Here is a 72089-nt window from a genome sequence, read left to right as displayed (position 1 = left end):
TAAATTATGCTACTTGTGATTTTTGCTTTTCAAAACAGTATATCCTTGAGCATTGACCACATGAGATTTTTAAGATATATATGTCTACTCTTGATTTAGCCAATAAAAATGTCTTGGAACTTTTAATTGACTTAAGAATATTGTCAATAACTGTTTCATGTGGATCATTTCAGAGAAAAAATGAGTTCCCACAGGTAGAAATGGCTCATAAAAATATAAATTAGTGAATTCACTAATAAACTTGATGTGGAGTTTAACCAAAAAAAAAAAAAATACATATAAGAATAGCACGTGATCTAGCTACAAGATTTCTAGATAGACAGTTTAAAGAACAGAGTCATCATTTACATGAGTACTGTACACAAACTGGTAAGAATGAAATTATCTCCAAAAGTCCATTGGTATCTATCAATGATTATTCAATAAAAGTGTGTGGGATAATAGACATGTTTATATTATTCAACCATAAAAATGAATGAAATATTTTTTGTAAGAAATTTAATGTAAATACAGATTATTGTGTAATGCAAAACAAGACAGTCCTACAAACATAAGAATTCTGTTTCTGTCATTTGTGGGATGTGGGAAAATGAAAAGAAAAAAAAACTAAGGCGGAGACTTCGTGGTGGATATGTGACATTGCATATTTGTAATAATCTACCAACATGTGCATTGTGAAGAGTTATAATTATACTTTTACCTTTACTATTATCAACATTACCTATTCATTTATAACAAAGATACCACACTAAGCCTAGTTATAGCATTGAAGGAATTTCCTGGGAGGTGGAGGTTAAAGAATGTTTATAAAATGCATTATGTTTATCTGATCAATATTTCTGTGAATATAAAACCATACTGAAAAATATTAGAATATAAAGAGCAAAGCAAGTGAGCTTCATATCTGCAGAGTGTCTGTGTACATGATCAGACAACACCTGAAGCCTATTACTCTCACTCTGAGCACTACTAGTAAGTAGGGTCTTATTTAGATAAAGTGTCAGAATGGCTCAGAAGAATTTCTTACTGAGATCGCTCTGTTACTCATGCTCCGACTCCTCCGTGTATCACAGATATTTTGCAAGAGCATTATGTTCACATCAGTGTCCAAATTTCAAACATGACTTGGCAAAAGACTAAAGATTTTCTTTCAGTAAATTGTTCTTAACTATGGCCTCTCTTTTTGTGTGGTGTGGTACATTCTCTGAAGAAATTATACATGCTCTCATTAGAACAAATAATCCTCATCATAATTTATGATAATTGAACGGTCTCTATACAAAGGTACATCCAGTTATTTCTGTAGCTGTATCCAGTGACTATGTTTTACCTCTGTCTTGTTACTGTCTTGTTATCATCTGTCTATTAAACTGAAAAGTCTCAAAGTCATTGTTACTACTTTCTTTTGAAATCAAATGTCACTTAGTCACTCAAACTGCATAAAATAACCAGGTATGTAGATTTACGAGCATTATTACTACTCTCCTGATATAATTTATTATCATAAAGCCCCTTTTATTACTGTAATACTACAAACTCAAGCTAATAGTGCAGAGACATGCCAGTATATCAAGACACGGCTAATTGTGCTAAATAGAAAATGAGAAGAGTAAAAGAATATCTACAGAATATATATCCCCCTTTCACAGTCATCAGGGGATATTGGGAAACACTGCATACAAACAGTAGAATCCAATGTTCTTTGTACCTTTTGCCAGCCTCATTGCCCCAAATACTTCACCATCTGCTCACCACATGAAAGTAAACTACAAATAGCACTTTTCTGTTTGAGTCAGTTCCTCAAGACAATATTCACCTTGCTTCTTTCATGCACTTAGCTTTGATTTGATTTGTGCAGCTCTGGCTTCATGACTCCAATGACCTTGAACTGTTTTCAGGTCTTCTTTCCCAGTTGTAAGTTAAGAAGAATGGTTTCATAATATAGAAGTGATTTTTCTTTAAAGTTGTCCTATCTGCTCCCTATAATAAAACATTTTTTTTTCTGGCACTTTAGTATCTGCAACGCATCATACTGTTAGATAATGACAGCATTTCTGTGCCTACAAATTGGTAATAACACCACATTTCACAGAACATTTGGCATAGATTTTCATCAAAAGGCATGGCTATATTTTCTCCTAATCTAATAGGGATTACAAATGAGAACTAGATTTCATATTGTGCTTAATGTAAACCAAAAAAATGACAAAAATAATTGTTCTTTGTTATACTGTGCATCTGTTTCCCAATTAATAACCTAGTGTGTCTGGAGTGACTGATCTGCTCAGTACAACTAGTGGGTTGACAATTTGTCTCAGTGATATGACTTTAGTAGTGGATTTATCACATTGTGGTGCTTTTCCACACAGACCCATGGGAACAATGTATTAAATTTTAAATAAAAGTCAAAAAGCACTTCAATTACTAGGATGCCATTCATCATGAGTACCATTCTTGTAGATAGATCATGTATATTTATTCATCTAAAGAGAATGATCTTTTGTTTATTCGGGTAATTTTAACATTGCACAGTTCAAATAATGCTTCCCCTAAAATGATTAGATCATAAAAATATGAAATAGAAATATTTTAAGTTTTATTTTATTACTTACAAGTTCAGCATGCTTCTATAGTTGTTTAAATGAGACTTGAGAAGATGGTGATAACATCTCGCCCTTGCCAGAACTTGCTTTTTTATAGGAGCTTCAAAGGGCAACCAAATATCACATCAATCTTGCTTTGCTTCATTTCATGTTCTGTGATTTTTGTATGCAGTTACTACTAAACAAGGGATTAATAAAAGCCTGTAAGTTTGAAGTTCTTCCTTTATATATTCAAATAGTAAAAATATGTCCCTTTAATTTTTTTTCAATACAAAGTCATTTTTTTTCAGTTTCTGAAAGTTAATTCTGTAATGTTTGTGTATTTATTTCTTGTGGACTGTGGTTGGCAAAAGTATGCATGCACTTTGTATGTGTGTGTGTATGTGTGTGTGGGTGGGTGTGTGTGTATTTCTGTCTGTGTGTATGTATGTATCTTGTGTGTATGTTTGTGTATGTGTTTGTGTATGTTTCTCTCTCTCTCTCTCTCTCTCTCTCTGTGTGTGTGTGTGTGTGTGTGTGTGTGTGTGTGTGTGTGTGTGCCTGATATTTGGCATGCTTGGCTTTTTGTAAATGTGTGATTAGGATCCTTATTCTTCAATGCTTGTTGTGCAAGTTCTTTGCTGAATGAAAAATTCCTCTAGCCCTTTAGTTTCTTAAAACATGTAATTATTATTTCTTTGACATATGAGGTCAATATTACGCTTATAGTAATTTTTAGTTGTGGATTATCCTCATTCATTACTTTTCATTTTAATTAATTAAAAATGATTATCTTCAGTTTACCATTGACATATATTAGTAAAATACTAAAATTTTGTGTTTTATATTTATATTTATTTTTCACATTTAAGTATACATTTTAATAAGACTGACAAAGACCATCGCAATTTCACTACAAAGAGACTTATTTCTTTTTTCTAAAACATCTCTGTCTAAATTTAAAATTTTATTACATATTTTTAAATTAGTTATTTATTACTTCACCTTCACAAAACTGTTAATACACAAAATATATTGTATATTGAGGAATCAGTAGTGAAAGCACATAAGCATCATTTTGTAAGCCCATAAAATACATTTTGTCCATGTAAAAATACCATAAAATAAATTATCTGGGTGAATTAAGCAGTTCAAAGTTGAATTTTCATTAAGAGTTTCACAACAGAGAAGACTGTAGAGATAATACAAGGAGACCACTGAAATATTTTGACAGCTGCCCAAGATGCTATAAAGTGTCATTGCAAGAGAGGTAGGCAAAAGGAGAGGTACTCATAACCACTATATTCATCTTGTTCTGAAGAATGTCTATGTTTATTTCATCTTGCTTTTACACCTAAATGTGTCTACCATAATGATTTCCATATTATAAATGGTTCTGTCCAGCACACCCATCTATAAACCATGACCAATATTTTGAAATCCCGTAGTATCATAAAACAGAATATTAGAGAGTATGTAATAAAAGTAAAAGCCCAAGTAAGCTTTCCTTGTAGGTATTTCCAAATCTTTTATTTTCCTAGATAATTTTCTAATAATTTGTATTCTGATTTAATGTTTTTTTCTCTCTCATATTCCTTCTTTCTGTTTTATTTAGAGGCAGATATCAATACTATCTGTCCTATTAGAAAGGTTTATAGGATTTCACTCTGACAAAAAAAAATAAAGGCTTCCAAAATTTATATAATATAATTAAAATAAATATTTGGAAGAATAACCAACCCAATATTTCTGTTGAATATTCAAAGACATGAGAAATAAAATGGACTTTAATGCATTATGTAAATATTGGAATGTTTATGAATTATGCCTTGTAGCTCACTTTAATTCAAAAAATAGAAAAAATTCTAAGGAATCATAATAAATATATCTTTACTTAGTAACCTTGTAATATATTAATCTGAGTAAATTAGCCAAGCCTGATTACACATGGATAATGCCTAATATTTGGAAGATCTAATAATATACTTAATTTACACATTGATAGTACAAAACAAAACTTTATTTAAAGGATAACTTTACTATTATTTTATTAAGGTGAGTAACATGACTAGTGTATAGAAGTTTATTTTATAGTTTCAATAGAAATGTTCTTCCTAGAGGTTAAATCTAAAATTTAATTTTAGGTAGAAAAAATTACTCATATTACTCATGAATATAAAAGAAATAGAATGGATTATATTCCTAAAGAAGCAGTAAAGATTGAAATTTTGATCATAATGCAATAAAATATAATTTAGTAACAAAGATTGGGGATAAATTATAGTTTCCATTGCATTTCCTCATCTTAAACATGAAAATTAATGAACTAATTTATGACTTTTAGATTCCGTAATTCTGCAACTTCTTCAATGTGTTCATCCTACCCAAATAAATACTAATATCAATTGATCTCCTGGTTCACATTTTCATGATAATTAGTAAGTACTATTCTATGTTCTGATTTATCTATGGACCTTTCATATTAATAAAATCAAAGAACATATGAACCTTATTGCATGGCCTTTAAAATTGATTATCTTGTTCTCAAAATATTCTTATTCCAACATGTTACTATGACTGCCATTCATTTTCAGATGGCTAATATTCTGCCATATGTCTGTGCCGAGTTTCATGAATATTGTTATTTTCAATTTTGTCTATGTGAATTTTTTAAATCAAATATAATATGATAAAAAGATAACAAAAATAAACTGTCAAAATGAATTTGCAATAGGCAAGCCAGCAGACTGTGTGATCATTACTAGTTTGAATATTTACAGGCAAGAACTCCAATGGAAGAGCTAGAAAAAGGCCTTAAGTCTATGAAAACGTTTTGCACCACATGGGAAGAACAACAATATCAACCAACTGCTAGCCCCACCCCCTCCCCTGCCACAGAGCTCCCAGGGACTAAAACACCAACCTATGAGTACACGTGGAGGGACCCGTGGCTACAGATAAATGTACAGCAGAGGATGGCATTGCCTGAAAACAATAGGAAGAGAAAGCTTTGGTCCAGTGAAAGCTCGCTATTCTAGGGTAAGGGAATGCCAAGGCACTGAAGTGAGAGTGGGTGGTTGGGAGTGGGAGCTACTTCATGGAAACCAGTGGAGGGGGTGGGTTCAGTGAGGGGAATGGGGATAACATTTGAAATGTAAATGTATAAAATATCCAATAAAATATTTTTTAAAAAACGTGTTAAAAGGCTGGAGTATAGAACCAAGTTTAAGATCACTTACTACAGCTATACCACTCCTGTGCATATACCCAAAAGATGCTCCAAAATTTAATAAAGACATATGTTATTTTTGATTGAGTCGGGATATTTACTCTGGTATAAATTTATATTTTGCTTATGACTAAACAAAATTTTTAATATTATGGGTAATATAAAGCATATTATTCAAGAGATTGTAATGAGAATTTGCAAATATTTTAAAGCTCTAAACAGCAGTGTCATGATTGCAGGTGAGCTAGATATATTTATAGCTTCAAATGTCAAACAGAATAGCTCTGACTCGTTCAGCTAATGGGTGAAATAAATCTTTAAATTCTCTACATATTATCCATGTAATCATAAAAGGAATCATGTTATTAAAATTTATTTTAGAAATTTCAGATTCATTTAATTTTAGTTTGACCAATCCCTGCTGACCTTAAGGACTTCCATTAAGATCATAAAATTTTAAACATGCATGAATAATTGGTAGTAGTTACAGAAGATTTGCTAAACCATGAAAGATAACATGGCAGCTTTTAAAACTAGCAATCCCAAAGAAGTTAATGTTCCCTGTAATATCTATATTCTGTCTACAGATGATGAATTTGTTTGATCATATGACTAAATGCCATCATTATAACATTATCAGAAAAAAATACAAACAAAATTTGAAAACAAGTTAGGCATGTACAGTTTGTTAGACCTTATCTGGTAGTGTTAGGCTTTAAAGGGCAAATGTATAACTTACAGAGAATAGGCTCAGCAAATCACTAGCTTAACCTTGCAGGCAGCATCAAAGTGTCTTTTCCAGAATCTTATAGTCACATAAGTACTTCCAGGCAAAAGTGTCCACCGCATCCTAGAAATTAGCCTATTGGAGTTATTACCCACAGAATCATAACACAATTATTTGTTATCCAAGTAACTCAGGTTTGAGGTAATCTGTTGTTCAAACACTCATATATTAGAGAATAGAAACAATGTCTCCCATAGTCAATATCTTTTCAGCATGATACAATTTTCAAAATAAATAAACTACATGTACTTAAAATATTATCTTTAATAAAGTAATTTCATGGTAGAAACTTCATAGAGCTTTCAACTACTAACAAACCCATCTGAACCAGTACTTCCACACAAATTGTGAGGTAGCATTGTTTTGGAAACAGGATGATGGAGTAAGGGATGGCTTAGGGAGTAAGATGTGATGACAAGAGATGGAAAGAGGGGAGAGGGGACAGGGGAAGGGGAGTGGGAAAGAGTGAGAGGAAGGGGGAAAGGGAGAGGAAGTGGGAGAAGGACAGGGACAAGGACAGAAACAGGCAAAGGGACAGGAACAGGGAGAGAAAGAGGGTCTGGGAGAGAGGTCCACACCCCTAGAAATATTAATGTTTATCCATTCTATTTGCAAATCTTGTTTAATTTTTCTCTATTAACCCAAAACTGAGTGTGTTTTTCTAACACTATCCTTTAGTTCTCAATATAGGGGAGAGAGTAAAGAGATTTAAAACCCATTAAGCCCATTCATGCTCCTCCTCCAATGACAGAGTTAATTTTCTAGTTCTCCTGAGGTTAAAAAAAAAAAAAAAAAAAAAAGTTCCGGTTTTACCACTGCCAGGTGTTAGGGTTTTATTGAAAGTCTCATCTGAACTAATTGTTTTCTCATTGAAATTGTTTGATGTGGCAGAGTCACACTTATCCGAATGCAAAAAGCAGGTGTGGAGATTCCATTTGAGTCACAGGAACATTTTTATTCTGGTAACATTTTGTTCTGAGGGCTCCTCAGGAGAGGAGTTTGTTGCCTTTTGCTTCTGAAGGGCCAAATGAGTGCACACTAATTATGAATAGAAAAGTCTAGTGAGCATTGCCATTAGTTCTGGTAAGCTGAAGTGATTTCAGCTGCAAAATCCCTTCTGAGAAATCCTTTACTGGCTTTGGTGTGTGTCAGTCTATTGACAAACATAGAAAGAAATGTTTTTAAAATTTAAATACGCATCAGCATGTGTCATGTTCTGAAAATATAGTCCTAATCCAAGAAAGTGTTCCTTAATGGCAGTCACAATGAGTGGCATACTGATATTTTTCATTTAGTAAATAGACACTCATGATTTGATTACAACAATTTGAGAAGATAATTGAGTTTCTTTTTAGCAACCAATATATAAGACAATAATATAAACTGAATTTTAGTGTGTGTATTAATTTTCTAAGTTATTAAATGGCAGGCATATATATATATATATATATATATATATATATATATATGTATATATATATATATTCCATAAGCACAAATATTGGAAGAAATAGTTTTTGCAAACATTCATCAAATAATATTTTCTCTCTTAAATAAAATTCACAATGACTCATGCAGAAAGCATTCCAGCCATCTAAATTGCAATGGTGTTGAAACTCAGACTCTTCTACACTCAACTTTTTGTAAATAAATAGAATAAATAGAATCCATGACAATGATTAAATAAGATAATTATTCAAATATGTAAAATAATTGTTATGCCATGATAAATAATTTTATTAATTACAAAAATTATGTACTATACATTATATGATCTGTTATAAGGCCATGTGACAGGTAGTACATCTCTCTTTGTACAAGAAATGACTGGGTCATGAAAATTGCATCATCATGCAAAAGATAGCTGATGATTCTAAGAGCGAAAGAAGACACTTAACTACAATAATCGCAATTTTGAAACAGAAGGGAAGTTGCACATATGCATTCCTGGCACTTCTGACATCATGCACAAGACCTATTCAGGATGAAACAGACAAAATTCCAGCATGTAAGGGTGTGCAGTCACATTTTTCCACTTTTAGCTTAGGAGTTACTGACATTGCCTGCTTCACTGTTTACAGGAAAAGAAGACTCACCTTCCCCCACGATGCCCACCCTTGGAAAGATACACATACTATAGTAGATCATCTGAAACACAGTCACACACTAGAATCTCTAAGTGTACTAAATGGGTGTTTATCAATCAACCAAACACACACACACACACACACACACACACACAAACACACACTAACATAAAGTTGGGAGAAAATAGTGGTAGAAGAATGTAGTTTTATATAATTCTCAATCATTCAAAAAAAAAAAAAAAGACTCAAGCAAATATGAACAGAATGGCTATGAAGAAAGAAGCCAGAACAATTTCAGTATCATTATAATCTATAGAACTCCCATAGTGTGTGTGTGTGTGAGTGTTTGTGTGTGTGTATCTGTCTGTCTGCCTGTCTATCTGTCTGCTTAAAGCATGAGAAAAATTCTCTTAGAAGAAGGAAGAATGAACTGGGCATCATCTTTATACTTTACAGCCCTATGCATGTATATGAGCAGAGTGACCATTGCTTAGTTACATATAGACATATAACTGCTACTCAGATTTGAATGAAAGCAGAGTAGGGTTCACTTTTGATGTTAAGCACCATAAATGAAGTATCACAGGAGAAAAACCAAAATAACTCACATGAAATGAAAGGAAACACTTAGAACTGAATATTCACTTCATGATATGATAGTGTTCAAATCATTTTAATTGATTTATATCTAGATATTTATATTTAATATCAATAAAACCTGAAATATGAGACAGAATTTTTATTGTGATATTAAAAATAACAGGAATGTACTTTGTGAAGTAAGAAGAGTTGACTAATTACAACCTTTAAGGCTTAAGGTTTTTTTCTAATGCTGGTTTTTTTCTAATGCTGTTTTATTTTATTTTATTTTTTTTTTTTTTTGGCTTAGGTGGCTCACACAAATGAGAAAGTGTTTGTCATTTTTATTACCACACATGGAAGTGAGATTTGTGTTTTCAAATGAAATATCAATGCACAAAAAAAAAAAAAAAAAAAAAAAAAAAGACATACATTACCTGACCTCACTTTCTGTGGGATGAAAATGTGTTTTTGTTAACATTCAGAGCAGAGTAATAGAAGCCCAGCTGACAAAAGGCACATGCATTTGTGGCAAGAGTTAATCAAATTGATCAGTAGGAGGAATTTTTTATTTAAAATGGAGGATGGTTTGTGTACAATCACGGAGCAGGATGACTCCAAAAGACAGCAGTAAGTTTTGATTTTTTTGTTTTTTGCTATATTTTTCAGAAGAAAATTAGATCTATCTAATCTGGTCTACTAGAATATATATATGTATATATATATATATGTGTATATATATATATATATACATAAATTCAGAAAATGGAAAGCAAGGATTTGTAACTTTAATTACAAAATAAATGTTTAAAAGCATAAGCATCACAAATGCTATATATGCTGTATTTGTTAGCTTCCTCTATGCCATTAGCATAGCAAGTTAGGGAAGGAAGGAGTGATTTTTGGTTCCGTGATTAATGGGTATTAGTTATAGTGGGGAAATGCATGCAAGTAGAAGGCTTTCTGGGTTCAGGAACATGAGAGTTATAAATCTCATAGAAGAAGACCAGGAAGCAGAGAAAAGCAATAATAACATTTAGCAGTGTTTTATCATTCCCTGCTCTGTTCAGTCTTGTACCTAGGATGCCATTATTTCACAACATGTCTTTTTCTCTTTTACTTAACCTTATCTGTGAGAAATCCTCCCAGATCTCCACTAATGGAGGAATGGATACAGAAAATGTAGTACATTTACATAATGAAGTAGTACTCAGCTATTAAAAAGAATAAATTTATGAAATTTTTAGGCAAATGGATGGAACTAGAAAATATTATTCTGGGGGAACCTAGTCTGAAAAGAATGCATGTGGTATGTACTCACTGTTAACTGGATATTAACCCTAAAACTCAGAATACCCAGCATACAGTTTACAGATCATATGAAACTCAAGAAGAAGAAAAACCAAAATGGGGGTGTTTCAGTCATTCTTTGAAGAGGGAGCAAAATAATCACAGGAGGAAATGCAGGGACAAAGAGTAGAGCAGACACTGAAGGAAAGGTCATCCAGAGACTGCTACACCTGGGGATCCATCCTACATGCAACCATCAAACCCAGTCACTATTGCTGATGCCCAGAAGTGCTTGCTGACAGGAGCCTGATCCAGATGTTTCCTTAGAGGCTCTGCCAGAGCCTTTCTCATGCAAATGACAATGCTTGCAGGTAAACATTGGACTGAGCACATGGACTGGAAAAGAAGAGTTAGAGAAATGACTGAAGCAACTGAAGTGGTTTGCAGCTACATAAGAAGAACAAAAATATCAACAAACCAGATCCCCCCCACCCTGAGATCAGGGCTCCCAGGGAATAACCCACCAACCAAAGAGTACATAAAGAGTACATAGTAGCAATTCCTGGTGGTCAACTTGACTGTATCTGGAATGAACTACAATCCAGAAAGGCTTAGGTGTGATCCTGGTCTTGAGGCTGGAAGATGCAAGTTTCTGACTTGGATCTTGGCATGGAGATCTTCTGCTGAAGACCTACTTTGGGACCAGGGAAGAATGAGGAAGACTTTTCTCTTTGCCTGCTTGCCTTGAGAGAGTGAGCAACTGCTAGATCTTTGGACTTACATTAACAGCTGCTGCTGACCATTTTTGGTGAGTTTGACTACAGACTGTAAGTGATTGACAAATTTTCTTACTATGCAGAGACTACCTATAAGTTTTGGGACTCTACAGAACCCTGATTAATACAAAGACCCACGACACCAGATTCATATGTATCAGAGGATGGCATTGTCTTATATCAACAGGTGGAGTAGCCCTTGTTCCTAGGAAGGTTTGTTTTCCCAGTGTAGGTGAATGCCAGGGTGGTGATGTGGGAGTGGATGGGTAGGAAGGGGAACATCCTCATAGAAGCAGGGGGAGGCGGGATCGGAGAAGGGAGAACAGGGAAAGGGGGATAACATTTGAAATGTAAATAATAAAATATCCAATAAAATTCAAATACTTGAATTTAAATGAAAATGGATTGAAATCAATTATAAAGAAAAAGAAAAAGTATATAATATTATAACATGAACAAAAACTACTGGGAAAGAAAAGGCTTAAAACTTTTATTGGTATTTTGATGCTTAGGAAAATGTTAGGCATTTGCCACAATCTAAAGAGCTGTAAGTGTTTAGAAAGAGTGAGAACAGAAGAAACTGACAGATTCTCCAAGTGATTTCCACTTTTCAACTGAAGTTTCACACTCAGAAAAATGTAATCTGAGGATTTCAGCATTTACTTGAGCAAAGTAATATTTTAAAAGTTTTAGGAAACAAGACATTAGCTTCCTAAAATGTATATTTTTCTTTTATAAAAATGCCTTTTGAAGGCATTTAGTAAAATGGAATTTAAGCTTTCATTATTATAAATCCCAATATTTATAAATATTATGATTTTACTATTGAAACCCTATTGTAATACAAACCACTTAAGATGGACCAAAACATTCAAAGTCATTCATGTTAAAATAAAAATAGTTTGTGTTACAGTTAAAGGTCTCTGTCATCTATTGTCATATCGTTATTTTAATTAAAACAATGTTTATCCTTGTAGGAAAGCATTTATCAAAGTCATATTGCTATAATTTAGTTTTTAAAGTTTGTTAATGATGGCGTTTATAATATACTCTACTTCCTCTTTTTAGACACAAGTAGTTTAGTCAAACGCACCAGTACAAAGTGAGATATCAGCATCATTATTTGAATTCAAAAGAGAAATACTACAAACTATGAGTTAGCAGTGAAGACAAAATGCACCCTTTCCTAGCACATTCTGTTAACCAACTTTTATGTGCTTCATTGCTGTATCATGAACATTTATGTTGTAGACAATAATAACTCTGCTATGCAAGAAAACAGTAGAAATCAATCTTCCTAAGTAACTGATTTTAGTACCATAATCCTCATGAAACTTCTACCAGAATAACAGAAAGTCGTGCACAAAAAATTTGAAGAAATGGAACAAACTTATTAAAATATCAAGAAAGAAGAAAACAGTGAAAGCCTCAGTTATTCTTTAGAAAAAATAAGTGTACAGCATTCTCTCAGAGTGTGGTATACCTAGACCTTAAATCATTAATAATCTAAGAGCTAAGAATATAGCCTTGTGGAAAGTTTTGTCATTCAAAGATCATTATGATTAATCTATACACACTAAGAAAACTCTGACTGTTTTCATGTTATGTTCTGTTCTACATGTATTTTATGCTTATGGTAATTAATGGGATTTCAATGCATGCTATCAAACCTCTAAAAGAATTGCAAACATGCCTATAAAAATCTGTACATGTATCTCTCTTCTTTAAATAAAATTGTAAGAAAAAAATGAAATTTTTTTAAACTTTATTTTAAAAAACAAAGATAAAAGGGAAAAAATTTAAACATTTTTGCATGAATGTATACAAATACATTTTTGTCAATTCTTGGCTTTTTTTTTTAAAGTTTGATACTCTGCATTAAGGTCTTACTAGTTACAATGAGCAAAAAGTACTAAAAACACATAGTTAATGAAGGGAATAATTTATTTTCTTAAAAGGATTACAGAGACAAGTGTTAGCAATCTTCAGTTAAATAGACATTCAATATTCACGTATTAGAATAATCCATATATTTGCAAAGTCCATATTACCCAAACAAATAAAACAATTCAATGTAATCTTCATAAGAATAACAAGAATATTTTTATAAACATATAAAATAACATTCTAAAATTCACAAAGGATACAAATAATCTTAAGAATGACAACAAAAAAAAACTGAACATAGCATATGCTTGACCTCAAAGTACTTCACAGACTATATTAGCCAAACTAGCAAGACATAAATTCTGAAATATTAATCATATTTTATTTATACAGAAAAAGTGGAATTATATCACCTAGACTTCACAATATTGAAACAATAAATGTATATTAATATTTTTATGTTTTAAAACTCAATGTTTGTGAAGAAAATGATGGGGAAAATAAAATCTCACAGTAATTGTATGGAAGTCATTCTATGGCTGTCAGGATAAACATTTGCTATAACAAACCCAGTCTCTTTTTTGTTGTTGTTCTTGTTGCTGCTATCAACAAGCCTTCTTTGAAAAATCTAAATTTTGAAAGAAATGTGCTTTACATTTCCAGAAACACAGAAAAATAACATGAGATATGAACCCTGGTGATTCACAACCTTTTTAGAAAAAGAAAAAAAAAAAACTAATGTTTTCAAGAGATAAGGTTTTTATATTATTGTTATTGTTATTACTATATTCTAAAACATACAACGGGTCTTCTTAATTTCCTAACTATTGTATCTTAAAGTTTTTCCACCAGGCTTCTTATGCATATTCAAGATGGCGAGCAGCACAGCTAGTTTTGATGCAGGAGTTTAAATACTGATCAGAAATATTCTATCCCTGCCTCTCTTACAATCTCATTGGTCTTGACTCTTCTACCATATCTCTACACATAAATAGTATAGGGCTTAAGTCACACCACACAGATCTAATCAGAAGAGTGACATCTTCATGAAAGCAGGGTTTACTCTATGGCTGTATAACAGAGCTGAGTAACACAACTACAAACTTAGGGTTCTTAAAAGATTATTTTCATCCACACAAACATATGACTGGCAGAAGTAGAAAAGGAATTGTGACCTACGGTTGGTCAATAAGCTTCCAAAATACTTTAGTTAACAATAGTTTTTTGGTTAACTACTATTTGAGTTAGGGAGATCATATCCACAGTTGCAAGTGTATAACAGGAATGAGTCTGCAAATGGACTAAAAGTGTGACAAGCACAGAAAAAGTCTCTCAGCTTTACAGTCTTGTACTTTAATTAATGAACCAAATATTTTTGCAAGAAATATAACCATAATTAAGCCATTAATAAACTTACAAATCAGGAGAAGAGTAGGTAACTTATTTAGGCTTCAGTAATACTTTCAGAATCTAATATGACATAAAGTTGAGAAGGTGCCTGCTTAGAACAATGGCCTTTATTGAGTTTTGTTTGCATACTCAGAGTTTATTAATATTCATAGGGTAATCAGCAATTTTGGCTAAAGAAAGGGATTTTGTATTTTTTTTTTTTTGTTAGAAATTAAAATTTTATTCTGGAAGTTCCTACCTTGCTGCTCTCTTAGAATTCTTGTCAGTTCTAAATGTCCTGATTATCCATTCTTACTAAGCAAGTATATTGTTAGTCACAGAAGACAAAAAAATTTAACAGAAAGTAGAAAGAGGACTACTATTGATTGATTTTAAATCCATCAGCCTAACCATAAAGTGGTCAGTGTAATTGAGATCCAGTCTGATGGATATTGCAGAGATTGCCAGATAATGACTTCAATTAGTGGGGCAGGTTAATTTCTTAGAATGATTTAACAAAATGTGCATATGAAGCTAAAGAGAAACAAAGGCCAAAAAATGAAAGCCTCAGTCCTGCTTAAGACAAAAATAAACATATTGCTCCCTCTCAGAGTGTAGTACACCTGAAACTTAAATAATTAATAATCCAAGCCTAAGAATATAGCCTTGTGTCAATTTTTGGTATTCAAAGATCATTATGCTTAATCTATACTCACCAAGAAAACTCTGTTTACATGTTACATTCTGTCCCACATGTACTTTATGCTTATTGTAACTAGTGGGATTTCAACGCATGCTATCAAACCTCTGAAGGAATTAAGTACTGACAAAAATATTAATATGATGTTATGCAAAAATGCCTTTAAAAATCTTTATATGTATCCTTTTTCTAAATAAAGATGTAAAAGAAAGAGAGGAAAAATGTCTTTTTTTTTTTCGTAGACCCTCTTTTATTGGTAAAAGGGCACATAGAAACAATAAAAACCACAATGGGGTTTCCTAGAAAGAACAATAGTACACAAAACATCTAAAGGAAAAGCACAGTATTTCTAGCACACAGAATTTAACAAAACTCTTTCCACATGGTAAATAAGGCAGTGAAAAATTTGCAGGAAATAGTCCCCTGGTTGTCCAAGACTTTCGAAAAACATTTTAGAGAGTTTAACAGAAAGAAAAGAATGTTGTAGAAAATATCAATCAATACAAATTTTTCTTTCTTTCTTTTTTTTTCTTTTTTTTTTTTTTTACAGTGAGCAAAAAGTATCTGTAATACAGGGTGTAACCTGAATTTGTCAATGTGTTCTTGGTGTGTAAGGATTGAGCATGACTTTTTGTTTTGTTTTGTTTTGTTTTGTTTTGTTTTGTTTTTTCTTGGACTTCACACTGTCTGTGAGTTGTTTCTGGGGCAGTGCAAGCCTCTGGGGTTAGTATCCCACTATCAGTGACTGCATATTATGTCTGTTCTTTTGTGACTGGGTTATCTCACTCAGCATGATATTCTCTAGATGCAGTCATTTTCTTAAGAATTTGGTTAAGTCATTGTTTCTGGTGGCTGAGTAGTATTCCATTGTGTAAATGTACCACAATTTTTGTATCCATTCATCTACTGAAGAACATCTGGGTTCTTTCCAGCTTCTAACTATTATAAATAGAGCTGCTATGAACATTGTTGTGCATATATCTTTGTTGTATATTAAAGTGTCTCTGGGGTATATGCCCAGAAGTGAAATAGCTGGGTCTTCAGGTAGTACTATGTCCAATTCTCTGAGGTATCGCCAGACTGATTTCCAGAGTGGTTGTATCAGTTTACAACCCCACCAACAGTGGAGAAGTGTTCCTCTTTCTCCACAACCTCGCCAGCATCTGCTGTCATCTGAGTTTTGGATCTTGGCCAATCTGAATGGTGTGAGGTGGAATCTCAGGGTTGTTTTGATTTGCATTTCCCTGATGTCTTAGGATGTAGAGCACTTTCTTAGATGTTTCTCAGCCATTCGATATTCCTCAGTTGAGAAAGTTTTGTTTAGCTCTGTACCCCATTTTTTAATAGAGTTGTTTGGTTCTCTGGTGTCCAGCTTTTTGAATTCTTTGTATACCTTGGATATTAGGCCTCTATCTGATGTGGAGTTGGTAAAGATCTTTTTCCATTCTGTTGGCTGCCATTTTGTTTTCTTGACAATGTCCTTAGCCTTACAGAAATGTGCAATCTCATTAAGTCCCATTTGTTAATCTTTAACCTTAGAGCTTGAGAAATTGGTGTTTTGTTCAGAAAATTTTCTCCTTTGCCTATGTGTTCTAAGGTTTTCCCTAGTTTCTCATCTAATAGTTTCAGTGTATCTGGTTTAATGTGGAGATCTTTGATCCACTTACACTTGAGCTTTGTACAAGGAGATAAGAAAGGATCTTTTCATATCATGTTGCACAATAAAACAAGAATTGAACTTTAATACAATAAGTTCTGTAGCTAATAATTCCAGTGTTTAAGTATATAATTATCTTGAATACAGAATACATTCTTCTGTACCCAACATTAATTATTTTTTCATATTTTTAATTTATGAAAGCATTTCTAATAATTACTATAATTTTAATTATATTAAATATATATAAATTTAATTAATAATAATTTCTGGAATTCTTATGCATTAATGATCTTGCAATACCCTGCTACCTCACACACAAGATTATGATACCCAGAGAAATACTAACTTTATTTACAATTTATGCTCAGAATAGTTCAGAGAGATATTTTTTTTTTTTCTCAGGCCCTTGGGAGAAGACTAGAAATTTATTTTTCTCTATTCAGAGGCTTTTCAAAATGTGAAGTAAGTACTATATATGATCAATAACTGATCAAAAAATGCCCCAGTGTTCTAAGCCAAGCTACTACAATAGATGCAGAACAGAGGTCAATGAGATCCTTGCCTAAAACTCCTCTGTTCCCTACTTTGTTTTAAGTACAAGAGAAGCAAGCTATAGGTACCATAACTGAAGATGCAGAATCCCCTACGTCTTTTCTGTAAGACTGTGATGAAGAATTCTACCTCTTAGATACAGCTAACACTGTACTGTACTCTTAATGCTTACTTAACACTATATGTTACACCATCTTGTATGTATGTGATTTGTGCCACTGATATTTTTAATTTTTACTCAGTTACTCACTGCCATTTCAAATGGTAATAGTTGCTTTATTGGAAAAACAAATAACTTAGAAATGTTAAAGATTTTATTTTTATAGACAAAAGTAAAAAGAAATACTAAGAACCATGTTGCCTGTATTAATCATAAAAAAGTAAAATTGTAAGCAAAAATCAAAGTGTTTATTTTTAAATATATTTTCTGCTTTATGAGTTTTTTTTACCCTACTGTCTCAATTATACTAAAACAAGTAAGCCATCACGGATCTGATTTTTTTGTTTTTGTTCTTAATGGTATAAATTACTACAGTAGTTTAACAGAACTTTAGAGATCATTGTTCTGCGTTGTATTTGGACTATGTGCACTTTTACATGTATGTCCATAAACAGGCTAAATAAGTGTAAGAAAACATTGTTGGAATAGTATAAATCAAAATATACTTACGAATATTTGCCATTAAACATTGTGATGTCTTACAGTTAGTAAAAACAAACAAACAAAAGCAAGCACCTGTAATTTTGTACCTACAGTGGGAATTCTTACCTGAAATTTTAAAATCTATTGATTTAGCATGTAATTTTTTTTCTTCTGGAGTATAATACAGTGTGGCTCAAATTATGCTATATGCTATATTTGTGAGCAATCATCTTAAATGAGCAATAGACTGTACTGAGCTCTGTACAACTAATAAAGGGTACTATCAAAGAAAAAAAAGAAAATGAAGGTGCTGATATCAGGGAGAACATAAGTGATATTCTAACTTAGCATCTCTTTTCTTTTTGTATATTGGCATGTTCGATGAATTATATAATGTACACCTATCCATTTTAGAATGCTTTTCTTTGACAACCAGACTAAATTCAATCCTGTTTTTTGAAATCATTTTATTAATAATGTCAAATGATACTTTGTTTTATCCTATTCCTGTTAGATAATTTAACCTGTCCCAAAAGTTAATCATCACAATTATTTAGGAAATACTTATACACAATAACATATCCATGATAAGTTCCATATACAGAATATTCTATCTAAAGAGCTCATATATAATATTTTAAACTATACCTTAAACATTAGCCAAAGATGTCAATGCAGCAATCAATTCCTAAGTAATACATTATATATAACTTATATAATAATAAATAGACAATTTTCAAACTTGTGGAAATCAAGCAGTATAATTAAGTAAAGAGAATATGAAATAGATCAAAATTCAATTTGAGCAAAGAAGAAAAGGAAACAGAATCTGAAAGATGAAATTTAGCCAGTGAAAGAATAGAAGTAACTTTGGATGTGTGTAAAAGAAAAAAGGCTATGTGATGTATTCAGTTATGACATATGCCTGCTTCTTTTGCTCTATCAATTAGTAAAATTTACCTATTATCTGAACTGACAGTGTAGCCTTTATATCATTAGTAACTTATCTCTGTGTGGCAGTATCTAATAGAGGCAGGACTGTCATGATCTGATTACCTTTCCACTCATCCTCGGATTTTACCCACAGTTAATGAAGTAGTGTGGTAGAGCATCTACTATGGCATTTCAAAGATTTACGAATTAAATCTCACAAAGCAGAAATGAGCTCAGTGTCTTAGTGACTGTGCACTAGATATTTCAATGTTTGCATCTCATTAGCATGCTCAAAGTCCTGTGTTCAATCCCCAGCACAAAAAAGTTTATTACAGAGCCATGGCAGTCATTCTTGGCATTAGTTTCTCAGGCAATCTGACCCCAACACTCCAGAGTTTCGTACTAATCTTTCAAGTGCAGTCTTGGCCAAGAGAATCATCTTTTTCACTCTGTCCTCTGTTTCATATCTGGCTATGAGACACAATAAAATTCAGGCAAAAGACCTAAAACTTCAGGCTCACCACCTCAAATTACCATTGCTATCATAATCATATTTTTATTAATCAGCACTAAAGAAGAAATGGATTAAAAGACATAGGAGATAATATGGGTTAGTTGATGTATAATTGTAAAATTGACTTAAAATTTCAGTTACTCAGCAGTTGCTAGCAATTTCTTTCTATTAGTCTGTGTGTCAACTAAAATCTTTGAACATTAGGAAAGAGAAAAGTGGGATCTCTAAAGATATGGGTCAAATACAAGACCATAGCTGTGAGTAGCTTGTTTTTTTCTTTTTGTTGCCTTTTTGCCATATAAAGCACCTGAGAGCAAGTAAACTGAAATCACTATTTGGCTTAAAATATAAACCTGTCCCCTTGTCAAAGAAACCACAAGAGTCTAGTCTAACCAAACCAAACTGGGGTGGGGGTTAATATACTTGATCTACCCATCAAATGAAAATTAAAATATTGACTCTTTCTTATAGAAATTTGTCACCCTTGGTGAGAAGGCGACAAATTACTCCCAACAGAAACTGCACAAACCACCAAACAAGTGACTGAACAAATGAAGATTATTCTAAGTCTAAAAACACTTTGAACATCCCTGTCATGTCAGGAAAGAAAAATATCATGGCTTATTAAGGACAGAAATACTGAATGTGACTCAGTTGTTAGAATATTTTCTTTGAAAGCATCTATCAGAATAAAAAGTTACTCACAAGTAACTTTGAGAGGATGAAAACTAGAAATGCCTCACATCATACATTAAAGACAGATCTGTAGAAGTTAAAATGTTATCTTAAAAAAATAAAACTTTCACTAGATAAGTTCAACAATTTGGGAAAATATCAACAATTGAAATATGATGTAGGATAAAAGTCCTATCGCTATATGACCAAGTTGTGGTATAACAAGATCATACAGAAAATCAATTCCTAGCTTTCAGAGATGCTGACCAACTGATGTTGAAAGTGGATATACAAATTTGAACTCCCATCAACAATAGGTTAACCTTCTCCTTGTTCAGCATTTTTATCACCACAAGTTGTCATTTATTAAAAATATTCTGACTGATCTAAAATGAATCCGAATTTAATGTTGATTTGCATTTAACTGAAGACTTGGCATGTTGAACATTTATTGAGGTGCCCAGCTACTATTTGTGTTTCATCTTTTGAAAATCTATTTAGATCTGTTCTTTATTTTTAATTTGGATATTTGCTTTTTATATATTTGTGTGAGTTTATTCTAATTTTTATTCACTTTAAATTGTTTTTTATTTAATTACGTTCCAAATATTGACCCCTTCATGTTTACTCCTACCAGAGTTATTTACCATATTTTCTTTCACATTTGTCTAGGTGAAGGTGCTCTCCCCATCCACCCTACCCCAACTTCTCACGATATGTCTCCCCAGCAACTGCCTCTCCCTTTCCTAGGGCATCAAATCTCTACAGGATTAGGTACTTTCTTGCCCACTGAGTCCAAAAGGTAGTCCTCTGCTACAGACAAGCATATGCATGCTCATTGGTTGGTTGCTTATCCTCTGGGAGCTGGGAGGGATCCGGGTTATTTGACACTATTGATCTTTCTATGGTGCTGTCATCATCTACCGTTCCTTCAGTCTTTCCCCTAATTCTTCAAGAGGGGTCCCCAACTTCAGTCCAATTGTTGGCTGCAAATATGTGCATATGTCTCTGACAGGTGCTTGTTGAGCCTCTCAGAAAAAGTCAAGCTAGTGTCTTGCTGACAAGCACAACATGGCATCAGGAATGTCAGGGGTTGGTGCCTGCCCCTGGGATGAATCCCAAGTTCAGTCAGTCACTAGATGACCTTTCCTTCAATCTCTGCTCATTTTTGTCCCTGCAAACTTTTAGACAGAACAATTCTGTGTTAAAAAGGGAAATTAATGGTATGTTGGTAATCCCATCCCTCCCCCGGGGGACCTGTCTTACCAACTGAAGATGTCTGTCTTACTCAGGTTTTAAATTCCTCTACAAACATCATGAGTAAGAAACAAGATGGGAAGAAAGGGTTTATTCAGTTTACACTTCCAAAATGCTGTTTATCACCCAAAAAATTCAGAACTGGAATTCAAGTAAGTTAGGAAGCTGAAGCTGATGCAGAGGCCATGGAGAGATGTTGTTTACTGGCTTGCTGCCCCTGGTTTGCTCAGCCTGCTTTCTTATAGAACCCAGGTCTACAAGCCCAGGGATGGCTCCAACCACAATGGGCTGGAATCTACCCATTGATCACTTCTTGAGAAAATGCCTTACAGCTGGATCTCATGGAGGCACCTTCCCAACTGAGGCTCCTTTTTATGTGATTAACTCCAGCTTGTGTCAAGTTGACACATTAAATCAGTTAGTACGGTGTTCTTTGATTTCTTGTTGCCCAGTCTTTAGATATTATCCTTCTATTGATTATATACTTTAAAAACATTTTCCAATTCTTTAGGCCAACTCTGTTTCTGAATGAGGATGTCCTGTGCCATAGAGAAACTTCAATTTTATAGTTTTTTTTTTTTTTTTTTTGTATTAATTGTACTTGCTAGTGCCTGTGCAATTTGTGTTCTGTAAAGAAAGTCTTGTATCAATGAGTTAAACAATTTCCCACTTTCACTACTATCAGAATTAGTATTCTGGCCTCATGTTGAGGTTTGAGTATCCATTCAGAGTTAAGTTTCCTTTGTGGAAGGAAGTATAGATTTATGTATATTCTTCTACATACAGCCATTTAGTTTGAACAGCACCAGTTTTTGAAGATGTTACTTAGCCAATTAGTATTTCTGGCTTCTTTTTGTGCTTGTATATTTGTAAGTTTTTTTCAGGGTCTTAAATTCAATTCAATTGATCTATGGAAAAAAATCTGCTAATACAATGTAGTTTCTTATTACCATAGCTCTGTAGTGAAACTTGACATCAGGTTAGTGATAGCTACAGAAATTCTTTTATCACACAGACTTGTTCTAGCTATCCACAGTTGTCCCATCTTTATAGTAACCCTAAAATTGTCCTTTCAATTCTGTAAAGAATTAACCTGGGGTTTTAATGAAAATTTTTATTCAATTTGTAAAATTGCTATCTTTTGAAGAGTTATTCATTTATTTTATGTATATGAGTGCATATACACAACAGAAGAAGACCTCAGATCTCATTACAAACGGTTATGAGCCACCAAGCTGTTGCTGGGTATTGAACTCAGCACTCTTAACCTTTGAGGCATCTCTCTAGCCCCAGGATGGCCAATTCTACTATGGTAATCTTACTGATCCCTGATCATGGGAGATCTTTGAATCTTTTAAAATGTTTTTTCAATTTCTTTATTCAATATGTTAAAGGTTTTATTATACAAGTCTTTCACTTGCTTGAATAAATATATTCCAATATACGTTTGATGTAAATCTGAAAGGTATTGTTTCCCTCATTTCTCAAACAGTTTATTTGCATATATGAAAGTCCACTGATTTATGTGTATTAATTTTTTATCCAGTTATTCCTTGGAAGTATTTATCAAGTCTAAGAGTTCTATGATGGAATTTTTAGTTCCATTTATGTATATACTGTTATCAACTACTTATGGAGATTTTTGTAATCTCCCTTCTATATTCATATCCCCTTAACATCTTTCAGTTGTTTTGTTTTTCCTGATAAGCCTAAGTACTATATTGGATATGAATAGTGAGAGTGGACAATTTTGTCTTGTTTATGGTAGTGGTGGTTTGAAAATGTATGGCTCCCATACATAATGGATTTCTGTCAGAAGGCAGGTGAGAGTTGAAGGAGAACGTATTTTGAGAACTCTGTGTATAAGATGGGACCAGAAGGTGAAGAGATATTTAGATCTACTAATGGTTTTAAGTTACACTTTGTTATGTAATTATATCCAATCTGTTCTTCCTAAGGGTTCCAATTACATCCTATAAACTTTTACAGCTTGAGCATAGGAGTAATATGTGTAATTAAGAGTCTGTTCTATACATTACTTAGAAAGAAGGCATTCACAGATAGGGTAATTTTTTATTTCATTGGCAAAGAGAAAAAAAGAAACAACCCTGCAAGCAGTAGTTCAAAACAACCATCAGTATCTAGGAATGAAGTTAGCAGAGATAATATCAGAAAAGTCTGACAGACTTTCCATGGATAAAAGTAATGGATGATTCATAAATTAGTAAAGGGGAACAATTTATACAAGAATTTTTGGGTTAGTTTTCAACTTATAACACATCAAATTTAACAGTACAAATTTCTCAGAAAATAGATAACTAGAGTCAGGATATTTGAAAGTTATCAAAGTTTGTAGATTTTATAAGGTAAAGAACGAATTGTCAGAGGTAGTGTTGTAATAGTTACTATGTATTTTGTAATATGGGAATTTTAGGAATAATGTATAGAATTCCAGGTCTGAGTACCTCACCAGCATGTTACCTGACATTTGAAGGAAGCTTTTGTATAACATCAGATGTTCAGATTGCACTACCAGAGTAGAAACTTATCACATGCATTTTGAGACAAATGTAAAATATCATGGCATGAATTATTATTTCATAAATTTTTTTATCATTTGTTTGTTCAGTTTCCAAGAACAATGAAACATGCTACTATTTATCAAAATAAAAATAATTAATCAATGTCATCTAGTAACATATCATACTTTATTTCTCTAAGTATTTCAAAATATATTTTCAGTTATGATGACTTAAATAAGAATGCAAAGGTACTAAGCTTTGATTTTCTAGTCATCTTTTTTTTTTTTTTTTTTTTTTTTTTTTTTTTTTATCTAATGGACCCCTTCTCAGCTCAAATCCTGACCACTTGAGCAGCCAGGACATTTATTCAAGTAATGTTCCTATTATGGCTGTGGGTGATTGCTCCCTAATGCAGTCTTTTATCACTTTTCCTCTATGCACTTTCCAGAGTAATGGGAAAAGATGGAAATCTGGATTCGGAAATATCTTCAGATTCAGGTTGTAGGTGAAGGATAGTGTATCATTCATGTTCCTACCCTTCAGTAGTTGTCCAATGTCAATGTAACTCACAGTGTGTCTGGCGGCCACCGACTCTTACACATTTTCGAGTGACTGTTATACTAATGGATGCAGCAGCATTGTAAAGATTTTTACCAACTGAAATTTATGTTAAATTTTGCATTCTCTATAGAAAAAAAAGCCAATAAATCTAATATTTTTTTAATTACTAGCTAAAAATATCTATCTTATAAATGTTTGGCTCACTTTACATTACAGTAACTTAATACCATAGATCAGATCATTTTTTTAATTTATTGGTTATTTTATTCATTTACATTTCAAATGTTACCCCCTCCTACCTAACATTTTGCTATCTCCTATCATCAAACCTGCAAATGACCATGGGGCTTTCCTCTCAGTGATGCCAGATAAGGCAATCCTCTGCTACATGTCCAGCTGGAAACCGCTGTGTACTCTTTGGTTGGTGGTTTAATCCCTAAGATAAAATTTATTTCTCAGATTGTTTTTTGAAGGCTAGAAGGACAGGATGTAAGATTTGCACTTGGTGAGGACTCTCTGGCTATGTAAGAACATCACATATCCATAGAAATAGAGTATGGCAGTGCAGAAATCATTTTTATTTTTTGAAGTTACTATTAGTATCTCAGAGGCCCACCCTCAGGTCCTCATTTAATCCTGATTGACTTCTGAATGCAGAGAGATTGTTCTCAAATACTATCACCTTATTGATTTAGAGATCACTGCATAGATAAATAACATTAAACTCATAAGTTTAAAAGGAAAATTTTAACACCTAATAAAAATTTCAAAATCTGAATATCAGCACACAGATTTCCTTGTCAAAGATTAAGTGTTCTTTAATCCAAAACCATACAGAGGAAAAAAGAAAGCATCTACAACAAATAGTGCTGACCTAATTTGTGTTCTGTATGTTGAAGAATCCAAATGATCTATATTTTTCAACCTTGTTCAAAGCTCAAGTTTAAGTGGATCAAAGGCCTCCATATAAAAACACATACATTGGACCTAAGAGAAACTTGTAAATACCCTTGAACAAGTTGTGATAGGGGTAAATTTCCTGCAGAGATCATCAATGTCTCAAGCTCTCAGAACAAGAAGTACAGGTATGAAGATGGCAATGAAGACATTTTATTAATATAAGAAATATTGGTAGCAATAATGAATATTAAAATAAATTTAAATGTTAATATAAAAACAAGAAAAAAATTAAAGACAAAATAAAAAATATTTTTCAGGAGAATACACTGAAGTTAAAAAAGGCATTAACTATGCACAAGATCACTGATCAACATGGAAATGACACACAAAAAAATATTGCCTCAACAGAAATGAATTGCTATTAACAGAATGAATAAGAAGCAGCAATACTGACAGTGATGTGGAGAAAGAGGAGTTCTTGCCTTCTGCTGAAGGTGTGTGTGTGTGTGTATGTGTGTGTGTCTGTGTCTGTGTCTGTTTTTGCATGTGTGTCTCTGTGTGTGTGTGTGTCTGTGTCTGTGTCTGTTTTTGCATGTGTGTCTCTGTGTGTATGTGTGTGTCTGTGTGTCTGTGTATGCAGAGAGAGAGAGAGAGAGAGAGAGAGAGAGAGAGAGAGAGAGAGAGAGAGAGAGAGAGAGAGAGAGAGATCAGTACAAGTTTATATATAGGGTGGCTATAGATAATAATATATGTCTTAGGTTTTTAAAGCTGTGAACCATGACCAAGGCAATTCAAATTATAAGGACAACATTTAATTGTTGCTGGCTTACAGATTCAGAGTTTCAGTCCATTATCCTCAATGCAGGAATATGGTAGTGGCAGGCAGCCATAGTGCCGGAGGAACTTAAGTTCTAGATCTTCATGTGAAGATGGCTAGTGGAAGACTGACTTCTAGGCAGACACAGTCTTAATCCCATGCCCAGAGTGACATGCCTACTTCAACAAGGCCACATCTCCTAATAGTACTACTCCCTGAACCGAGCATATCCAAACCATCACAATATGCTCTATGCTTGTAAAGCTAAAGAAAGTGTTGTAAAATTTTCACCATAAAGTGATTAACATGTGAGAAAAGATTTATCTTTAAACTGGTTTAAACAGCAGATCATATGAAAGTAAACTGTGATGTTACATTGGGGATCCAATAATGATTGCTTCTCTGTACATACATAAAAGGAACAGTGAAAATGATCATAACGACATTTTAGAGTTCATACACCCTTGATATTTGCTGTTTATTACTTCTGTGCCAATTTAGGACTTGTAAATACAAGTTAATTGGAAATACCTTAAACATGAAACTGAGTTAATTTTAAAATATGGACATTCTCTAAACATTGAGTTAATTCTTTTTGAAATGTAAAATTATGGCCTGGAGACATGACTCAACAATTAAGAGCAGCAGCTGCTGGTTCAGAAAGCTTGGATTCTGTTTCCTGGACTTACCATGGCTTCTCACCATCTTTATATCCAGGAAATCTTAAATACCTTCAGAACTCTATTTGGAATACACACAGAAGACAAATATAATGCAGACAAAGAGCATTTTAAAGTGCATTATATATTATTAAATTCTTGTACAATTTATAAAATTGTATATATGATTACATAAACATATATTACTAAAAACATCTACTATATATATATTTGCACAGTAGTAAAATTATAAGTGTCTTTGGATAAATAATGTAGTAATTTAATGATGGCAAATCATTCTATGGTTGGTTATAGGTTAGGACTAATGACAAAGTGAAAACAAAAGAAATGGACTGTTCTTTGATACTCATCTGTCTCAGTCAAACTCCTGAAAAAGGCAGAGTTCATGTTTAATAATATCTACATACATAAATATAATTTTAAAAGGGAAATATAAAATTAGACCTCCTCACTAAAAATTAAAATACATTTTAAGAAAATTCTGATAGGAGCCTGATATAGCTATCTCCCGAGAGGCTCTGCCAGAGAATGACAAATACAGAGGCAGATGCTCACAGCCAACCATTGGTCTGAGCACAGGGTCCCCAGTAGAGAAGTTAGAGAAGGGATAGAAGGAACTGAAGGGGTTTGAAATCAATAGGAAGAACAATAATACCAAAAAACTAGATAGCCCAGAGTTTCCAGGAATTAAACCACCATCCAAAGAGTATGCATGGAGGAACCCATGGCTCCAGTTCCATATATAGCAGAAGATGGCCTTATTAGACATCAGTGGGAGGAAAGACCTTTGGTCCTATGAAGGCTCAATGCCCCAAGATAGGGGGATGATAGGGACTGTTCCTGTTTCCACCCATTGCTTCCTGGATCCATAGATCTTGACTATGGGAGAAATGCTGATTCAAACATATACTACCTTCTGAAGAATTCTGCCCCAGTCCTCCATGCTGCTGCCACCTAATTGACACTGTAACTGTGTCTTCAAAAGGCAATTCCATCTATTTATCAGACCAGCTGCTTCAGAATGATCAGAAACATGGTAACACCAGTGGATTCCATGATCATGGGCCCACTGTCCACTTCTCTGGCTATGAAAATGAGATACTTGGTCAAAAGCAATGCTGTGTGGAATATTATGATGGTGGATAAGGCATTCTGTAAGTCCACAGATGGTGGTTCTGGCAGAAGCATTACATGCAGTAAATGCAAATCTATAACCAGAATAAGCATCTACTCCAGTAAGAACAAAACATTGTCTTTTCCACAGAGGAAGTGGTCCAATGTAGTCAACCTGTCACCAGATTGTTAGCTGGTCACCTCAAGTAATGGTGCCTTATCTGGAGATCAGTGTCCTTGAAAGGGGATAAAATGGTGAAGCTTCCACTTATGGGTGGTGCCTGCATAACGTGAAGAGCTTTCAGTAAATCAGGTCATAATCCTTTCTTCTTTGGTCAGCAATCATAAAAAACACTCCATCAGGCTATAGGTGCATAATTGGCAGCAGATGGAATTATAACCCGAGTAGAAATTATAGGGATTTGAGCAAGTTCTTATGTAAATTGATTGTGCCTTCACGACCAGCTCAGGTCTGATCATGTATATACCACTTCCATTTGATAATAGGCTGCGGCTGTGCACATTTTATTTCATGACTTGGAGGGTCTGAGAGCACTGAGCTCCTGATAGGCAGGTCAGGTCACAGGGAAACTTGGTGTTATATTGTCAAACTTTCAGTCTCGACTAAGGCCCAATAGCAGGCCTTAGTTTTGGAAAGGGAGAATAATTTTCTGTAGATGATGGTAGAGCTTTGCTCCAAAATCCCAAAGGTCTCTTTTGTGATTCACCTACAGGGGACTGCCAAAGCTTCCAAACAGCATCTCTTTTTGCCACCAACACCTCAAGTACCATTGTATCTGCTGGATCATATGGCCCAAGGGGTAGAGCAACCGGAACAGTACCCTGCACTTGTTGAAAATCCTTCTTCTGTTCCAGGCCCCACACAAGGCAGCTTTTTAAGTCACTTGGTAAGTGGACCTGAGTAACGGACCCAAGTGAGGAATGTGCTGTCTCAAGAATCCAAATAGATCCACTAAATGTTGTGCTTCTTTCTTCACTGTGGGAGGATTCAGACACAATAACTTATCTTTCACCTTAGAAGGAATATCTCTGCATGCCCCACACCACTGCACTCATATGAATTTCACTGATGTAGATGGTCGTTGAATTTTCGTTGGATTTATTTCCCATCCTCTGATATGCATGTGTTATCAATGAGTCCAAAGTGGTTGGTACTTCCCACTCACTTGGTCTAGTCAGCATATTGTAATGAATACAGTGCACCAATGTGATATTTTGTGGGAGAGAAAAAAAATCAAGATCCCTTTTAACTAAATTATGACACAGGACAGGAGAATTAATATATCCTTGAGGCAAAAATGTAAAGATATACTGCTGGCCTTGCCAACTAAAAGCAAATTGCTTCTGGTGGTCCTTATGGACAGGTACTGAGAAGAAGGCATTTGCTAGATCAATAGCTGCATACCAGGTACCAGGAGATGTGTTAATTTGCTCAACTGAGGAAACTACATCTGGTACAGCAGCTATAATCAGAGTTACTACCTGATTTAGTTTTCGATAGTCAACTGTCATTCTCCATGATTCATCTGTCTTCTGCACTGGCCAGATTGGAGAGTTACAGGAAGATGTGGTGGGAACCGCCACCCCTGCATCTTTCAAGTCCTTGATAGTGGCAGTAATTTCTGCAATTCTTCCAGTAATCTGATACTGTTTTTGATTCACTATTTTCTTTAGCAGAAGCAACTCTAAAGGTTTCCATTTAGACTTAACAAGCATAATAGCCCTCACTCCACAGGTCAGGGGCCCAATGTGAGAATTCTTCCAATTTCTAAGTATGTATATTCCAACTATACATTGTAGAACTAGGGTTGTGGCTGGAGGATGCGTTCAGCGGACTACTGAACCTACTGTGAGTCAGACAAATAAAAGAAATAAAGCTAACCATCATTTCTCTCAGCTTTGCTGAGTAGACCATGAGACCATGCTACCTGTCCACTGCCATAACTTCTCCACTATCAAGATTTGTTACCATAAACTGACAGCATCCATATCATCTATTCTTTAACATGTGTTGTCAGATATTATGTCCTAATAAGAAAATAAATAACTACTATTTCCACCTCTTCCTATACCAGTCTGAGGTGACTAGCTTTATACTATGTTTCTTTAAAGCCACATTCTTCAGATTGCACAGAGAAGTTAAAACTAGCATGGGCTTATCTGTGTGTCTAGTTTGCTTCATCCTGTAGTGACCCATGCTGTGTAAATGACAGGCTTTCCTTCTTTTATAAAGCCAAGTGGTACTCCAGTGTGTGTGGTAAGCTTTTTCAATATTACATTTTGTTTTCTATAACTGATAATTTTCCCTAAAATGTTATCAATCAAGGGAAATTTAGTTATGGAAGCTTTAAAGGTCTACATTGACTTAGTATGTTTAGGTTTCATGACAAAATATTTTTTGTTTTATAGTAATGTTTATATAAATTGCATAAGATTACTTGTTAATTATTTTTAATTTCAAGTATTGTGCTGCATTTGCAATTGTGTTCATTATAATACATATTCTGTCTGGTACTAATGACATATGAAATATGTTATGAAATTTTATTTTTTGTTTGCTTGGATCAACATATTTATAACAATTCTTTGCTATGAATTATAACATGCTAATGATAAGAGACTTAGAAAATGACAGTGGGTACATTTTACACTCACAGAGGAAAACAATGCTTTCATTTACCTGTCTTAGCCAAATACTTTTTATGTTACTTTCAACCTCAATCATTCATCTTTAAAGCATTTGTAAATTGGTGGTTCTCTGTTATATCATTCTTGTTATCAACATACAAAGATAAACATAAACTTTACAGGAGATTTAATTTCTACTGCAACTTTATGTACACATTTAAAAAGTTTTCAAAGATTCAATTTAATCTCACAATGATTAAAATGATTGAGAAACTGTCTTTCTTTTTAAAAAAGAGCATAAATAGATACAGGATAACAGCTAGACATATATACCTTCAGTTTCTGACTGTCTTATTTACCTTTGCTCACCTCTGCACCTAGTCATGCTAACCAGATGATTGTGTCTGTCTAAACTATCAAAATTTGCTCTCTTGCCTGAAATCATGGAGAGAAGTCATTATGTTATTCTTGTATTCTAGAAAGAACAATATTGGAAGCACAGACACACCACTCCTAAAAAGAAGAATCTTCTATGAAGACATGGCTTCTCCATGGAGCAAGATTAATCATACTGCAGAAGGCAGGTTGCACTTTCTGAGGATAACAGCAGAAGAATGAATTTGGAAAACTTCTCAGAGGCTGCCCTGAGATAATGATTTTGTACTGAGATAATGTACCTTTACTGGAGGCAGTACAGTTTTTGTCATATACCCCAATTCTTCTGCTATTTAAACATAAATAGTATGCTAATATGTACACAGTAGACTAGGGGCCACCAGACACCCCTCTGTCTCTGTCTCTCTGTGTCTCTGTCTCTGTCTCTGTCTCTGTCTCTCTCTGTCTCTCTCTCTCTCTTTCTCTCTCTCTCTCTCTCTCTCTCTCTCTCTCTCTCTCTCTCTCTCTCTCTCTCTCTCTCTCTCTCTCTGTCTCTGTCTGCCTCCTCAAGTACATAGAGTTACTCACTGCTTTTCACCATCCCTCATTTCTTTAATCAGTATTCAAATTATATGTGAGTAAGTTGGCTTGTGGTGGCTGGAGCTCAAGCTTCAAACCCTAAATCTATTAAAATGATTCAAAACAGAATAAAACTGCATTATCATATATGTCAGTTCATTATCAAACTTGCCTGCAATGACTGCTCGAAAATATGGTAAAAAACAGAAACTTGCTTTTGATCATTTCATCATTTATTTTGTTTTTATTGTTCATTCTCTCTCTCTCTCTCTCTCTCTCTCTCTCTCTCTCTCTCTCTCTCTCTCTCTCTCTCTCTCTCTCTCTTTGTGTGTGTGTGTGTGTGTGGCCATGTATGATTGTGCCCATGTATATATATATATATATATATATATATATATATATATATATATATATATATGTGTGTGTGTGTGTGTGTGTGTGTGTGTGTGTGTGTATTTCAGAGTGCTTGCATGAGAGTTAAATGATCACATGCTGTCTGATGGTTTAACCTCATTTACCAATCATAGCTTTATTTGAACCTTTGAACCTTTCCACGTAGAACTGATTCTTTCACTTTTGACCCAAGGCCTCATTCACCTGATCTTTTATCAGTGAGAAACAGTTTCTTCATGTAATAAAAGTTTATAGAGGAATTAGTTATATCAAGTTTTTAAAAGGGAATTTTTAGTTTTTAGTTTGGAAATTAAAGTTACATACCAGCCCTTATCCCTTCCCTTCTTCCCTTCCCCCTTCTGGAACTCACTCAAGTTAATGGTCTTTAGCATCTTTTATGTTAATTGTTGCTGCATATCCCCCACCACACACACACTCACAAACATACATTTAAAATATATACCTTTACATTTCAGAGTATATACTATTTCTTACACTGTATATAGTTATAAAAAAAACTTTAATTCTGTTTCCTATTATTATTCTTTACTAAGCAGTGACATAGATTGAAAATATTTAAATGAGATAAGTTTTGCTTCTATTATTTTATTCACAACCTTTAGGATTTTTCAATCTATTGTCCAATGTGTGTTTATTTACCTTATAATTTGAAAGCCATGCTTCTTAGTATTATGTGTGGCAGCAATTTTTAATTGCATGAGTAAAGAAGTAAAATCTGTAGTCTATAGCAAATCAAGAATAAAGAATGTAATTTTGTTCAGTCAAAGTTACTTCCTTAATTTTGATATGAAAGGCAAGAAGCTTTTCTTAATAATAAAAGGTTGTAATTTAAATTAGTGGCATAAAGGACTATAGATAAATGACAATATTTCATCTAGTTAATAGCCTTTCTGGAGACAGTGATATGAGAGGTACCTACTGAGAACAAAGTAAGACATTTACAAAGAGGATGCATAAAGAATACTAGTCCACATTTAGACAGACATTTCATTATGAGATCTAGGAACCCCTGTGTTATATCTTCTCAGGTTTCAAACTGTCTAATAAATATTTTTTTTTCATTATAGCTACTGTCCTTTCCCAACTTGAAAAAAAAAAAAAAGCCTTGACATTAATGGAAAACAAGATACTACCCCCTAAGAAACAAGTATTGTGCCATAAAATAGTTAGGGACAATGGCCTAAGTGCAGAGTTGGAAATTTTCATGAACTAAGAAAATAAATTTTTTGTCTTGGGTTTCTTTCCTGTTCCTCAAATGTAGGTGAACAAGTGTCCTCCTTAACACTTTACAATTACTTGAATTATCAAGATGTTTAAGTCTGTTGACCAATGTACATACTTAAAACAGTCACTATCATGTAGTATAAACTGTGTTTTATATGTTTGGTTTTCAATATGTTTATATTAAAAACAAAAACAAACAAACAAATAGACATCTGCTTTCAGACAGAAGACACATGCAAAATACCCATGTCTAGAAATTTTATGTAACTACTATCATTACATTCCTAGTGTCAACATGGGGTGGGCATCTTGACATGCTTTTCTTTATTCTTTTTCTATTCTTTATTATTATTATTTTATTTAGATGCTTGTTGTTCCTTCTCTTCCTTACTTAGTTTCTGTTTATGATTGGGTTTCTACTCTTTTTTTTTCTTATTCCTTATAATCTGAAGGCTATTAGACTAATCCCAAAAGAAATCCTCTTCCTTCTTATGTTAATTTTTTTCTTTTGTAACTAAGCACTCTTTCTTACACTAAATATAATGATTTTCCTAATGGATTCTGAACCCAATCTCAATTTCATTTTTTTTAAGTTGGGTTGTAAAATCGTTGAAATGAACAGCTTCTGTGAGTTTGCTGTGAGATTACCAGTGCTGAATATAGTTACCAAACCCAACTCTATCTGAATAATGTCAGGAAGTGTGGCTGTTGTGTTAGAAGAGCACTAAATATGCCAACATAAACACATTACCCTGTAAGGCCAGTTATCCCCAATAAAGCATGACTGCAAATTATATTTTAACTCTTCCCAAAAGGTAGGGTGGGGTTGAATTGGGTGAGGTTGGAACACAGTTTTCTATTTTTAAAAGATCCTAGAAGCAAGTCAAAATGCCCAGTGGCATATAAAATTCTTCAAGTGCCAATGCAAATTAAATGTTTGTTAACCTAGCAAGAAGTATTTGAATACCCTTTGTGAATTTCAAGAGCTTCTCAAAACTCCGCTATTTTGAGAGTACAGATTGCACCCTTTCTCTGTTTATGAGAAAGGATAATTTTAGCAAGAACACACTGTTGTGTTCAAGACTAGAAAATCAGATATCCTTACAAACACAGTAAGAAAACATAATAAATATCCAAAGGACTTTTTTCATAGACTGCTGTTTAATTTCTGAAAATTCAGTAGCTAGATCATATGATAATACTAGAAAGAGGAGTTGGACTGACAGGATTGCTCTATGTGCCTTTGAGTTCTGCAATTCTAAGGAAATCTCTCTGAACAAACCAATGCAATTGAATGATTTTTATTGACTCTGGGATAAAGGGAGACTTTCATTTTCCTCCAAATCATTTAACCATCACAGGAACAACAACAAAGGCATACAGCAGGAAACTTATTAAGATTTTGGCAAAAGAAAACAAAACATAAATGTTCTTACTACATTTCTGAAATAATTTATTTATTACAACATCATTTGCAGCCCAGAAATAAAGCTGAATTTCTTACTTCCAAGTTTAGCTATGAGGCAAGCCCCAGTCTTTACAAGAGACTGGTGTCCATCTGTGATCTCTCAACTTTTGACTGTCTTAAAACAGTCTACTTAATATCCTCTCAGGGTGAATTTTCTCATGTCTTGTCCCAAGGCAAGGAATCATTTGCTGACTTGGCATCTCTTCATCTCTTTGATTTCTTCAGATTTGCTGTTTTGGATGATCTTCAGTTTGTCTACTACACCTTTTCTTTCTTCTGCTCATAGCTCTGATTTACTTAACCCTTTTGCCATTTTAAAAATTATTTATAAGCCATTAAAAAGAAAGTTTTTCTTTCTTTCTTTCTTTTTTTTTTTTTTTTTTTTTTTTTTTTTTTTTTTTTTTTTTTTTTTTACTTTGGGGGATGGAGTGATTGCTCAGAAGTTAAGGGTAAATACTGTTTTTTACGGTGGACCTAATTTTGATTCCAAAGAACATGGTGGAATGTCTCATAACATTTTATATATCTATATCCATCAACTACTCTATAATATATATCTATATCAGTGTCTAATCTCTCAGCTATATATTATTATATGTATTTCTTACCTATACATCTCTCTATATATTATAAATCTACACATATACCTATATAGCTTATCTATACCCATATATTTGTATTTATATCTTTATCAATATATAACATTTATATCAATATCTGTATCTATTGATAGGAATATTAGGTACATAGAAAAGTAAAGGTCAAGAGTTTGAACACTTTGAAAGACAAAGTTGTTTTTCACTGTTATATTGTTAAAACTAAATGATAATGACTAGTTTTTTTTATATTCCTTACCACTTCATTTAAAAAGGAGGGGGTATATTTACAGATTATTAAAGGAAATTTGGCATAACAGATAATGACAAGATTATAGAGTATTAAAATATGCTGCTCACAAGATTGAACACCTTCAGGATATGTAAATGTAATACTCAGGCCAATCTATTCAGATTTCCTTTTCTCCAGCTTTGCTTCCATCTTTACTTACTTCACAACCACTGGGGGGGAACAAAAAACATGGATATTAAGCCCCAAACTCCTGACAAAAATAAAATTAAAATTGCCCTTTTTTTTGACCTTGACATTTTAAGATTTCCAGTATGTGTGACAATATTCTGACTGGATCAAAATTACATGTAGCTTAAACCTATGCTATCTCTTTTACTGCATTATTTCATTTTTCTATCACATCATTTTGAGTATTGAATCATTTGATGATAAATTGTATATGTAGGAAATACAATCAGTGAATAAATAAAAGGAAACTGATATGTGACTTTCCACTGATGTTGTTTCACCAAGACAGTCAGGTTTAGAGGATAATTTCGCTGTCTGTATCTCTTTGTTTCATATCATCAACACACATGTTTACAATTGGTTTTATAAATTTTTATAAAATTTAATTGTCATCAGTAACAGAACTATTCAAATGATACTCAATAGTTACAAGTATGTTTCAGCCCATAAATATTACCCACAAGCCTTCACTGCTTCCTTATGGGATGATGACTTCTTTGGTTCCCCAACTTTTGCTCTTTTAGATTCTTTTAAATGAGCATTTTACTTCCTGACCTATATATCTGTTTACAAATTCTTGTATTAGGGATAACAAATAAGGAGACTGGACAGTTCTGACCTGCCTAGTACCTAAAGGAAGAGGATGAAAGTATGTGTTTCCACTGATACCCTAAAAGTGTAAGAGTTTTACAGTTCTGCAAAGAATGTTACCACAAGTGGAAAATTGTATCATCAGCAGTAGGCCAATATTTCGAGAAGATTTGTTAATCTTGTATGTGTATATACCCAGCAGTATAATTTTAATAATAGAAATATATGAACTTGTAAAGCTGAAGAAGGAATCAACAAATCTAAAATATAATTTTAGATATTATATTCCTTCCTTGAAAGGTAAAACAATTTTGAATTTAAAAAATGAACTGCAATAGAACTAGTAACTAACTTGAATTGGTATTTATCACATCAATGGATAGATACAGAACATTTCTCAGCATATTTAAAAAAAAAAAAAAAACAGAAAAAGAAAAGAGAGTTTTGCTTAATTTTTCCCATATATCCAGGCAGCAAATTTTTCATTTCAGGATTTTTTTTTCTTTCTGGATATAAGTTTGTTATTCCCCAAATTTGTAAACTTAAATATTTTTTTCTTTCAAATTACTTTTTTTTTTTTTTTGCCATTGAAACTGAATCTTTAAATCAAAGACAGAGGCTTACATATAAAATGTGTTTGGTCTACATACATTAGGGATATATATTATTTAACTACAAGTGTTTCATATATTTTTTGTTTTTCAGTTAAATATTTGTTGATGGTTTGATTTCAAAATTAAGCAAAGGCATGTTTAATTTAGAAGTGGCTACATTGTGTATTGAGACTGACTCCCTCCAAAATCTTTTTACTGAATTTAGATATTCTGTAAACAACCATAATGGTTACAAATATTTAAGGCTTATTTTTAGGGATGAAAAAAATCACAAAATTTGCCATTACCCAGATATTCTCATTCATAACACAGAAAATTTCAAAACATAGTAAATAACATAGGCAAGATTTTAAAGCAATTTTATATTGTCTTAATTAAAATCTTATGAGGAGAATTTTAAATATGGATTTTAGGTTGTGATAAATAAAAATGAGAAACTCTTTTAATATTACTCTGATTCACTTTATATTTTTGATGTGATATTGATAGGAGAGCATATTTCTATAAATTTCCCTAATATACTCATTAAATATTTCATGTTATATTAGCATATTCTAGAGTTAGAATTAATAACATTAGTTGTTCGGTTACCAAATAAAGAACTCCTCATTTTTCATATTTATCTTAGTCCAAGCATTTTTCTTAAAACTCACGGCAAGGAGAAAAAAGACATGATTTTTAAAATATGAGTAGTATTGCCTGTAGAATTTGGTTGCATTTCAGCTTAGATATTGTTCATTAGGAATGGTTGTTGTAAGTGGTATTAGATGCTCAATTTGCATGCGGAGTTGGTATCATTCTTTAATTACAGTGGGAGGCTGGATGATTTCAAATAACCCAGGCTCAGTCTGGTGGCACCTTGCAGTTTGGATCTCAAACACATCCCCTCTGTTAAGCATGTTAGAATTTCATGTGGGCAACAGAAGTGGAAATGAGGCATCCTAACCCTGCATATATGCACTTCCCACAAGTAAAAATAAATTCACATGTGCATTGGTCTTAGAAGCATGCTCCATTTCTCCCATGAAAGTGATTTAAAAGGAAGTGTTTATACTCAAGAGATAATGAAGGCTGTGGTCCAACCACTATTTCACTGAATATACTATAGTGTTGACATAACTGGCCTTAGAATTAAATAAAATGTTAAGTAATGATGTAATGATTATATACACTTTCATTTAGATAATATGTATTTCAAAGAGATCCACATATAATATGACTAATAATTGGAGTAAGGAAAATGTTACAATAAATCTGACTTTATATTTGGTTTATTCATCAAACCTTATAACTAATGGATGATTAAAGTTAAAACAACAACAACTATAATCTTCTCAGTTAGAATGTAACACCACCCCACTAACAAAACAATTTAATTTACAGATAAGACTCAATGAACCTTCATTTAGAGTCTGTCTGGACTGTGAGAATGGAACGTTTCCAAGTATGCTTTAGAAACTATAAAATGCAGAGTAATTGCTAGAATTTTTTGGCAAAAAATAAAATCTATGTATGGGTGGACTCTCACACAACAAGGTGGCAAAGATGGATTCTGTGGGAAGTATATAATAATATTTAGCAGCACTGAATCATTATCTGTGCCAGGTGTATTTATGTAATTACACTCACATTAACAGTAATTAGTAATAATGAATAATATATCATGCCAAGGAAAGATTACAATATTAGGTTCATTGATCAGTAACTGTAAGAATAAGGGAGAAAATCAGTGACTTGACAAAGAATTTGGATACTGAATGCAGAGTGAATATCTATCGCACTAACGTGCCAGTCAGAATTTAGAATTTAGAATTACATATCTAAAGCACTAAGAGTTTTAGCAGAAGTGAGCTTGGCCACCACACAAAATATCATGTTTGTTTATCCCATACATTGATAATCTGCAAAAATCCCAGATTGTCATACTGATTCAATAAACACTGCTCATTTTTAGATTAATAGTACTTAATATATAAAGAATGCATACTTTATATATATCATCGTTTTTTACAATAAAGTTTCTATTATTTTTGAAATCATTTTGAGGCTGTTTTTATGTTTTCAAGAGTCATAGCTGTGCTCTGGTTTCTAAATAAAAATGATTAAAATTTCTGTGCTGAGAGTCAAATCCAAGGCATTTTTACATAAATTCTATGCAAATGTCATACCACTACAATTTATCACGAGCCTTCATTTCATGGGGACACTCTCTGTCTGTAACTAAGTTGACCTTCCAACAGGAATTGTTCTGGCTTTAGCTCCACATTTCTGGGATTATACATCTATCCTGCCATATCTGTCAAAAAGAGTGCTCTTTCAATTGTCTAAAAATTCATTCAGTCTATTGATCAACCAAAATTAAATTATTGTTATTTCTAAAGAAACAGTATAGTTCCAAATCATTATATTTCAGAAAGATTATATTGCTACATATTTCACAATCAAACACTGAGAACTACCAATATAATCTCAATGATTCCAATGCATATTTCCTAAATTCCTAAGCACTTTGTTAAAAGACAAATATGTCTAGAGGGAAAAACTCAGGACAAAAGGAAGAAGCAAACATACTTGTATGTGTATTTTACCATACGAAATAGAAACATCAAAAAACTGGCCTGTATTGTGAATGTTTCAATTTTAGTGTCTTCCACAATGAGATTTTTAGTAAACAGAAATAATGGACTTCCAGTCATTCAGTGTAAATAATCAACCAATAACTTTTTTTTGAAATGTTCATAAAACGAAGCATTTCCTAATACTACAGTAACTAAGACCAACCAGATAATTGTGGCAGTCCTGGACTCGCGTGATATTCCTTTCATTTCCATATATTATACATTTGAAAACACTAACAGACAAAAGAGTACCTTGGAAAGAGCAATCATTTTTTAATAAAAGACCAGGGACTGAGTCATCTGCTGTTTTATTCTGCTAAAATATTTAATAATTCTGAGTTTTTTCTTCATGGGGAAGAAAAGTGTGATTAATTCATTTAACATCACTATTTAAGTTCCCAATACAGTAATAAATACAAAAGTGCTCATAAATTCTGGAATGCAAATGTAAAACTAATATTAATTATAGCTACAACTTTAAAACTTAATTGATATTTGCAGAAGTTTTGAATACAAAAACAGTAGTCAGGGATGTAAACTTTTGGTCACATTTGAACATAGTAACAAATTTCAATGCAATCGATTCCAACAATGAAATTAATATGCCAAAATTTCAAGTATATGCAAAATCATTAAATGTATTATATTATCAATCTTTATAAGTGTAATTAATTGCCACAAAACTTAGCATCTTAAAGCAGTACACTTTTATCCTTATCATTTCTCGGGTCATTGTTTTGGAGATGGTTCTTTTCTGGGAGCCTGAGCAGGCATGCTCTGATTCAAGCATCTCAGTTACACTTGACATCCACTTGTTAGTGACAGTTTGAAAGCTTGACTTGCACTTGAGAAATTTTTGTTCAATGTGCTTCACTTATCTGGCCGCTAATAGGTAGCCTTTTTGCAAGGTAGGTCTTTCTAGAGGGGTTTCTAAAGTGTTCTCCCAACATGGCTATATCTGTTTTCAATGGCACTGCAGAGTTTCAATGGATAAAAAAATAGTCTTGTTCAGACTTTGGGTTGACAAGAGGAACACAAACTGCTATGCCAAACTCTATTGGAAAAATGTAAGGAGGCCTCAACCATACACAGAAAACCAAAGCAATGAAGTGCAGCTAAGTTTAGGAGACATCCCTCCAAGTGAAGTGCACAACTGGTTTTACCATACCTCACAGTCAGTCCTTTGTCCTGAAAATATACATCAAAGTAAAATTACACTTTATTTGGAGATATATATGTATATATGAATACATATATTCATTCTGTAAATATTGATAAAAAAGAGGTCATGAGTTCATAGAAAAGTGAGGATGGGTGAACAGGAGAATTTAGATTCAAGAAATGGAAAGTTGTTGTGATTTTTGTCTAATGACACTTGCATTCTGGTAATCAGGACCCAAATTTTTATGAGAATCTGCACATCTGCATATATGAAACTAAGGGAACCCCCCCCAGTTGTTTTTGATTGATAAGTAATGTTGCCTGTGGCCAAGGACTTTTAGGTTTCCTGGACAAGATACCAAGGGAGGAGAGAGACAGACACCATGCCAGGGAAGAAACAGAAGCCTGAGAGGTGTAGAGGACAGATAGTCATCATATAGGTGCTAAGGAATGCACCCCGATGGGACTATAAGTCTGGGTCTGGGAGAGCAAAATGGAGTATATATTTTAGTAAGTAATGAATCTCAGAGGAGGGTATATGTGGAGGTTAGGACATGGTCCAGCCATTGAGATGTTTAAGACATATGGAAAAGAGTGTGTTTGAGTGTGTGTGTGTGTGTGTGTGTGTGTGTGTGTGTGTGTGTGTGTGTGTTTCATTTTGTAGCCCAACACATTGGGGCAGTTAGTGAGTATTGCACTACTGCCTCAGATGGGGTTGACTTTGTAGGATTATTAATTGAGTACTACTACAGAAAGAGGAATGATGTAATTAAAATACAGTCTGATGATAAAGGCTGAGCAACTGGTGACTTCAGGATACAGAGCAGAGTCTGGCCCATCTGCCACCCGGAACGGCGGCTCATAGAGGCTGAGCAACTGCGATTGGGAACAGAAAATTACAACTTCTGTTTCCACCCGGAGGCGACTTCCGGACACAGAGCGGAGCCTGGCCCATCTGCCACCCGGAACGGCGGCTCATAGAGGCTCAGCAACTGGTGAGTGGGAGACCTAGGCTGCAGGGAGCAGAGAGATCTCTGTGGAGTGCACACAGAAAGTGCACCCCCTGCCTTGCCCTGCCCTGCCATGCCTGATCCAGCAACCAGAAACAGAACATTGGAACTTCTGCCCACACCTGAGGACTCTGAGACATAAAACAGGGCTCCACCCATCTGACATCTGGACCAGTGGAGAACCAGGGACACAGACCAGATACAAGGGAAAGGCAAGAACATATCACTGACAACAAAATGGCAAGAGGAAAGAGAAAGAGTATATCCCAAGGGAACCAAGACAATCTAGCAACAACAGAGCCCAGCTCTCCCATAACAGCAAACATCGGAATTCCAAACACTCCAGAAAAAGAAGACACAGACCTAAAATCATACCTCAAGATGCTGATAGAGATACTTAAACAAGAATGGGAGATAAAGCAAAAAGATTCAGAAGCTTTTAAAGAAGAAACAAGGAAAACACTCAAAGAACTCAAAGAACTAAAGGAAAACAGAACCAAAGAAATAAAGGAATGGAAGAGGGAAATTAAAACAGAAATTAACACAATAAAGAAAACACTAAAAGAGATAACCCTAGAGTCAGAACACCAAAAAAAAGAAATCAGGAGTCACAGAAGCAAGCATTTCCAATAGATTACAAGAGATCAAAGAGAGAATCTCGGGGGCAGAAGACAACATTGCAAACATAGACAAAACAGCCAGAGAAGATGCAAAAAACAAAAAGCTCCTAACCCAAAATGTACAGGAAATCTAAGACACAATAAGAAGACTGAACCTAAGGATAATAGGAATAGAAGAGGGAGAAGAGTATCAACTAAGAGGCACAGTAAATATCTTCAACAAAATCATAGAAGAAAACGACCCTACCTTCAAGAATAAGATGACCACGAGCATAAAAGAAGCCTTCAGAACTCCAAATAGGTTGGACCAGAAAAGAAATACCTCCCGACACATAATAGTAAAAACATCAAGTGCCCAAAGTAAAGAAAGAATACTAAAAGCAGTAAGGGAAAAAGGTCAGGTAACATATAAAGGCAGACCAATCAGACACACACCCGATTTCTCAGCAGAGACTATGAAAGCTAGAAGAGCCTGGACAGACATCATGCACTCCTTAAGAGAGAACAAGTGCCAGCCCAAGCTGCTATACCCAGCAAAACTATCAATCACCATAGATAAAGAGATGAATATATTTCAAGACAAATCAAAATTCACACAATATCTGACCATAAACACAGCACTACAAGGAATTATAGGTGGAAAACCCAATACAATGAGGGAAAATACAGCCTAGTAAAAACAAGAAAACTCCTAAACAAGAAAAGTATAAGAAGAAAAAAACACAGACACAACTCAACCCAAAAAAGCAATAATGGCAGGAAACTGAAAAGACTATTCCTTGATATCTATTAACATAAATGGTCTCAACTCCCCAATAAAAAGACATAGACTATCAGACTGGATACAGAAACAAAATCCAGCCTTTTGCTGCATAGGGGAAACTCATCTCAGAGACAAAGATAGACACTATCTCAGAGTAAAAGGGTGGGAAAAACTTCCAAGCAAACAGCTCCAAAAAGCAAACTGGATTGGCTATTCTAATATCAAATAAAGTATATTTCCTACCAAAAGTTATCAAAAAATATAAGGAAGGACACTTTTTACTCATTACCGGGGAAATCTGTCAGGAGGAACTCTCAATTCTTAACATATATGCTACAAATAAAAAATCACCCACATTCATGAAAGAAACCCTACTAAAGCTCAAAAAATACATTTCACCCCACACAATAATAGTGGGAAACTTTAATACCGCACTCTCACCAATGGACAGATCAGGGAAACAGAAACTGAACAAGGACCCTGCAAAACTAGCAGAGACTTTGAACCAACTAGATTTAGTAGATACATACAGAACATACTATCCTAAAGTATAAAAATACAACTTCCTCTCACCACCCCATGGAACCTTCTCGAAAATTGACCACATAATTGGACACAGAACGAGCCTCCATCGATATAAGAAGATTGAAATACTCCTATGCATCCTCTCAGACCACCATGGTCTACGGCTGGTCTTTAACAACAACAAAGACAACAAAAAGCACACATATACATGGAAACTAAACAATGCTGTTAAAGGATAGCAGGGTCAAAGAAGAAATAAAGAATGAAATTAAGGATTTTCTAGAATTCAACGAAAATGAAAACACAACATACCCAAACCTATGGGATACAATGAAATCAGTATTGAGAGGAAAACTCATAGCCCTAAGTGCCTCCAAAAAGAAACTGGAGAGAGCTCACATCAGCAACCTGACAGCACAGCTAAAAGCCCTAGATCAAAAGGAAGCAGATATACCCAAAAAGAGTAGACGGCAAGAAATAATCAAAATTAGGGCAGAAATAGACCAAATAGAAACAAAAAGAACCATTGAAAAAATCAACAAAACAAAGAGTTGGATCTTTGAGAAAATCAACAAGATTGATAAACCCCTAGACAGACTAACTAGAGGGCAAAGAGAGAGTATACAAATTAACAAAATCAGAAAGGAAAGTGGTGACATAACAACTGAAACTGAGGAAATTCAAGAAATCATCAGATCTTACTACAAAAACTTATGCTCCACAAAATTGGAAAATCTGGAGGAAATGGATGAATTCCTAGACAGATACAAGTTCCCAAAGTTAAACCAAGACCAAGTAAACCATCTAAGTAACCCTATATCACCTAAAGAAATAGAAGAAGTCATCAAAAGCCTCCCAACCAAAAAAAGCCCAAGTCCAGACAGGTTCAGTGCAGAATCTTATCAGACATTTATTGAGGAAATAACACCAATACTCGCCAAACTATTCCAAAAGATAGAATCAGATGGAATATTACCCAACTAATTTTTTGAGGCTACAATAACCCTTGTACCTAAACCACACAAAGACCCTACAAGGAAAGAGAACTTCAGACCAATCTCACTTATGAACATTGATGCAAAAATACTCAACAAAATCCTTGCATACCGAATCCAAGAACACATCAAAATGATCATTCATCATGACCAAGTAGGCTTCATCCCTGGGATGCAGGGATGGATTAACATAAGGAAATCCATCAACATAATCCACCATATAAACAAACTCAAAGACCAAAATCACATGGTCATCTCACTAGACGCTGAGAAAGCATTCGATAAAATTCAACACCCCTTCATGTTAAAAGTCCTGGATAGAACAGGAATCCAAGGCCCATACTTAAACATAATAAAAGCAATATACAGCAAACCAACAGCCAACATCAAACTTAATGGCGAGAAACTTGAAACAATCCCACTAAAATCAGGGACTCGACAAGTCTGCCCACTCTCCCTTTACCTATTCAACCTAGTACTGGAAGTCCTGGCTGAAGCAATTAGACAGCAAAAGGAGATTAAGGGGATACAGATCAGAAAGGAAGAGATACAAAACAAAACGCAACATGGGAATAGTCAAAGTCTTCTTGTTTTGTGAATATATGTATATTTTTTGTTTTCTTTATTTCTTGGACTTCATACATTCTGTGAGTTGTTTCTGGGGGAGTGCAAGCCTCTGGGGTTAGCATCCCACTATCAGTGACTGCATATTATGTCTGTTCTTTTGTGATTGGGTTATCTCACTCAGGATGATCTTCTCTAGATGCAGCCATTTTCTTAAGAATTTGGTTAAGTCATTGTTTCTGGTGGCTGAGTAGTATTCCATTGTGTATATGTACCACAATTTTTGTATCCATTCATCTTCTGAAGGACATCTGGGTTCCTTCCAGCTTCTGGCTATTATAAATAGAGCTGCTATGAACATTGTGGTGCATATATCTTTGTTGTGTATTAAAGTGTTTCTGGGGTATATGCCCAAAAGTGGAATAATTGGGTCTTCAGGTAGTACTATATCCAATTTTCTGAGGTATCGCCAGACAGATTTCCAGAGTGGTTGTATTAGCTTGCAACCCCACCAAGAGTGGAGAAGTGTTCCTATTTCTCCGCAGCCTCGCCAGCATCTGCTGTCATCTGAGTTTTGGATCTTGGCCAATCTGACTGGTGTGAGGTGGAATCATGTACTTTACGCTTATTGCAACTAGTACGTTTTCAATGCATACTGTCAAGCCCTTGAAAAAAGTCAAGTACTGACTAAAAAACATATTCACATGGTTTTATGTAAAATTTATTTTAATGTCTGAAAAAACAGTACTGACAAAAATGTATAATTTTAAGCAAAAAATGTTTAAAATCTTAACATTTATTTTTGTTTTGCAAAATAAAGTCGTTTAAAAAAAAGAGTCAAGTCTAGGAAACAAACTGAAAACAGATTAATAGAGAAAATGTATACAAATTTATTACTCGCACAGACCAAAAAAAAAAAAAAACTGTAGTTAACTTAAAAGTTTGTAAGACTAAAGAGTTTATATACTATCTTCATGGAGACCATGATGGGGGACAAAACAGACATCATGCACTCATTACAAGGGTGAGTGAAAGAAACTTAGGAAAACAGATAAGAGATGTAGTTTGTATCACTTTGTCTAGAGGTGTATCTGTCTTTTTGTGTTCTTGTAATAAAATTGCACAGACTGGGTAAAAAAAAAAAAAAGAAAAAAAAAAAAAAGAAAGGAAGAGATAAAAACATCACTCGTTGCCGATGACATGATAGTGTAATTGAGTGACCCCAAAAATTCCACCAGAGAACTCCTACAGCTGATAAACAAGTTCAGCAAAGTGGCTGGATACAAAATTAACTCGAACAAATCAGTAGCCTTCCTATACTCAAAGGACAAACATGTGGAGAAAGAAATTAGGGAAAAGGTACCCTTCACAATCGTCACAAAATCTATGAAATACTTTGGTGTGTCTCTAACTAAGCAAGTGAAGGAACTGTATGACAAGAACTTCAAACCTGTAAAGAACAAAATTGAGGAGGATCTCAGAAAATGGAAAGATCTCCCATGCTCATGGATTGGAAAAATCAACATCTTAAAAATGGCCATCCTCCCAAAGGCAATCTACAGATTCAATGAAATCCCCATCAAAATTCCAACCCAGTTCTTCATGGAATTGGAAAGATCAATGTGCAATTTCATATTGAATAACTAAAGACCTAGGAAAGCGTAATCCATTCTCAACAACAAAAAAAAACATCTGCGGGAATCACTATCCCTGACCTCAAGCTATATTACAAGGCAATTGTGCTGAAAACTGCATGGTACTGGTACAGAAATAGGTATGTGGATCAATAGAATAGAATAGAAGATCCAGAAATGAGCCTTCATGTATATGGTCACCTGATTTTTGACAAAGGAGCAGTAAACATTCAATGGAAAAAGGACAGCCTATTCAACAAATGGTGCTGGTCCAACTGGCACTCAGCATGCAAAAGAATGAAAATAGACCCTTTCTTATCTCCTTGTACAAAGCTCAAGTGTAAGTGGATCAAAGATCTCCACATTAAACCAGATACACTGAAACTACTAGATGAGAAATAGGGAAAACCTTAGAACACATAGGCACAGGAGAAAATTTCCTGAACAAAACACCAATGGCTTAAGCTCTAAGGTCAAAGATTAACAAATGAGACTTAATGAGATTGAAAAGTTTCTGTAAGGCTAAGGACATTATCAAGAAAACAAAATGGCAACCAACAGAATGGGAAAAGATCTTTACCAACACCACATCAGATAGAGGCCTAATATCCAAGGTGTATAAGGAACTCAAAAATCTAGACACCAGAGAATCAAATAACCCTATTAAAAAATGGGGTACAGAGCTAAACAAAATGTTTTCAGTTGAGGAACACCGAATGGAGGAGAAACATCTGAGGAAGTGCTCCACATCCTTAGCCATCAGGGAAATGCAAATCAATACAACCCTGAGATTCCACCTCACACCAGTCAGATTGGCCAAGATCCAAAACTCAGATGACAGCAGATGCTGGCGAGGCTGTGGAGAAAGAGGAACACTTCTCCAGTGTTGTTGGGGTTGCAAGCTAATAAAACCACTCTGGAAATCTGTCTGGTGATACCTCAGAAATTTGGATATAGTACTTCCTGAAGACCCAGCAATTCCACTTCTGGGCATATATCCCAGAGACACTTTAATACACAACAAAGATATATGCACCACAATGTTCATAGCGGCTCTATTTATAATAGCCAGAAGCTGGAAGGAACCCAGATGTCCTTCAGAAGATGAATGGATACAAAAAATGTGGTACATATACACAATGGAATACTACTCAGCCACCAGAAACAATGACTTAACCAAATTCTTAAGAAAATGGCTGCATCTAGAGAATATCATCCTGAGTGAGATAACCCAGTCACAAAAGAACAGACATAATATGCAGTCACTGATAGTGGGATGCTAACCCCAGAGGCTTGCACTCTCCCAGAAACAACTCACAGACTGTATGAAGTCCAAGAAATAAAGAAAACAAAACAAAACAAAAAAAAATTCACAAAACAAGAAAACTTTCACTATTTCCATGTTACATTTTGTTTTACATGTACTTTAGATCATTGTAACTATTAAGTTTTCAAGGCATACCATCAAACCTTGAAAAAAATCAAGTACTGACTAAAAAATATATTCATATTGTTTTATATAAAATTATGTTAAAATCTGAAAAAAAGTTCTGACAAATATGTATAATTTTAAGCAAAAAATGTTTAAAATCTGTACATTTATCTTTGTCTTGTAAAATTAAGTTGTTTAAAAAAATAAAAAAAATAAAAAATAAAAAAAAATAAAATATTCAAAGACATTGCAACAAATTTTTGCCTCTTAATTGTTTATGCAATATTTATTTTACATTGAGTTTATATAGCCAATTAATTAACTTAATCAAGATATTTTTCAGAAACATGGCAAAATGGATAATACGAGGTTCTCATATTACATGCAACTATATAAATTTAATTTAATTTATAAAGAAGCCAATCTCAGATATTACAATAATAGTTGGCCATAACAAATTGATATGTGTGCCCAATACTTGTAAGTCATTTATGGTCTGGAATTTTCTATATAATAATTTGGGATGTCAGTTGCATGTCAGTGTGGAAACATACAAAAAGTCAACTTTCAGTTCAATGTGGTTTATAGTACACCACACATATATTTGTGACTTGAATCATATTTGCACAATAGAAAAATTTCCATTTAGTCATGTTGATTGAAATTGACTTGTGAGGTTGAATTGTGTGTGTTATTATTATGCTCAACATTTTTTAAAAAATATTTATAAGGAATATATGTCTGTAATTTTCCTCATGTGATATCATTTTCTGGGCATGTAATTTGAATAGTAATAGTATTACAAATTAACATGCATACTTTGGCTGAGGCCTTCATGTTTTTCAGCTATTCCATGTGGTAGTTCTCTTATTTGAAAATTTTAGGATTTCTCAATAGTGACTTTATAATGTCTGTAATAATTTGTACTGCCTGAAGTTCATGGAGTTTCTTTCCCCATATTTTACCTTCTTGGATTTTGTTGTAAATTGTTTTCTTAACTGCTGTGATGAAATGGAGGATCTAGTGTATTGTACATTCATTATCATATTTTTGTCCACTTGTAGACTTTCTTTTGAGAACTGCCTGTATAATATTTTAGTTCATTTCTTGCTTGGAACACCTGTTATCAGAAATTTTGGGAAGCCTTATATTGGCTGTTATATATTGTTGAGTAAATTGGTATTTTTTTCTGTTGGTTCTGAATCTCATTACTATTTTATTATAAATAAATTTGATATCATAATGTAAAAAAAAAGATTAGATGCTCTCTTCTGGCGAGTCTAGAGACAGCTTCAGTGTACTTATATATTAAATAAATAAATAAATAAATAAATAAAATACAGTCTGATACATATATATATGTATATACATATACCTATATGTACCTAAATACAGGTACCTAAAATGGTCTAGAGCCTACTCTCAGGAATCCTGTACTCACACTCTTTTACTCACTTTCAGGAAGTCACAAAACCTAGATCACAGTTAAGAGTAGATGACACGGTCATATCATGACACCAGCACAGTTTAGTTCCAGTCTCTGTGTGTTGCATGCTGGGTGACATTTGTATCACTATTCACATTATTTCCTTTTCTGAGAACAGGACTGAATCCATTTTAGAAATCTTTCAGAAATATTATACCACCTAGGTTTAGGGAAATAAGTTGATTTTACTCTATTTGGAAGTCTTCCTTATACACTGGAGACAATAAGTACAGTTAGGCACTAAACTAGGAGTGTTTAGATGCTGCACTCGAAGAATATCCTTCAGATATCTACCCCTAATAAAATTGAACATTATAATTGGTACAGGACAATCAGAGATAATTGACAAATTGTGACTGGCCTGAAGAATTTGCAGCAGATATTAAATCACTTTTTTTTTTTTTAACAATATAGGGGATTGTACAGGATACATACCCGGAGAAATAGAATTCAGTTAGTAAGATAGATTAAATAAACTTTTTCTAATTTATAGCATAGATGCTATAATAATATACTAAAAGGAAATAAATGTTAGTAACTTCTACTCAAATAAGTATTGTTCAGATATTTTCTCATTGTCTGGAGTGCTTTAAAACTAAAAATACTGCCAGCCTAGAAGCAGGCTGTCATAAAATAAATGGCTGTATTTGGTGGAGACCTTCTTTAGGTTCTTTGAATTAGAGTTATAAGGTTAATAATAAAAAGAAAATCTGTTCTATTTGCAGTGTTTATCTAGAACTAAACTTGTAACTCTGAATAAAGTGAGATAATCTGCACTTAGCGGATGATCCTTAGTCTGCCTTTGTTTTTTAAAACCTGTGTAAATAAAAAGGCAAGGGGTTTGCTGGTCAGTCCTGGCAGCAATATTCCCCTAACCCCCTTGCCTAACTCCCTCCTCCCTCTCTAACACATCACTGTCACTTGGGCCATCCTCTTAATGGCTGTGGAAGGCCCTAGTATGTAGGAAATTTAATATCTACAGAATAACTTATCTTTTTGTGATTATTGAAATCTGTACTTTAGGTTCAAATTTGCAAAGCTGCAGCAAAGCAGCCAGACATTACATTGAGCTTTTCTGAACTCTAGCTTGATTCTTAATTTTAATGCTTTATTATGTTTTCTTCATGAGTTATCCTCTATGCATGTATATATGACATGTATGAACATGTACATATATGTGTGTATATTTGATAAACTTTTGAAGTAAATGTGAAACTGTAGTTTTAGAAGAAGAAAATAAAGCCAAACAAAGCTATGCAGCACTGAAAGCTCAAGAGTAATGGTAATTCATTTTAAACTTTACCTCAGCCCACTATTACTTCAATGCTCAGCTTGAAAATACCAGATGGCTAGTATTGAGGTTCTTTAGTATCATAAGCTTTATAGCACATACAAAAAGAGGAGATCACTAAATTCTAGTCATAATTAAGTTGAAACCTCTTACAACGGTTCTCACAAGTACAATTAATACCATCTTTTTGCCTTATTAGTAATCTGTATTTCATCAAGAAGCTGTGTTTCGTTGAATTAAATACAACCAGGTTAATTCTCCCTCCATCCTAACTCAGTTGGTATTGGAAACTCATTAGATCTCTTCTATAACAAATATTTTCAAAATATAGTTCAAAATTTAGCTTAAATGCTTAAAATGAGCAACTTCCTGAGGTAAATTGGCCATTTTCAGTGGGAATCTGCATTAAAATTAAAAGTTTACACTTTCACCTAAGGTAAATTGCCCTGAGTGACTTTGGGGCAATTGGTGGTATAGAAACGCTTGTCACCTTTGTTGGAAGCCTTTCCCCCAGTTTATCTATTCACTACAAGATTGATTCAAGGTCTCTTACTCACAAGACAGTTAATTTCCTGTTGGAGAAAGACTAGTATTTAAGTAGGAAAACCAGGAAACTATTTAAGATTTATATTACAGCACTGTTCAGCAATGAGACAGAAAATACACAACAGTGACACACCAAAAATTAGCAAATTTAGAGTAATATATCCCTATGTTTATATAGCATTATTTCTAGTAATGAAGAACATAATGTCAGGATGATATTCTGCAACTTGATCTTCTTGTCGTATCTAATATACATGACTCCTTTCTTTAAGCAACATGTGAAGAACAAATATGGTGACCATGACAACTATATTAAAAATAATAAAAAGACTTAGAATGTTTTCAAGTGAAAGACACATTTAAAATGCAAGCACCCTATTACTTAAAAATAAAATAAAAATTGAAGCTTCAACTTAATGTTGCAAGAGTTATGTCACAAGTTCATTAAATATAAACATTAAGTATCATTATAATTTATAACACACAGCAATTCCTTAAAGGATGGATATAAATAGGTATTTCATTACTAGCAAAAATGAACCCATAAAATGTTCATACACCTTTTTTCACTGCAAGTTTACAGAAAACACTATTTACAACTTGTGAAAATAATTATCATAAATTTCAAGTTGCATCAACAGAAAATAATAAAATACTCACAGGCTCACAGAAATATAGATACACTGTCTTACTTTGCCATCCTACTGTTTCTTTATGAGATAATTCTGAGTGTGTTTATTGCAAACAGGAAGGTCCTGATGGTTCAGACAACACTGGTTTTGATGCCCCTCTTTCCAGGTTTCACATCTCATTTTAAGGCATTACCATCTTTCTAGATAAGTAGTGTCAAAGCTGAATGCTAGACTGCACCTTTGTCAGCAACACCCTTAAATTCAATGTACTGATGCTTCCAACACTACAGTCTATTTTTATATCTCTAACGCAAGCTAATGTTGCATCTATCCTAGAGACAGATACCATTCTGGTTAATGGTTTTTCAGCTTCAGGACCTTCATTTTATACAGATTATTAGCTAGAAAATAGCTTGAGAAATCTACCTAAGAAATTAAACCCTGCCACTTGTTCCTTGTAATTCTTTCATGGCTCCCTCTTACACTGAAATAAAATCCAATTTTTTAATTTAAGTCTGCAACATCCTGTACAAAGGTAATATCAACTCTCATTATTACATTATTAATTTATTCAAACCATAATAATATGGAAAACACGTTTTTTTTTTCTGCCAGAAAGCATCAATATATTTCCATTAAAATTTCTCAGAAAGGTCTTATATGCCCAGCATTAAGAACACAACTTATTCTTATCTGACCACATTATTATATACTTCTTGTTCTAAAATAATGCTTATTTCTATCTGTAAAGTTTTGTGGTATTGTATTTAAGTATTTATTTGTTATGCTCTTTAGTACAATTTCTTATAAGAAGATATATTGTCTGCTGTTTTACCAGTTTTCACCAATGTAAGCTCAGGATCTGACAGTTAATAAAACCTCTAACGTTTCTTTAAGAGCCAAAGCTAGCCTTTAATATATTTTTGCCCAAAAATAAATACAACGAATAAAAAAATCTATGGGAGAGTGCAAGAGTTATGTTGAACAAAAGACCTTCTAAATTCATTTTCATTTCAGAAATGCAAGTTATTTAAAATGAGCTTCAAATGACACTTTTATTATGGATGCAGAAAACATGTTGCCACTTCTTCCTGAAGAAATTGGTAGTGCTGAGTGAGAAATGAATGTCTTAAATTTATGCAGAAGCATTTGGTAGTGTCAAGTATCAAAAGCTATCAGAAAATTGATAATGCTCAATGGAGGTATGATAATAAAGTGAGGTTTCCTGGATACCAGTTATTCGTGAGTATTGTATGAATGAGGAGCACTGTATGAAATGGAAAAAGAAGGCTTAAGGAGAAACTGGTGGAAAAGAACTGTAAATTTAGAAAAAGTACACCACCACCATCAGAAGCATGAGGTTCCTGGATGTTTCTCATTGAGGTATGTGTTTGGGAACAGTCATAGGGAGAGAGGAGTCATATCGGGAAGGAAAAGAAGAAGCTCTGGTAGGGTCTGTTTGGTTGATATTGCTCTTCCTATGAGGTTGCAAACCCCTTAAGTTCTTTTAGTTCTTTCTCTAACTCCTCTCCCTGTGCTCAGTCTGATGGTTAGCTGCAAACATTTTAATCTGAATCACTAAGGCTCTGACAGACTCTCTCAAGAGACATCTATATATATCAGGTTCCTATCAGCAAGCATGTCTAGGCATCAGCAGTAGTGCGTGGGTATTGTCACTGCTCTAGGTAGATCCCCAGATGGGGCAGTCTCTGGATAGTCTTTCCTTAAGTTTCTACTCCATTGTAATTTCTTCCATGAGTATTTTGTTCCCCATCCTAAGAAGGACTAAAGCACCCACATCTTGGTCTTCCTTCTTCTTGAGCTTCATGTGGTCTATGAATTATATCTTGGGTTTTCTGAGCTTTTCAGCTAACATATAATTATCAATGAGTACCTATGATGTGTGTTCTTCTTTTGTCTGGGTTACCTCACTCAGGATATTTTCTAGTTCCATCCATTTACCTAAAATTTCCCAAAAGTCATTGTTTGTAATAGCTGAGTAGTACTCAATTGTGTAAACATGCTACATTTTCTCTATGCATTCCTCTGTTGAAGGACATATTGTATTTTTCTAGCTTCTGGAAATTATAAATAAGGCTGTTATGAATATAGTGGAGCATGTGTTTTTGTTATATGTTGGAGCTTCTTTTGAATATATGCCCATGAGTGGTATAGCTGGGTCCTCAGGTAAGTCTATGTCTAGTATTGTGAGGAACTGCCAGACTGACTTCCAGAGTGATTGTACCAGCTTGCAATCCCACAGATAACCCAAGAGCTCCTGAGGACTAAGCCACCACCCAAAAAGTACATATTGCGGACATGCATGGCTCAAGCTGCATATGTAGCAGAGGATGGCATTGTCTGGCATCAATAGAAGGAAAAGTTATTGGTCCTATCAAGGCTCATTTTTTTTACGTGTAGAGCAATGTCAGGATGTTGGGGTGGAAGTGATGGGTGCAGGGAGAGAATCCTCATAGTAGTAGGGGAAGGAGGGATTGGAGTTGAGGGACCAGAAAAGAGGTTAACATTTGCAATGTAAATACATATCTTATCCAATAAAAATTAATTAAATTTTTTTTATTAGTTAAAAACTTTGAACACAAAACTCTATACCACTACACATAATTTAAATATAAAATTAAGTCAAAGTACTAGAAATTACATTTACCCAAATTTAGTAGAATCTCAGAATAAATATACAGAAATACAATTATTGAGTGAAAACACTTGCTTCCAACAAATTTAACCAAGGATAAAATCAAACACCTGATCCTATACCTCAAGATATTTTAATGAACTATGAACATTTTTTTTTTTTTTACTGATACTATCTAATTCCTCCTTCAGAAAGAGATGGGGGAGACAGAGACACAGAGAGACACAGAGTGACAGAGAGACAGAGAGAAACAGAGAGAGAGAGAGACAAAGAGAGACAGAGACAGAGAGACAGAGACTGGGAGACAGAGACAGAGACAGGGAGACAGAGATATTCCTGACTGTCTAGTCATAGGAGAGAAGCTAATATACTTATACTATTTTTATTCTATTACATGGACTTAAATGCACTGAAAATTCTTACATTTATTCACACAGATTAGGAGTTTTCCTGACTCTCATGTAAGAAGCTTTTTTTTTTTTTTTTTTTTTTTTTTTTTTTTTGCAAAGGATGGTGATCAAATTAGAACACATAACTAGTGTTCACAAAATAAGGGGATGTATGGTGCTTTACTCTAAATGTGAAATACCTGTTATACCTTGATTATGCAAGGATCATGAAAAATCTCAGAAAAAGGAAGAGAAATACGGTAAGAGGAAGTGGTAATGGATATTTGTAGTAGAATACTATTTTCTAGGCTAGGAATTCACATACCCCTCCCATAGGCTGTTAGTAAATGTTCAACAAGTGCACTAAAGGTAGCCAGTTGAGAAGGCTGTTATAGCCTCATGGGCATAAGACAGCCACAGGAAGTATAAAGGTGATTTTGCAGAAAGGGGACTTAGTACCCTGTTCTCATCAATTCCCTGAGTTATTCTATTTTAGGCATTTGTAAACACAGTATGGTTTTGTGAAAACTACCAATTATTGTTGTTAACTAAAAATGGTCCCTAGAGGCTCATATTTTTGAATGCCTAGTCATCAAGAAGTGGCACTAATTGAGTAGCGTTTGGAGTTGTGGCCTTGTTGGAGGAAGTGTGTCACTTGGGAAGAGCTTTGATAATTCAAAAGCACAAGCTCGGGCTTGTAGTCCACTTTCTCTGCAGCCTTCAGAATGGTCTTTAGAGCCCTAGCTACTTATCTCCATAATACCATGCTTCCCACAATGATGATATGGGACAAAATGCTAAAACTTTAAGCAAGCCTCAATTATAGGGATCCCTTGACCATGGTCATCTTTTCACAGCAAAGGAACATCTGGAAAGTACATGTGGCACTTCTTATAAAGATAAGTTCCAGGGATTTATTAAGAAAAACATATTTGGGGGAATGGGTTCAGAGAATGGTTTTCTGCCATGAAGTCTTCAGCCAAAGAGATTGATCAAAGGTTACCATAACTAAAACCATGTCTGTCCTAACCTTCTCTGCAGAAACACATTTGCATTCCTTTCTTTGAATGACTAATGTGTGCTTTGCATTCCATGTTTTTTTCTGAATATATCTGTGAGTACAAATTCTTCCATACTCTCTAATGTAGATGGCTATATGGAAGGATTGTCTTCCATATATTTTCAGGAGGGAAGCTGCAATCATTGTGGAAACATGTGCAAAACTTGTGCATGCCCAAGCCAGACCAAATATCAGCACAGAAAGTAGAGTTGTGTTCATAGTTCTACCCTTTGCCATAGAAATATTGGCAACTCTTAGCGGCTGGGAACGGGAGATGGAAGGAGTGACTCCAAGATATTGATCCCTCTTTCATGAACCACTATCATGTATAAGACCACACAGCCATGAAGATTTGGTTAGTCAATTGGTTGTCAAGAATCAAAATTGAAAGAACACACACAATGGAGACTATTAAAGGACAGTATGTTTGAATAAAATGGAATGCACATAAATGTGATCAAAACACATTGTATGGAACTGTCAAATAACTAATAAAATGATAAAAACACGTTTTAAATTTAAGGCATTTAAAATGATGAGTCCGCAAAAAGATACATTTAGATAATATTAAGAGCAAATAAATATAGTAAAAAGTACATTTCTGAGTTATGAATATTAACAATGCATACATGATTTTACAAGAGACAATAGAGTTGACAAATATTATTAATAATATGCAAATGAAAACATATAGCAGTTCATAATGTCTTAGGTACAGTTTTATTGCCTCATATAGACTCCATGACAAACAGCAACTCTTATAAAGAATCTTATTTAATTGGTACTGCCTTACAGTCTTAGAAGTTTATTCTACTATTTTCAAGGCAGGAAGCAAGGCAATGTGCAGGCAGACATGGTACTGGAGGAGATGAAAGGTCTACATCTTCATGGAAAAACTGTGTGCAAAACTAGGGATAGTTTAAGCATATAATATCTCACAGTCTGCCCTAATATCAACATATTTATTTTATAAAGGATTCTTCTTCTCCAAAAGACCACACCTCCTAACAGTGCTACTCACTATTAGGCTATGAGCCATGCATTCCAACACATGAATATATGGGTGTCATTCTTGTTCAAAGCATTATATATACCTATATATGATAGACAAGATCAATGTCAGTAGGGATGTAGAGCTATGAGAAGCCAGGGACTGCTTGTTGGAACGGAAAGCATATATAAAGTCTCAGTCCTAAAATATAGGTATATACCTTTGTTATGATTTAGACACTTCATTCATACATAATAATTGTCATATATTAAATTTCAGTAGGGACTCTGAAAATCAATACTAAGCATCAGAATTTAATGGCATTCATTAATTTTCACTTTGGTTAAGGACATTCTTAAATAAAGTTTCCTCACACATTTTAATAGGTACTTTGCAGAAGCAATGAATTCAATGATACGATCCAATCTTACTTGTGATAAATCTTGTCCCATGTATGGTATTTTCAGATGTAGACTGAAATGAAACTAGCATAACAAGTCCAGACACCATTGTCAAATACCCTTATGTCAGATATTAACTTACTAAAGGAAGTTAAGTCTCTAATTTGACAAGTAACACTATTACTGGAAAGCAGTGATGCCATAATTTGCTTTATTGATTTTTTTATGCCTCAGGCACCCACTTGTGTCAAATTTGTAATACACTATTATTATGTTAGATGATGTATTGCTTGTTTAGCTGGTAACAATCTACCCATTAATAGCAAGAGATCAGGGAGATAGAAAATTATTGCTGTTGCTCACCTGGCATTCACTCACAGAATGGTGTCACTCACATTCAGTAGGTCATTCCCTCCTTGGTAAATCTCCTTAAGAATTTCCTAATTAAAATATCAGACATTGATCCCTAAACCATTCCATGTACAGTCGAGCTGTCAGTAAGAATTAACCATCACCTCTCATCTGTTAGGATGGGTAAAGATCAGATTCAAAAAGCAGTACAGATTGGTACATTTATATTAGCCATCTGTGTGGTCTAGTATGTCATTCTGAAGATTCTAACAAATAATTTTCTGGAAAATAATCATAAAAACACTAAAAATGGATTGTGAAGTATTCATGTAGCCTGTTGAGCTTCCATGATTTTATTAAACTTTTCCATGGTTATTTTGATTATTTATATTTCAAATGTTATTCCACTTCCAGGTTTTCCCTCCAAAACCCCACATTCCACTGTCATTCTCCTGCATCCACTAAGGGTGTCTCCCTCACTCCTGCCCCAATGCAAGATAATTCCCTACCCTGGGGCATCAGCCCTTCAGAGGACCAAGGGCTTTTTCTCCTATTGATGCTAAACAGTGACATCCTTTGCTACATATATGACTGGAGTCATGGGTCTCTTCATGTGTATTCTATGGTTGGTGGTTTAGTTCCAGTAAGCTCTGTGGGTGGGGATAGGAGGTCTTTTAAACAACCTGGTTTAACCTCTCTATTTGTATTTCAGATAGTTTGTGGAGAAAAAAAAGATATTGAAAAAGGAAGAAGGGGAATTATAGAACCAAAAGGAAGATGAGGAAATAGATATTTGTTAGAATTGGATTTTCTAGTTCTACACCCAGTTTTTCCAGACCCATGATATCTCAGAAACATAGCTGTCTGCGGAATGGGATCATATTCTGAATAAATGTATATTATTGACATGAATGCTACTTTGTCAAGGAACTCAGTGCCCAAGTCCCAAAAGAATATATACTTCTTCTGGTCCAAGCAGAACTATTATAAGCAATTGACCATTAGATAAGCCATGTTGGCAAAAACTGTATCACAACTTCTTCTGGAATGACTTCTATCTGAAACGTCTTCCTTACCGAGATGTCCTAGCAAGATTAGGTGCTTAAACTTCTCTTTCACTTGTATGTGAAAACCTGCATCCTCATTTGGCTATATATAAAAAACAAATGGGCTTCCAGGTCCCTGGTAATTTTCCATTAGAGCTAGAGCCCATTAAATGGCACCTTTTCAGGACTTGTGTTTCTGTGTTATGTTTTTTTATTTTTTCATCACCAGCTGGACTCAAGTCCAAAACTGTACAGGTCATGACTACATCTACCAGAAAACAACCTGGAAAAAATAACTCATTGATATTTGATATCTTAACAATGATGTGGGAAATCACACATCATTTCAACTTCACATAAAAACATGTTAAAAATATTTGATTAGGAGAATTGATATTTCCCTAAGAATGAGTCACTTCTTGATGTCATACCCTTGATCTGCCTCAAGAGCTTGGATCTTGGTGGAAATCAGAAGTATGCATATATTTTTGATGTTTCTTAATGATCTTTTGTTTTGACTTATTTATTTTACCCCAAGTCATGTATTTATTTTTGCATTTTATGATTTAGGATAGGATTGCACTACCTCACACTTATATTAAACTCACTTTGTACCTGAGGATAAAATGCAAACAATCAATAAAAACTCTTTCAACTCTGCTCCACAAGAACTGGCATTACATGTATGCACCTCTCTGCTTATTATTACCTATTGTCAATGAAATAACAAGGAGAAGTCATTGTGTTGGTTATCTGTTAAATAAACTTTATAAATGTACAGAGAGCCTGTTTAAATCGTATATTAGTTCCTGTTGCTTTTCAGCATGTAGGATTTTTGATTTATAATTTCTCAAAGTCTGTAATTAAAAATTCACTTTGTCTCCCTTTGACATCCTTTTGTTGTCTAATTGCTCTGGCTGGGACTTCAAATTCTATATTGAATAGGTAAGGAAAGAGTGGGCAGCTTTGTCTAGTCTCTGATTTCAATGAGATTGCTTCAAGTGTCTCTCCATTTAGTTTGATGTTGGCTACTGTTTTGCTGTATAATGAGGAATAAAATGAAAAACCACAAAGCTATTTGGAAATGATGTGATAGTATATTAAATTGACCTCAAAAATCCCACTGGAAAACACTTAAACCTGATAAACAATGTCAGCAAAGAAGCTGGATATAAAATTAACTCAAACAAATCAGTAGCCTTCTACTACTTAAAAGATAAAGAGTCAGAGAAAAAAATTAAGGAAACAACATATCTCACATTAGTCACAAATAATATAAAATATGTTGGTGTGACTCTAACCAAGTGAAAGATCTGTATTCTCTACTTCTATTTTAACTTTCTTTCAACAGAAATTCACATCTATAAAGAAAAATCAACGAAGATTTCAGAAGATGGAAATATTCTGCATGTTCATGGACTGCCAGGATTAATATGGTAAAAATGGCCAGCACAACAGGCACTTGAAACATCACCTCCAGGAAAGGCAGAGACACAGACAACACAGGACTGGTGAGAACCAGGTGAGAATTAATTCTGACTAGACAGGGGGCAGAAAGATATCAGCAGAGCACCTGGAAAGTGTGTGCCTGCCAACCCGGCATGATCCAGGGAAACAGGAACCCAGTAGCATCAGGCATTCTGTTCCCAGCGGACAGATTCCAGGGTGCACATCCACCACCAGGAACAGCAGAGATCCAGAGACACAAGCCAGGCACAAGGGAAAGATGAGAACCAATCACTGAAAACAAGATGGCAAGAGGAAAGCCAAAGAATGTACACCAAGGAAACCAAGAAAACTTGGCAACACTAGAACCCAGCTCTTCCATCACAACAAACAGGGTAATGCCAAACTCTCCAGAAAAAGAAGACTCAGACATGAAATTCTACCTCAAGACGATGATAGAGATCCTTAAATAGGAATGGGAGGAAAAGAATGAAGAATTAGAAACTTTTAAAGAAGAAACAAGAAAAACACCCAAAAAACTAGAAGAAAACAGAACCAAAGAGATGAAGGAATAGAAAAAAGAATTTAAAATGAAAATATACATAATAAAACACTAAAAGAGAGAACCCTAGAGGTAGAAAACCTATAAAAGAAATTAGGAGTCATGGATGCAAGCATTTCCAACAGACTACAAGAGATGGAAGAGAGAATCTCGGGGGCCAAAGACAACATTGAAAACATAGACAAAACACTCAGAGAAGATGCAAAAACCAAAAAACTCCTAAACCGAAATGTGCAGGAGATCCAGGACACAATGAAAAGACCAAATCTAAGGATAATAGGAATAGAAGACGGCAAAGAATATCAACTAAGAGGTACAGTAAATATCTTCAACAAAATCCAGGAAGAAAACTTTCCTACCTTTAAAAATGAGAAGACCATGAGCATAAAAGAAGCCTACAGAACACCAAACAATTTGGATCAAAACAGAAATTCCTCCAGACACAGACAAAACACGAAGTGCCCAAAGCAAAAAAAGAATACTAAAAGCAGTAAGGGAAAAAGGTCATGTAACATATAAAGGCAGGCCAATCAGAATCATACCCAATTTCTCAACAGAGACTATGAAAGCTAGAAGAGCATGGACAGACATCATGCAGACCCTGAGAGAGCAAAAGTGCCAGCTCAAGCTGCTATATGCAGCAAAATTATCAATCACCATAGATGGAGAGATGAAGATATTCCAAGACAAAACCAAATACACAATATTTGACCACAAACCCAGCACTACAACCAATTATAGGTGGAAAATCCAATACAATGAGGGGAACCACCTCATAATAAAAACAAGAAAATTTCTAAGGAAGAAAACCAAAAGAAGAAATACACACAGACATAATTCAACCTACCAAAGCAACAATAGCAGGAAACAGCAACCACTATTCCTTGATATCTATTAACATAAATGGACTCAACTCCCAAATAAAAAGATATAGTCTATCAGACTGGGTACATTAAAAAAAAAAAAAAAAAAAAAAAAAAAAAACAGCATTTTGCTGTATACAGGAAGCTCATCTCAGAAACAAAGACACACAGTATCTCAGAATAAAAGGTTTGGAAAATAATCTTCCAAGCAAATAGACCCAAGAAAAAAGTTTGAGTGGCCATTCAAATATCGAATGAAGTAGATTTTCAAAAAAAAGTTATCAAAAAAGATAAGGAAGTACACTTTTTACTCATTACAGGGGAATCTATCAGGAGGAACTCTCAATCCTTAACATATGTGCTTCAAATACAAAAGCACCCACATTCATAAAAGAAACCCTACTAAAGCTCAAAAAATACATTTTACCCCATACAATAATAGTGGGAGATTGTAATACCCCACTGTCATCAATGGACAGATCATAAAACAGAAACTGAACAAGGACACTATGAAACTAACAGAGACTATGAACCAACTGGAATTAGTAGATATCTATAGAACATATAATCCTAAAACTAAAGAATATATCTTCTTCTCAGAACCTCACAGCCCTTCTTGAAAATTGACCACATAATCGGACACAGAACAAGCCTCGATCGATAAAAAAAAGATCAAAATACTCCCGTGCATCCTTTCAGATCACCATGGTCTAAGGTTGGTCTTTAATAAGACCAAAGACAACAAAAAGCCCATATAAACATGGAAACTAAACAATGCTCTATTAAATGATAGGAATGACAAAGAAGAAATAAAGAAAGAAATTAGAGATTGTCTAGAATTCAATGAAAATGAAAACACGACATACCCAAACCTATGGGATGCAATGAAAGTAGTACTGAGAAGAAAACTCATAGCTCTGAGTGCTTCCAAAAGAAACTTGAGAAGGCATACACTAGCCTCCTGACAGCACAGTTGAAAGCTCTAGAACAAAAGGCAGCAAATACACCCAAAAGGAGTATACAGCAAGAAATAATCAAATGTAGGACAGATATAGACCAAATAGAAACAAAAAGAACCATTGAAAGAATCAACAAAAACAAGAGCTGGTTCTTTGAGAAAATTAACAAGATTGAAAAACCCTCAGCCAGGCTATCTAGAGGGCAAAGGGAGAGTATATAACTTAACAAAATCAGAAATATAAGTGGAGAAATAATGAATAAAAATGAAGAAATTCAAGAAATAAAAAGATCGTACTACAAAAGCCTATACTCAACAGAGCTAGAAAATCTGGAGTAAATGGATGAATTCCTAGAAAGATACAAGATACCAAAGTTAAACAAGGACCATGTAAACGAGCTAAATAATCCCATAACACCTGAAGAAATAGAAGCAGTCATCAAAAGCCTCCCAAGCAAAAAGTCCAGGTCCAGATGGGTTCAGTGCAGAGGGTTATCAGAAATTTATTGAGGACATAATACCAATACTCTACAAACTATTCCACAAAATAGAATCCAAGACACAATACCTAACTCATTTTCCAGGCTACAATAACCCTCATTCCTAAACCACACAGAGACCCTACAAAAATAGAGAACTTCAGACCAATCTCACTTAAGAACATTGATGCAAAAATACTCAACAAAATACTTGCAATCCAAATACAAGTACACATCAAAACGATCATTCACTATGATCAAGTAGGCTTTATCCCTGGGATGCAGGGATGGTTTAATATAAGGAAATAAATAAATGTAATCCACCATATAAACAAACTCAAAAAAAAAAAAAAAAACACGTGGTTATCTCACTAGATGCTGAGAAAGCATTTGAAAAAAACAACATCGCTTCATGTTAAAAGTCTTGGAAAGAACAGGAATCCAAGGTCTTTACCTGAACAAAATAACATCACTATGCATCAAACCAACAGCCAACATCAAACTTAAAGGTCGGAAACTTGAAGCAATCACACTAAAATAAGGGACTCGACAAGGCTGCCACTCTCCCCCTACTTATTCAACATAGTACTGGAAGTCCTTGCCGGAGCAATTAGACAGGAAAAGGAAATCAAAAAGATACAAATTAGAAAGGAAGAAGAAAAACACCATTATTTGCAGATGACAAGGTAGTGTACTAAAACGACCCCACAAATTCTATCAGAGAACTCCTACAGCTGAAAAACAAGTTCAGTAAAGTAGCTGGATATAAAATTTACTCAAACAAATCAGTAGCCTTCCTATATTCTAAGGTCAAACATATGGAGAAAGAAATTAGGAAAAAGATACCCTTTACAATAGTCACAAAAACTATGTAAAACCTTCGTGTGACTAACTAAGCAAGTGAAGGACCTGTATCACAAGAACTTTAAACCTCAAAAGAAGGAAATCGAGGAAGATCTCAGAAAATGGAACGATCTCCCATGTTCAAGGATTGGAATGATCAACATTTAAGAAATGGCCATCTTACCAAAATCAATCTACAGATTCAATGCAATCCCCATCAAAATTCCAATCCAGTTCTTCACTGAGTTGGAAATAGCAATGTGCAATTTCATCTGGAATAACAAAAGACCTAGAATAGCTAAATCCATCCTCAACAACAAGAAAACATCTGCACGAATCAGTATCCCTGACCTAAAGCTATATTACAAGGCTATTGTGCTGAAAACTGCATGGTACTGGTACAGAAATAGGCACATGGATCAATGGAATAGAATAGAAGATCCAGAAATGAGCCCTCACGAATATGGTCAACTGATTTTTGACAAAGGAGCTGTAAACATGCAATTGATAAAGGACAGCCTATTCAACAAATGGTGTTGTTCCAACTGGCACTCATCATGCAGAAGAAAGAAAATAGACCCGTTCTTATCTCCTTGTACAAAGTTCAAGTGTAAGTGGATCAAAGATCTCCACGTTAAAAAAAAAATGCACTGAAACTGTTAGATGAGAAAGTAGGGAAAACCTTAGAACTCATAGGCACAGGAGATAATTTCCTGAACAGAACAACAATGGCTCGAACTCTAAGGTCAAAGATTGACAAATGGGACTTAATGATATTGCAAAGTTTCTGTAAGACTAAAGACACTGTCAAGAAAATAAAACAGCAGCCAACAGATTGGTATAAAATCTTTACCAACACCACATCAGATAGAGGCCCAATAACCAAGGTTTACAAAGAACTCAAAAAACTAGACACCAAAGAATTAAACAACCCTAATAAAAATGGAGTACAGACTTAAACAAAAAGTTCTCAATCGAGGACTATCGAATGGCTAAGAAACATCTAAGGAAGTGCTCAACATCCTTAGCCATCAGGGAAATGCAAATCAAAACAACCCTGAGATTCCATCTCACACCAGTCACAATGACAAAATCCAAATCTCAGATGACAACAGGTGCTGGAGAGGATGTGGAGAAAGAGGAATACTCCTCCACTGCTGGTGGGTTTGTAAACTGATACAACCAATCTGGAAATCAGTCTGGCCCTTCCTCAGAAAAATGGACATAGTACTACCTGAAGACCCAGTTATTCTACATCTGGGCATTTTCCCCAGAGATACTCCAACACACAACAAAGATACAGGCACCACAATGTTCATTGCAGCTCTATTTAAAATAGCCAGAAGCTGTAAAGAACCCAGATGTCCTTCAGTAGATGAATGGATACAAAAATTGTGGTACATTTACACAATGGAGTACTACTCAGCTATCAGAAACAATGATTTAAGGAAATTCTTAAGGAAATGTATGCATCTGGAGAATACCATCCTGAGAGACATAACCCAGTCACAAAAGAACAGACATAATATGCATTCACTGATGATGGGATACTAACCCCAGTAAGCTCTGAACACCTCAGAAACAACTCACAGACTGAGTGAATCTCAACAAAATATAAAAAAGAATATATTTTAATAAAAATAAAAGTGTTTCACATCCCCCTTTGCTCCCTAAAGACCTTCCTAGTTGTTCTCCTATCCCCTGAAATTAATCGCCTCTTTTCCTATATTATTGTGTAATATATATATATATATGTGTGTGTGTGGGTGGGTGGGTGTGTGTGTGTGTGTGTGTGTATATACCCACAAATACTTAATTCCACTCTTAAAAGTGTATTTGAAATAAAAAAAAAAGATGTGTAATGGAGAATGTGGTACCCTGACCATCTCCCAGGGTGTGAGGAAAAGGCAGGAACATGATGAAGATTAAGTAAAGTAGAAGAGCTCACAGCTACAGATTTCTCTCTCGACAGTAAGGCAAAGACATTTAACTTCTTGTTTTATCTTTTGTGTATGTTACTTATTTGAACGGTTCAGGTATTTATAATAAATGAAAAACACAAATATTAAACTGCTTCTAGCTGCCAAAAAATGGCCATTTTGCCAAACACAATCTACAAGTTTAATGCAATTCCTATTAAAATCCCAATCAAGTTTCTTTAGAGTTTGGAAGAACAATTTGCAAATGAACTTGGGGTAAAAAAACGTACAGGGAAGCAAACACTGTTCTCAACAATAAAAGATCTTCTGGAGAAATCAACATCCCTGATCTCAAGATGTATTACAGAGCAATTGTAATTTAAAAAAAAAAAAACAAAAACATGGTACTGCCTGTACAGAGACAGTCTGGTCGATCAGTGCAATAGAATTGAAGACTGAAAAAATGAACCCATACGCCTATGGTCACTTGATCTTAGACAAAGGAGCCAAAAACATTCAATGTAAAAAAGACAGCCTATTCAACAAATGGTGCAGGTTGAACTGGCACCAAGCATGCAGAAGAATGCAAATCAATAATTTCTTATCTCCTTGTAAAATGCTCAAGTCTGAATGGATCAAGAAACTCCACATAAAATCAGATACAATGAAATTAATAGAACAGAAAGTGGGGAAGAGCATACACTCATATGCACAGGGGAAAATTTCCCAAACAGAACATCCATGGATTGTGCTCTAAGATCAAAAATCAACAAATAAGACCTTATAAAATTGCAAAGCTTCTGTAAGGCAAAGGTCGTTGTCAATAGGACAAAAATTCAACCAACAAAATGGGAAAAGACCTTTATCAATGTTACATCTGGTAGAGGTCTAATATTTAATATATACTAAGAACTCAAAAATTTACATTCCCTAGAAACAAATAACAGTATTTTTTAATTGAACAACTTTATTTTCAAAAACAAAGATAAATATATGGATTTTAAAAGCATTTTTGTATAACAGTATATGAATACATTTTTTTGTTAGTACTTGATTTTTTTAAAGTTTTGATAGTACGCCTTAAAATCTTACTAATTACAATGAGCATAAAGTACATGTAAAACAAGATGTGTCCTGGAAATAGTGAAAGTTTTCTTGGTGTTTAAAGATTAAGCATAATGATTTTCCTTTTTTTTTTTTTTTTTTGGCCTTTGTTTTTCTTGAAAAATACATATAGTCTGTAAGTTGTTTTTGGGGTGTTCAGAGATTTAGAGCTACACAAAGTGTTCCAAGTCGGGAATATTAAATAGCCAATAAACATCTAAAAAAGTGTCCAATATCCCTATTCATCAGGGAAATGCAAATAAAAACAATGCTGAGATTCCAACTCACAGCCTTCAGAATGGCTAAGATAAAAATACAAGTAATAGTAGATGCTGGCAAGAATGTGGAGTAAGAGGAACAATCCTTCATTGTTGGTGGAAATGCAAGCTGGTATAACCACTCTGGAAATCATTTGGCATTTTCTCAGAGAAATGGAAATAGTACTACCAGTGGACCTAGCTATACCTCTCTTGGGCATATACCCAAATATGTCCTAATATATAACAAGGAACATGCTTCCCTATATTCATATCAGCATTATGTGTAATATCCAGAAACTAGAAAGAACCAAGATGTCCTTCATGAGATGAATTGAAACAGAAAATGTGGAAAATTAATACAATGGAGTACTACTCAACTATTAAAAACAATGATTTCCTGAAATTCTTATGAAAATTTATGGAACTAGAAGATAACATCCTGAGTGAGGAAACCTAATCCTACCCACCACCCAAAAAACACACATGGTATGTACTCACTGATAATTGGATATTTTTTCAAAAGCTCAGAACAACCAAGATATAATTCAGAGACCATATGAAGCTCAAGGAAAACAAAGACCAAAATGTGAATGCTTCAGTCCTTAGAAGAAGGAACAAAATACAGGAGCTAATACAGAGAAAAACAGTGGAGCAGAGACTGAAAGAAAGTCCATCCAGAGACTGCCCTACTTGGGAATCTATCTTATATACAGTCACCAAGCCCAGTCACTATTGCTGATGCCAGGGAATAACTGCTGACAGGAGTCTTATATGAATGTTCACAGGGAGGCTCTGACAGAGCATTACTAATACAGATTAAGATGCTTGCAGCTAAAAATCAGACTCCATCGAACCCTGTGGAGGAGTTACAGAAAGGACTGAAGGATCTGAAGGAGTTTGCAACCGTATAAGAAGAACAACAATATTAACCAACCAGACCCCCAAGATTTCCTAGTGACTAAACCATCAATCAAATATTACTTATGGAAGAAGCTAAGGCTTCATCAACATATGTAGCAGAGGTGGATATTTTCTTTCATCAATAGGAGAACCGCTTGGTACTGTGAAGAGTCTATTCCCCAGTGTAGGGAAATGCCAGCATGCTGAGGTAGGAGGGAGTCCGTGGGAGTGGGAGGATCCTCATAGAAGCAGGACAAGGTCGGATGCTAGAGGGGGCACGTGAGAAAGAGGAGAATATTTGAAATGTGCATAAACAACTTGCCAATAAAAATTAAATGTAAAATAATTGGTATTGTCAACTATGTCATTATGCTTCCACAAATTATTCTCTTTATTCGGTTAATCTTTTTTGCCTTTGGTATTTTCTGATATTCAATTTATTCTTATTCATTAAAAAAATATTTTGCTACAACATAGCAAGAATACATGTTTAACTTTTGATTTAAGTATACAGTTAGTATTAAATGAAGTCCACATGAATCATAAAGATAAAACATAAAAAGTTAAACAATGTTTTACAAGCCACACTAGGATTTAGCAAGATAAAAAATGAAGTCAAAATATAAAATTGGTTTAATAGAGTGCAGGCAAGTAGATTTATGCTTTTTTATATCTTTCATCTATTATTGTAGCTCATAACCATGATTTTTTATTGAGAAATAATTTATGCACATTAAAATGTTTCAGTTCCATTTATGGTGTCCCGTAATTTTTTTAATACATACACACACACACACACACACACACACAGAGAGAGAGAGAGAGAGAGAAGAGAGAGAGAGAGAGAGAGAGAGAGAGAGAGAGAGAGAGAGACAGAGAGAGAGAGAGACAGAGAGAGAGAGAGAGAGAGAAGAGAGAGAGACACGAAGACAGAGACAGAGAGAAAGAGACAGAGACAGAGATACAGAGAGAGAGAGAGAGAGAGAGAGAGAGAGAGAGAGAGAAAGAGAGAGAGAGACAGACAGACCTGTACTACTCAGTACAACAGAGATTTCCATTAAACCTAGAAGTTCCTATCAACGTGTATTTTATTGTATTTTAATTGAGTGTCTTTTCTCATTTAGCAGAAAAATCCCTTTGAATAAATGACATATATTTAGTCAGTGATTGTTCCCTAGCACCAAGCATAATGTTAACATTATGGTAAGTGATAAATATTAATGAGAAGAAAGGAAGACTAGTGTGAGACCAAACACAGATAGGGACATGGAAGACAAGCCAGGAACTATATGCTGAGAGTATAAATATGTCAAATGATGTAGCATTGCCAAGTTGCGAGAAATACTAATAGCAATGAATGCTGGTCGCTGTGTGATCATGACAGAGTTATTTAAAACTACTAAAGCAATTTTATTAACTTTAATAAAACTTAATGTTAGTCAAAATCATCATTTGTTTCAAGTGATAAACAGCTAGATGTATTACAAGTACCACAAATATATATGAAGCATATAGTCTATTATATGATGTGTAACATTTTATATACAGAACTTGATACATGATTTGTTATGTGTCATGTCTATGTATATAATATATACATTTCTAAATATTTATTAAGAGAAATTTATATAGTGTTCTGTAAAATTGACCAAATAATACTTTGTGACCATCTTATAAATTAACTTTGCTTTTACTATACTATTAAAATGAATTAGTATTTTCACTCTTTGGAAGAAATTTGTTTAGTAGAACTAAGAAAATCATGCTGTAATAATCTCTGCAGATATGACTTCTTGCTCTTAGTTAAAACTTATTGGAAACATGAACTAATTGACCTATTTTAAATAAAAAAAACACACTATTTTTAGAAGTAGGCCAATATTCCTACAATTTGTTCATTATGGAAATCAGAAACAAAGAGGAAATTTTTTTTCAAGAAAAGTAAGAATAATATAATGCTAAATCACTTACAAGCTAATTATAATGTAAATTATTTCAGGAAGACATTATTCTCAGTCATCACTGGAAGATCAAATTTTCTAGTAAATCATATTTTTGTGAAAAGAGCACTCCACCGACTTTTCTTGAAAATTGTGCAAGAGAAAAATATTGCTGCCAAAATTCATGTGAAATAAATTCAGTGTTTGTTAAAGAGCAATACTGTAGTCCTATAAGTCAGGAACAATTCTAGAACAGCTCTGAGACATTATAAATAAAACTAAAATTTAGGACAGAGTGTCTTTATGAGCATAACCAGATATTCATATGTATAGTTCATTGCAAAGTACTTGACATACACCCAGTCATAAAATAAAAGCATAGGATAATATGGATAATGGGAGTCACATCACGTATTATCAATGTACAGTCTTATCATTACTGGACATCCTTATTCATTAACAGACTATATATTTTCTCTGAACAGTGAGTCCAAATACTCTATCCAAAATATGTATGTTTATATTTACATATATTCTCATGTGTATTTGATTTGTTTTTGTCAATAGGAAATATAAATTTAATATAAGAAGAGACATATAAGTTATCTTAAATATATAAATATACACCTTAATAACATGATGAGAGACCTGAGCTAATAAAATATAGATAGCAGATGGTAGGCAAAATTAATGTGGAATACTTATGCCATAATTAAAATTGAGTTACTATTCAATTGTATCTTTACATGTGATTATTTTTTCCCAAAAATATTTTACTGGAAATTCTCTGCATTAAATTTTAGATATTATTCCTTTCGCATAATCCTATCCACAATCCCCTTCCCATTGCCTCCATTTACGTGTGATTATTTATAGAACCATTTCATAGATTCTAGCATGATTAAAGTTATAAATTTTGGAGTAAAACTGTGTCATGTGTTTGAGTCTAACTAGAAAGACATGTGTAACAGAAAATTATCAGTAATTACAGGTGTTTAAAACAAAAATGCTTTATAATCTCTAAGAGAATGGTCACAAATTAGATCATAGAAGAAAAAATTAGATTGTAATCCTAGCAGAAAAAGCAGTGACTTCCCAAATGACATGGCTGAGAGATTCACAAAGCCTTTTTTATATGTCGATGCTATAGAAAACCTACATGTGCATAGGCACACAACTGTGTAAGGGAAATGCTTATGGCGGTGCATCCAATGACAGTAACTATACTTATCAAATAGGTGTATACAGCTCAGGAAGTGTTGTGACAAAGTATTCAAAGTAGTATATGGCTTCATTAACAGGGCAGAAAAAATATGATAACAAAGAAATAAAACAAAAAGAGAGTTTTGTATAGGAATGTTATTGACAACAAATGGACTTGCGATGACTCAGAGACTTGAAAAATTAAGCTTTGATATTTCCCTTCAATCTGACAAAGACTTTCTTTTTAAAATAACATTCTCGTGGTCTACTTTATATACAGACTGTAAGTTAATTTCAAGTATACAAACTGGTGTATT

Source organism: Micromys minutus, assembly GCF_963924665.1.
Source record: "Micromys minutus genome assembly, chromosome: 6".
Classification (NCBI taxonomy): Eukaryota; Metazoa; Chordata; class Mammalia; order Rodentia; family Muridae; genus Micromys; species Micromys minutus.
The sequence above is the reverse complement of the archived record's forward strand: the minus strand, read 5'-3'. Positions refer to the sequence as shown.